We start from the raw sequence: 72,089 nt of genomic DNA, 5'->3' as shown, positions 1-72,089 counted from the left end.
CTGCGACCAGGTTGTCTTTTCCTGAAATGTGACGCACGTCAGTTGTGAGCTGTGCAATGTACTCGACTTGCCTGCACTGACGTGGTGAATTGAGCTCTGTGTCTCGTTGAAATATAGCTACTAACGGCTTGTGATCGGTAAAAATTACAAAGTGCCTCCCTTCGACAGACGTGCGAAAATGCTTTATGGCTAAGTAAATAGCAAGCAACTCACGGTCAATAGCACTCCATTTTTGCTGCTGTCGAGTCAGGTTTTTAGAGAAAAATGCAAGCGGCTGCCATCTGCCATCAACTTCTTGCTGTAGCGCTGCACCCACTGCTGTTTGGCTCGCATCAACCATGAGCGCTTAAGGAGCGCTCAGTCTTGGATGTCCCAATAGTGTTGCCCGAGAAAGACATTTTTTTAAGTCGTGGAAAGCTGCTTCAGCATCTGGACTCCATGGAATTTTACGATTTCCTGTTGTATTTTTACCTCCAAGTAACGTTGTGAGTGGCTCTTGGGCGGCAGCTAATTTAGGTAAGTGACGTCTGTAATAGTTGAGCATGCCTAAAAATCTGCGAAGTCCTTTGTAAGTTGTGGGAAGGGGCATCTGTTGTACTGCTTCAACCCGCTCAGGCAAAGGTGACAGGCCTGCTGCTGAAACCAAATATCCCAGGAACTTAACCTCGCGTTTTCCAAACGTGCACTTTGTTTCGTTAATAATTATGCCATACTCTGTCAGACGGCGGAAAAGCTGCCGCAGATGTTCGACATGCTGATATACAGAACCAGAGAATACTAAAATGTCGTCCATATAACAAAATACGAATGGTAATTCTCGAAGCATCTCATGCATGAATCTTTGCCATGTTTGGGCAGCGTTTCTGAGGCCAAATGGCATAAAATTGTACTCAAACAAACCGAATGGTGTGATAACTGCTGTTTTTTTAATGTCAGATGGAGCCATGGGAATCTGGGAAAATGCTTTGGCGCAATCAATCACACTAAATATTTTGACATTGCTAATCGTACTGTTAAAATCAGTCACATTGGGTACTGGGTAGCGGTCGGGAATTGTGCGGGCATTGAGCGCCCTGTAGTCTCCACATACTCTCCATGAATTGTCTTTTTTACGGACCATGTGAACTGGAGATGCCCATGAACTATCAGACCTACTTACAATACCTGTTTTTAGAAGTCTGTCGAACTCAGTTCGCGCCGCGAGCAGCTTCTCTGGAGGCAGACGCCGCGGGCGGAAGGCAACAGGTTGACCTTGGGTCGTGCTGATGTGGTGTTGAGTATTGTGTCTGCATTTCCTGGTTGCGTTGACGGGTTCGGTAAGTGCTGGAAAGTCTTGAAGCAGTTTACGAAAAAGTGATTCCTCCGACAGTGCTCTGATATTGCCTACAGCATACGAATCGTTACGACTGTCGGGTGTCTTCTTGCGTGACGCACACGTGTGCGCCCCGCTTAGTTGCGGGTACGACATCGTATCACAATATCCCGACGCGGATGACGCGGTAGAGGAACCGGAAATCTTCGTGCGGAAAGACACGGGCACATCGCACTGCACTTGAACCGACGCGGAAGACGCAGTAGGCAATATCCCTTCTGTGGGAACTGTCACCAAACGACGGTTAACCAGGTCGGGCATAAGTCGGTAGTTCCGTAAAAAGTCCGCTCCAATTATAGGACTCGGCACATCAGCAACCACAAAAGTCCATTTTGGATGGAAGTTGGAATTCAGATGTAATGCCAACTGTTTCTCACCATAGGTAGATATTCTGGAATTGTTTGCCGCAGTCAGCACATGTTGCGTTGTTGTCGTGAGTATATCACCTCTCTTTCTTGGATACACACTGACTTCTGAACCTGTGTCAATCAGAAACTTCTCACCTGAAGAGAGATCCAACACGAACAATCGGTGTGATTGGTTGACTGCAGATACCGTGGCGTTTTTACCTCTTTGAATCACGCTATGACTCGGGCGCCTATGTTGTTGTTGACGAACGTTAGCGCCCTTTAACGCCCGCCTTTTAAGTTTGGGTAGCTGCAGGGTTGAATACATTGACGGGCAGTGTTACCGAAGCGTCTGTGGTACCAGCACCATTGATCTGTCAGATCCTGTTGGATAGCATTTCTTCGTCTTTTCCAACTGCGACTTCGTAGCTGCTGGTGGAGTGAAGTTACTTGCACGTTGAGTTTTGCCACTTGTGCTGCCAGTTGCTGTATGGTGGGTTCGGTCGATGAGCACTGCTGTTGGGAAGTATTATTGCATGTTCCTGGCTCACTGACGTCAGATTCCATCACACTACACGTTCTTGGGCCTCTATCCTGGCTGTAGTTGAACGGAACACGCAGAAACTTCGGTTAAGGTGTTTTGCGATGGTGTCTGCCTTTTTTGCTAAGACTTGCAATGGTAAGTCTGTTTCTGCTGCAATGACGACACGGATGTTGGCAGGAAGTTTACGAAGCCATATTAGACGTAAAGACTCTTCAGGTAGGAGTTCCGGGCCGGCTAATGTACGTAAGGTTTTGAGTACTTGTGACGGAGTCTTGTCGCCAAAATCTTCGTATGCGAAAATTTTTTGTAGTCGCAAATCTGGTGACAACGTATAATGCCTTATGAGAGCTTCCTTTAGCACAAAGTAATTTTGTTGCGACAAGGTTTCTTCTACTTGCCCTATCACTTCTAAATTTAGATGTGAAACCACTATATTAAATTTGTCAATGTTGTTAGACACCCCACGCTGCCGAAATATGCATTCAGCCTGCGTAAACCAAAGCTGGGGGCGCGTCGGCCAGAACGCGGAAAGCTTAACATTTCCGTGTCGCGCGTAGGTACTCCCATCTTTTGCGTTAACATCTGTCGTTCCGTTTTGTGGCGAATCAAAGGGCGTGGACCGCGATCCTTGGTCGAACAGACTGTAGTCTTCAATCTTGATTCCACTGCCCCATGCTTTCGTCTCTGAATTCATTATTCTCGTCGGTATATATATTTTCTTTATGCTTCTGCTACGATTTTTCGGGGTCACCACTATGGGAGCCTTTATATTTTATGACGTAACAGCTTTTTCATGAGATGAGAAAACATTTTATTTTCCAAGCACAGATCAAAAACTAACAAGAATAAACAACTCGTAACCAAGCCGACTACGGCAAAGATAAATATCTATCAGCTGCAGCTTTCACCCGCTGTTTTTGGCGCAGTGGATAAATGACGTCGCCACAGTACCATAATCACCACCCAGAAGGGAATAATTAAAGAGATCTCAGCGTACTATGAACGTATGTATGCGTCAGGGGAAACAAAAGAAGGAGAATACGATGAGCTCTTTGGTACATATCTTCCACGAATATCGCGAGATGATGATGAGAACATTTCTTCAGACATCACCAAGGAAGATGTATTGGAAAGTGTGTGCAGCTCCCCCGCTAGAAAATCTCCATGACCTGACGGTCTGCCCATTGAATTCAATAAACGATTTTGGACCCTAATAGGAGAAAAGTTCACCAAAAATATCAGTGAAGTCTTACAGGGAAAGCCAGTGCCTGCAGAGTTCAAGCAATGCAAAATCGTGTTGATCCCAAAGATCAGAGGCTGCAAAAAATAAACAACCTATGGCCGATTTCGCTTTTAAATTCGGATTATAAAATTATAGCTCGAGTAATTAATAAACGCTTTACACCATGTACCACTGACATCATAGGCCAACAGCAGACTTGTGCTTTTAGAAGGACGATTGTACAAACTGCAGCTCTGTATCGCGATGGCATTACGCTAGTGCAGGCAAGTAACATAAAATGGGGACTGCTTTTCATAGACTTCCATAAGGCATTTGATCAAATTAGTCACAAACACCTGATAGAGTCAATGCGCCGAATGGACTTCCTGCCAAAAACCATCGACATCATCAAGAACATGGCAATGGGTGTTACTGCACAAATCTCCATTAACTGTCAACTGACAAAACAAATTGAAATAAAAAGGGGTGTTACCCAAGGAAGCCCCTTATCCATGCTCCTGTTCGTTATATCGTTGGAACCTTTCCTGAGACAGCTAAAGCACAGGCTGACAGGCATTACAATTCAAAGAACAAAGACCGTGGTAGGTGCTTACATGGACAATGTTGGCATAATCATCAGAGACCAAGCAGATGTGACACAACTAGAGATGGTACTTGTTCTGTATCAGGTGCATGGGTAAAAGAAAACATAAGCAAATTTCTACATATAAAGCAGCTTGCCAACTTGCGCATTGAGTGGGTGAACCATGTTAGTGGACACAAAGCTCTTGGAATAGCATTGATAACTTCCCTTTTAAAAATGATAGCAACAGATTGGAGATGGCAAGAAAAATCAAGGGAGGTTTGACTGAAAACTGTCAACGTAGCATAGACCAGTTCCAGAGAATACTGTTTATCAATGTGTATATTTTACCCAAGGCCTACTACATAGCATAGGTTCTCCCCATTCCATCACTGGTCGCAAAGACGATCATGTCCACCTTAGCAAAGCTTTTATGGAAAGGGGAATTGTTTTGAGTGCCAGTGAAGACAGCAGTTTTGGATCCAGGCCATGGAGGAATGGGACTAGCCGACATCAAGTCTAAAGCAATGGCATTGTATATCAAATGAACATGGAGCATAATGTGTAACGATCCATGGTGCATTACAGCAAAACTGTACGAGATTGTCATCCAGGAAGTGTAAAGCCACCGACAAATATACAAAAAATAAGTTTTAAACTAAAACATATTAGGGAGTATTACTTTGAACTAAGCTATCTCAGCAAAAAGCTTTTAAACTCCAAAAACGTTACAGTAAAGGCGATTTTAGCTGAAAGACGGATACATGAAAGGAAAAACAACATAGAAATTAAATATGCTGGAATAGTATGGAATGTGGTCTGGAAAAACACCAGTAGTGATGTTCTTTCGTCTGACGCAAGAACAGCGTGGCACAAGGTAGTTAGTAACATCTTCAGCACTAACGAGCATCTCTTTGCCATCACTTTAAGTAAAACTGACCTCTGCAGCAAATGCAACTTTGTTGATAGTGTGCCTCACCATTGCACATGTGGAGATCAAATTATCAACTGGAGGTGGACCAGGGAGAAAATTTGTCAAAGAACAAGAACTTCAGCAAACAATGTCCCATTTTATTCAGACCAGAAGAAATTTACTACCCTCAGGCAAAAAATAACAGAATGGTTTGGTTAATGGGCAAATATACAAGTTATATTTTTAACAATATTGGGAGTGATGAACATATTGAATACAAGATGTATTTGGAAAATGAATTCGAGAAACCACTTAAGTATCAGAATCACAATAATAAATATGGTAACATGCTCCGAATTGTCTTTAACAGAATGGGTATAAGTTAGGAACACTGGATTCCTCATGGAGATGGGATGGGTTGGGTCATGTTCCCAACCCTAACCTCACCTGCACGTCACACATGAAAAAGAAATCAGTAGTACGGCAGATACAAGAATATGACAGCAAACATCTGGAGTTCGTTATAAAGGAGGATCTTGAACTCCCTAAGGATGCGTTTAGAAGGCTGAAACTGACAAAAAAATCACAAAGCAGTGAAGGACTTTGCAATGTCGCTGTTCGGTATTCCTCTTCTGTCAACATAATTTACCCTGGAAGGAACATGTAAGGGGTCCGTAGGCCCTTACTATAAGTTTTGCGACAGCACAGGTCGACAGGACAAACAACCGATAGTGTGCGTCGGGTGGCGAGAGCGAGAGCGAGTGTTGAGACAGTAGAGTGGGACCCAGGCTGCGGGCCGGGCCGTGGGGCGGCCGGTGGCCGTAATGCAAGGCCGTAACGACAAAGGGGGTGGCCATCGCCGCGGTTTAACCCCTTTTGTGTTAGAAGGTCCGTTTGAGCAGTTACCAGAATGCGCCAGACAACAGGCTGTACTGCGCATGCGCAGCTACGATGACGTAGCCAGCCCGTGCTTGGTGCTTGCTCTGCTCATACGCTTTTCGTCGTATTTCTGGTGGGGCATCACGTGACCATGTGTAGCCGTGCCGCCCGTGCGGCATGTTGTTGAGAGAATATACTGAATTCTACTTAGAGCAATTGTTTTATCATATCCCACACAGATAAAGGATGCAAATAAGGAAGCAGTTCTTGGCTTTTGAGTCATTTCAAAATTAGACTCCACAGCTCGAAGTCCCATAAAATTTTTGACAGATTTTTTCTTTAATTCGTGCTCTGCAATTTTGTTATGTAGCATTTCCAACACGTTTACATCTACACATCACTGCAAAAAGCTACTAGGATGGAATACAAAATTACTTGCAACAAAAAAAGAGAGAGTTTCTTGTGTAGCTTACACCGGAATAAAGGACAATAAATTTCTTAACTATTTCAAAATGTGAAAAAATTAACATGGTTGTCTATGAGGCAAAGAAACTGTACAACTGACAGTTTATATTCTACTCTAGGAATAAATATGAAGCCATGTGGGGAGTTAAAACGATAAAACATGGTATGCTGCCAGTCTAAAATTTAGCATAGAATGGCATTCTATAAATTTAAGACGTAAACACAAATAAAGAAATAACTTCAGGCCCAGAGGAAGTACGAGACAAGTGCCTTGTGATCGAAAAACACTTTCACGGAAGGCAGATCTATAAAATTCTGCTACAGCTGTCATTATATTTGAAACAAAATATTTAGTTCAAAACCACTGACCAAATTTGCCTACTTAGCTTCAAGTCAATGATTACGTATTTTCGTACATATATAGCATTAAGAGATCTTACAGTGTCCTACAAGGAACAGGACATCAGAGACTACTCCAGCAGCATCGGAATTCCATAAACCGTACTAAATGCTTCATTCCGCTCTAATTGCACATTTCTATGTCCAGATGGACTCTGAAGTTCCTGATATTCAGCCTTTCATGTGGTTCTCGTGATACAAATTTTCTTGGAGGTCCAGTACTGTATTCTCATATTTGGTTCTTTATTATGGTATAACATCATTCATCCCAGAAAATGAAAATTTGCACTTTAAATTGAACGAGGTTGAATGTAGCCAATAGCACGGAATGAAACACTTCGTTTCGTTTCAAATAAACTAACTGCCTCAGCGGAAAAAAAATTAACTCAAGCAAATTTCTCTATAAAACAGACAGAAATAGCTTCATTAAGACATTAATGGTTGATTACTAATAACCTGGAAATAATATAAAATCAGAAAATTGGAACTAGTAACTTCTTTTGGTCTTTCATGGTTATGAGAATGTATATTAATTCACTTGATAGCTCCCGGCCACAGAAATCTGTTTTGTTTTCATTTGACGTGGGAGCTGTAAACGAAGACACGGCCACGGGTCACGGAGGAAGGACCCCCCCCCCCCCCCCCACTATAACTCAGCTTGCTCTGCGCATGCGCGAATCTGGCAGCTTGGGCGCGCCAGGAAAATTTTTCCGGGTAGCTTCTGGCTACTTGCTGCTACTGCTCGTACACCAAACAGCCACGCTCCAAGTAGCCAGAAGCGGGAGGAAGGCACTGCTCATACGCGAATTCAGCTCTGCGCATGCGCACGAGCCCGCTGGCAACTGCTCATACGAACCTAGAAATATACGGGAAAGTGAACAAGTACAATTACTAGTGTGATTCAGTGATATTTCAGTGCCGATATTTGTATTTTCGCGTCTACCGCGCCGGCATTATTTGGATTGCAGTGTTGGATTGCAGTGTTGGATTACAATGATTAAAATTTGCGTGTGACGATAATGAATAACAAAGAGGCCTGTGCTGAGATTAGCCGTTATTAATTTTGTACGACGAGTGCAGTGGCTGTCTCCTTACTTTGTGTTTTTGGTGATAAATATAGGTTGTTGATTAATGAAGCTGTGTTGTTGTTCTTCTTGGCACCAGACATATCATTATTACAGCATTTGAGAAGGACAAAATGGAATGTAACAACTCCGTAGCAGTCCAATCCGATTCCCAGCCCCATTAGGTACACGGTCACATTAATTAATACCTGTTTTGGGCTGCTATCAGATCCCGATAGAGCGGGATAAGTCACTAGATTAAATCGGAGTGTTACAAACACGCATCAAGGATTTACTGAATGATTAATTAGGGTCTAGGAAATGATGATGCGGAATCTCGGGCAGAAGAAGAAAATGTGCACGCTGAACTACCACCAGTTGAAGGTGACAGTTAAGATGCTAAATGTCTGCTCATTCTTTGAATGCTCTAATTTATGACTGCAATTATCTGTTACCTTATTTATGTCATTTTATTGTAAGCTAGCCATTTTGTTACTGTTTTTGTGGAATAAAAAAAACTGCTGTGCAAAAAAAGGGAGGTCTGCAGTCCACAATTTTTTCTGTTGATTAACTGTTTTGTTGACCATGAACCAATGTCATTTTTCGTAGTTGTTTCCAAAACTAAATAACTGTAGATACAGTATGAAAAATGTGGAAACTTCAACCTTATACATTTTTACCATAAATGTGCATGACCTGCTTATTTTTACAAATGTTTGTGCATGGGTGGCCATGGCTGCTGGAACTGCATTACGATCATTGTTACAAGGCCTGTTTCCTGTTGTTATGCTCAATTTGCTTCTGCAGTGAGAGAATTACTAGTGTGCAGCATTTTTACTAAAAATAACATACAAATATGTTACATATTTGAAGATGCACAACCGCATTCTAACAAAGGCGATTTTGGTTTGGTACTTACCTTCTGTTTTGGGTTCTGACTACAAAGTGTCAAGTCCCTCATATATACATATATTTTTTGCTATATGGTCTAAATGCAATTTATTTAAGCACATGAGATAACAGTTAATGACAATGAACAGTCATAATCACAAGACTGCTAAGAATACTTCGTTTTTTAGCTCAGAGGCAGTGCAGACAGTCAAAGAGTTTACACTGCATGGTTATTTAGCAGACGAGTCACTGTTTGTATCACTGTACACTTCCTCCCCCCCTCTCCCCAATGTGTCAGTGGTATTTATTGTTCATACGTGCATGATGTGCAAAACAAGTTGTTACTTTCAGTTAATATGGAGTCATAGGCAGTGGCAGATTAGTTATGACTGGTGTTGTCATAGAACTGCATATATAGGAAGCATCCCAGTTGTAGCTGGGGTGAAGGCTGGTTTGAGTCTGGCGATTGATAATGTGACAGAAGAATCATCAATATTAGCATTGAACATTTTATCGTAGCGTCATAATATCGTTTATGAACAGCTCTGTAGTGGTCAGAGAGCTTTTCAAATGGCGTTGTGTTGGATTAAAATCTGTTTTCATGACTTTAAATCACATAAAAAGAAAGGTCACTGAGTAGGGCATTCTTTGGAAATTGCAGGACCAAGCTTGCATATCTATGAGCAAAGATGGTGTGCAAAATCTGGGGCTCCCGCAGTACTGTTTAATGTGTCGATAAAGAACTACCTTAGCAATCCATATGTCTGCTCATATATTAATTCAGCCATTGTTGCACTGAGATCTTCTTTGAAGGCTGTCCAGAGGCCTAATAAAACAATAGGTTGGCTGTCAGTCCAGTGCTCAGTGGCAAGGCATCTAAGAGATGTCTTTAACTGGTGATGAAGCCATTCCACAAGACTATTAGCGGTGGGTTGGCGAGCTCAGATTCGAATATGTCTTATGCCAAACAATGCTGAGAGTGCTTTAAAGAGATATAACTCAAATTGTTTGCCCTGATTAGTAGTGACATGGAGAGAAATGCCGAATTACAGGTTCCACTCACGGAAGGAGCTTATTGCTACAGTTGCTATTGTTCTGTCTTTCCTAGGAGAGGCTTCAGGTCAACTAGAGAAACAGTCAGTTGCTAGCAGGCAATGTTGGTACCCTCCAAACAGTGCCAAAGGTCCACTGATGTTGATGTGGACATGTTCAAAACGTTGACTCAGTGGGGCAAAGGTACCAAGCAGAACCATTACATGCTGAGTTACTTTGTTGTGCTGACAAGCACTGCACTGATGAACAAATGCTTTAGAAACCTTCCTAACGTTTGTCTAAATAAACGCCTTCTTCACTAGACATACAGTACCCCTTACTCCTGGATGAAAGAGACTGTGAAGAGACAATACTGCCTGGTTGCAAAAAACTGCCATAATGAATGGTCGTGCTTGTGACACTAATATATCAGGGTATAGCACTGTTGAATGAATCAGAGCTGCTTTAAGCCAAGCCCTCAATTCACTGGCTCCTTCCTGGGCATTGGTAAGTGTTACAAAGTCAAATTCCTTCACAATGGCATCAATGCGAGATAGCGCATCTGTTGATACATTTTGCTCGCCATCAACATTCTGAATATCCATAGTAGATTGCGCAGTGAAGTCTACATGCTGTGACTGGTACATAGATGCCTTGTCTGACTTCTGACAGAAAGTGGACACAAATGCCTTATGATGTGTGTAAGGTGTAAAATGTTTACCTTCAAGCACACATCTAAACATTTAAATTGAGGCATATACCACATAGAGCTCAGTTATGCACTGATCAATTCGCTTGTGAAGGTGATAATTTCTTGCTGAAAAAAGGCAGAGGCTGCCAATTGTTTTGCACATATTGTTGTAGGGCGGCTCCATCTCTAGTTGAATGTGTCTACCATAACTCAGAGAGAAGCATAAGGAAGAGGATGTGCTAACAATGAACCCATTGCAATAGCAGCTTTTGCTCTGACCAAGAATGATTTTGTTTCATCAGTCCACTATAGCGAGTCTCCAGGTTTAGGCAAACATTTTAGCATTTCGCTGAGGTGTGGCAGTAGTGCATGACCGCATGGAAAACGTCGGTCGAAGTTTGTCAGTGGTGTAATTCTCATATTGTAGTAGCCTTGAGCAACTGAGAAATAGCTTCCATTCTCCCCCTAGGTGGCAGAATTCTGTACGCATTGATAAAGCACCAAGGAACTTTACTTCTGCCACTCCAAAGACACACTTTGTGGTTAATCACTAACACATGATCTTGTAGTCAAGAGAATAGTTGATGAAATGTTCAATGCTCTGCCTCACTAGGTGACATTACAACCAGGTCATCAATGTAGATCTAACAGAACTCTGAGTCTCTAGTTACTTCCTCCATGAAGTGCTGGAAAGTCTGAGCTGCACTCACAGTCCAAACTACATCCACACAAATTCGTGAAGTTTTGGGTATATCTTTTGGTGTGATTGGTACACGACAGAAAGTATCTATGAGGTCAGTCATGGAGAAAACAGTCTTACCATGAATGTGCATAACAAATCCTTTGATACGTGGCGCAGAATAATGATCAGGCACGTTTCTGGCATTAAACTGATGATACTCGCCACATAGGTGCCACTCGTTATTCTTCTTGGGAAATGTATGATGTGGAGAGCTCCAGCTACTGTTTGAAGGGTCACATATCCCTTGTACTAACAATCTTCAGTTTTTCTAGACACAGACAATGAGGCCATGTGTGAACTGGCTGACTTGGTGACATGATAATGTACTGTACTGTTGAACGTCTCAGCAATGCTGGCGCAGATGATGGAGAGGTGATTTCAGGGGACTGACAAAGTAGGTCATTACTGTACATTGTATGCAATCACTTTGATGCTAGTATGGTTAGCTTGGCTCAGGTACCCACGATTAGACGACTGTGTTACAGAGTCAAACAGGCACTGATTGTGAAGATGTGGAAGGAGACTACAAACAGACAAAAAAGCTGCTTGAACAGTAGGGTACAGCACATCATCAACAATGAACCTCCACATGGATTCACATCGAAGATTGTAGTTTAGATGTAAGTTGGTGTAGCCATAATATGTAGGTGATTGCTGTCACATTTCCACTGTGGAAAATGAGAAGGAGAGCAACTTGAGCGATCAGCGCCTGTGTGAATGAGAAACTGCAGCTTACTAGAGTGATCTATTCTAAACAGTCAACAGCTGACCAGTTTCAAATCAGTCATCATTGCTACTGATTTCTGGCAATGTTTCCCCTCTCAGAGAGTGGTAGAACTCCCAACTTGCAGCTCCATATTTTTTATGGTACCAGCAGATATTCTCACTGTTAGGCAAAAATTGTTTCTTCTGGAAGAGTGTCACCGTCGCAACACATGTGGGGCATCACAGCTACTTATGCTTGCAGTGCTTTCAGAGAAATCTCTCTTTTGGCAGAGGCAGTTGCGATACCATTTGCTGTATACATATCAACTATTTGGTCATCAGTTTGAGCGTGTGTGTTGAGCTCACCAGTGTCAACTGTGGGTATTTTCTGTGTATCTGTATGTAAGTGTGACAGCCATATATTCTGCAAAATATCGTCGTTAACTGGATTGTCTGCCAACGTGTGTGGTCATAAATTTCTTCAGTGTGGTGCAATTTTTAAAGTAGCTTAGCTTCTGACTGCAACAAGCTTGCTACAAGTCCATACTTGATAGAGGGATATCTTTCAGTGTTCGATGGTGAAGCTAGTATCTCTTCTATTTCCATAGCCATTTCCTCATTAAGTGCAGTCACCATATAGCTGTATTTAGTTTTGTCCAAAGTGATGTGGTACAAGACAAACTGGCTCTTGAATTGAGTGAACAATAGTACTGTAAGGGCAGGGATTTCCCTACAGATGGACTAGGTATCACATTTGCCACTAGCATATCAGTGTTGTCATGGTAGGCATAAATTATGTGATGCAGTTGTTCATGAGTCATTTCTGCAGCACAGCTGACATGAAAACTTATGTACGATGCATTTTATCATGCCAGCAGATGACACAATTTCTCTGGCATGCAATGTGATTGTTCTGGCATGATTCGGAAATGCAGAGTCACCAAATGTTGTCTGCAAATGCCATTAGTTTAAACACTCAACGTAACAGCTAATTACAATGTGTAATCATAACTGTAAGACTGCTGAGGGTGTCTATATCAATACATTGTTTTTTAGCTCAGAAGCAGGATGGAGCAGGAAAGAGTTTACACTGCATACATGAAATATCTAGCAGATGATTCACTGTTCTCATGACTGTCCACAGAAACAAACAATTTGCTTCTGAAGTTAGTTCTAGCATGTTCCATTACAGAAGTCTCATTTTAGAGCTTTTTGTATTTTCTGAGCTTCTTTGTCTGCAGCTTCCTTTTTGAGTATCAATGTTTTGTATTTTGTAGTTCTTTTTGTTTATGTTTGACTTGCTTTTAAATGAACTGCTATGATGCAAGATGTATTAGAGTGATGGCACTAATGACCACACTATACTAAACAAGAACAGTGGAATTTTTCTCTTTAATTATCCCTTTTCAGCCTTACACAAAGTATCCAAGTCATTGTATGCTAATGTGCCACAAAACGATTTCCATATCGTCACATCTAATTCATTGTTGAAATTACACAACAGAAAGTAATAAGATGTCTTTTAATAGGTATTATCACATTTTTACGCTTCTTACTCACTTTCCATGAAAGATCACCATTGCTTACATGTTTTTAGCCTTTTATTTGTACAAAATTACCACATGCTTAGGCCGGTGCTACACAATCAAATTTCAATGTCAAAGATGTGATCAAATATTCCGTCAAACATATTTGACAAAGATCTTTGATGTAGCGCTAGAAGGGGTATTACACTGTCATATTTTTCGTCAAAGTTCAAGATGGCTGACAATAACAACTTGCTATTAACCGCAGCAGTTGCATGTACCACAATTACACTGTGTGCACATGTGGAAGAGAAGCGGGGGAAAAAAAGGAAACACACCTGGGTGAAGCCGTGGGTTTTACGACGACACGATAAAAGCATTCAAAAAAACTTGTTACGTGAGCTTATAGTGGAGGACGTCAAGTCGTACATCCATTACTTAAGAATGGATGAGCATACATTTCTGTACGTGCTCAATGAAGTGTATCCTCATATCACAAAGCACATTATTCACTTAAGAACTGCTACATCTCCAGAAGACAGGCTCACTGTAACACTCTGATTCCTTGCTACAGGAGAGGGTTAGGTTAGGTAAGATCTCCAATCTTCATAATCTATTTTTGTATTCAGCGTGCCTCACGTTGTAAAGCGCCTCATCAGCTTCATAAATCTCTATTAATTTTGTAGTTGTCGGCACACACCAACTGTATTTATCGGCGATGTTTATAAAAACACTACAGATGACAGAATGCAGCGATGCTAGCGCTCCATGTGGTAACACACATTGCAGTGAACAGAAGACAAGTGACTTCTTTGATCAAATCTACAGTGAGGCCCTAGATTTGATCAAATATTGGACGACATTTGACAAAGTTCCCTATTACACCATCAAACAGCTTTGACAAAGATATTGGACAAAGATATTTGACAAAGAAATTTGATAGTGTAATACCGGCCTTACTAACAGTTAAATGAGTGTCCAAATTCAATTTCACTTCAGGAGTAAAGACTGCCTCGATAGAGTCAGTCTGTATGTTTTGTAATGAGAATAATAATAATAATTATCTCAAAATACATAAAACTGAGACGTTTAGATACAGTATGTGCCTTTACAGGACTGAAACACTTGTTTAAATAAAAATAGCAACACTGATGAAACCCAAAAGCGAGAATGAAAAGTAATCCAGGAAATTTTAGGTCCACATTCTACTTGGGAAGGTACACGGAGACTAAGAGCAAATAAAGAAATGGAAAGTGTACCAATGTTTACTCACATATGGAGTAAAAACAGAGTATAATTCTGTAGGGTTATTAAAAGGATAGAACCAACCAGACTAACTACATAGGTTGTGAAATTCTACAGCAATCTCAGTAAAGCTTAAACTGAAATGATAAAATGGATTGGATTTGTTAAAGGGGACCTGAAGAAGCAGGGATAACATAACCTGCCAGCGCATAATCATCAGCTGACCTAGCAGAGAAACCCAAGAAGACTCGAAAAACTTGACTTGATGAGCAAATACGAGCCCATTCTTTGAGAATAAAAGTAATATGGGCACAAAAAACCGTAAGAATCTCCGAAAATGACCATTGTTCTACATCATGTGGGCCACTGTGGGCCAAGTGTACAATTATATGGGCAAGTTACTTTAAAAAAGTATATAACACACAGAATGCAGATAATACCTCGTGAAAAACTGATTTGTCTTTATTATGTACAAAACAATGAAAACATTATTGTGTAATACTTCTATACATTTCTTCTTACTTCTGCTGTCACTCCATCAACAAAAGCTGACACACTCAATGTTGTTGCCCTTCAGTAGGTGTAGTGGGTATCCATCTGCACTGAAACAATCGAAAGAGCAGCAACAGAAATATTTACGACAGACGTAGGAAACACATTGTCGAACAAAGTGGCAGTCTTGCGTTACTCTTCGTATAGGTCGATACTTCAGTGCACTAGACAGATATTTGTCAGATAGTAGCATTTTTTTCGGCTCTTTCTTACAGAATCCTGTTTTATGTTCTTATTTCTGGAGGCATCGCATTGAAAGTTATTTTCGGTAAATACAGCACACTTTTCAGACGAAGATGTTAACTGCATAGTTCTGTATGAATGCCATGTTTAGCTATTCTTAGTTTCATAATTGTGAACATTAAATTCTCAAAATATTTGCAAAACTTGCATTTTCCAAGCACAGCTCGACATACTCTATCAAGCTAAATAATATTGTTTCAGGGTTACGCAGTATCCCGTAACATTGTTAAGACATTACAAAATACTTACTGAGTCCTTTTGTTCGGTACCTATCGACAACATGTTTTCCCATTTTCGATGATCATCTCACTATAACTAAACGATGCCACAATAAACAAGCAATAGGCATGGTATTGTGTTCATGGTCGAGACATTCCGATTTTCACGTCGTGTCGCTTGCCAAAATGGGCAACAGAAATTATTTTGCAATCGGACGCAGAAAGAAAATCGTTCGTTATAAATGTCGTCGCTATGGAGATAATCTGTACATAACGTAGATATAAAGTGACGCTGGAGCCAATACTCACCTGTTGGTTCCAGGAATGAAAACAGCATTCTTCAGTGAACATGCAAATTCTAGGGGGCAGAGACATAAAATGCCAGTTTTCATAAATTTACTCTCGCTTAGTATAACTAGTATCAATTCGTCAACGATCAACGTAACGTTAACATATTAATGCAAGACGTTCGTTATATCATTCTCATCTTCGGTTTCTGTCAATGATTGGGGATAGTGCATCTTCTGCAGTTTTTTATTTTTGACAATTCGAAGTATATTGCTATCTTTGCGATGTTCGTAGACAGTAAGATGTCAAGTTTCCAGTAGAAGCCGCACATAACCCCAATCCTATTAACTATAGTTACTAACTTTCCAGCGTAAAATTCTGTACCAGCCTTGGGACGCTGGGAACCGAACTGGAATTCTATTAAGTACGTTCTTATCTGAAAGAAGCATTATGTATGTTTGTAGTGTTTTGAACTGAATTTTTTTGTTACTGCTTATATGTATTTTCGCGTCTCTGTTGCTTCACACCCGTTACTGTTGTTACGTGTTCTTGTAATCAGCAGTTCCAAACATGGCATTCAACTGTGGGGCGAATTAGTGTAACTCCACTTCAGCGAATGCCAAGCATTAATTCTCCATTAGCACATGAATTCGTGCAAGTGTACATTCTCATATTTATATACTTCGGATAGTATGGTTGATATTGATGAACTGTTCCAGTTGAATTATTCGTAATCACATAGAAACTCTTGGCTAATTTTACTATTACACCACACAGTAATGGGCTGAAAAGTTCATAGACGCTGACACAGTATACTACTAGTTTGAAAGCTGATAATAGGCCAACCGCATCGTGTAGATATTTGTTTAGTCGGTAGATGATGACAGTTCTCAGACTAAATCAGTTTCAAACAATTTTTCGTTTATTTTAATGAGTTTATAATAAACTATAGAACTGGCTTGCTAGTGTGTGTTTTTTTCACTTACGATGTAATGGCGTCTCTTTCGTAATTAATTTTGAATAAGTAAAGTTTGGAGAGTCTACCAGTCTGTGTTTACATAATTTATCCCTGTGTAAATAAACGCCAGATATTTTTGGTATTTTTAACGTTTATGAAGAATAGTTGTGTTTTTGAGAGTGCTTTACCGAATTGTGTTTTATTGCGATAAATGTTAGTAACTTATTACTCCAAATTTATTTAGGCACCAAAACCAGGCGTTATTTTAGTTCATTTGTGTTCATGTCGCACAGCTGTCAATAATGTGGAAGGACATTTGTAAATAAATTTTCTCAGTAACATAACGGCTAACATTTTTCTTCTCAGGAATGCCTATGTTGATGTATCTCCCTCCCAAACTACCCCTGCCATACCCTATCTGATGTTTGATTTGACTTATGTTGGAGTTCGTTGTACAAAAACTGCTACATTGAATAAAGATAAAATGTGTAAGGCTGCGCTTGTGGAAATTGAGCATGTTTTATTCCGCCTTTGTCAATGAAATGAAAATTGCTGAGAATTCAGTTTTTGTGGTATTTCATTTGCTTGATTTAATTTCTGCTATTAAATGTCACCACCCATAGAGAACACTGTCTGTATTTATACTACAATTTCTGTTGAAGTAAAGGAAATCAGTGTGTGAAACAGAAACGTGTGTAAATAACAATACTTTCATTCACTGTTTGTAGACTTACATACCGTAAGACAAATAGTGAGCCCTTTTCTAAATTTTTTCATTACAAATTTCGTGTTACATGAACCATAGGTGCTAAATTTCTTAGTTTCTAGAAACGGGCTAAAAAGTGTGTTTTTGGTTATAAACTAATATTTGTTATTACATTTGGGATAGTGCTATTTTTCTTGTGCTGTGTTTGTAAGCTAATACTTTGTATATATTTTTGGCTCCACAGCAACAAGTATTAACCAAGAATCTTATTCAGACACTCCCCCGTATGTTATTCTCAATTCACATACCTAATCGAATGTCCGCATTTCAACTCCTGACTATTATGCAGTTTCTATACAAACATTAGTTTCTATGTGTTCATCCCATGTTTTGAATTCCATACCTGGAAAAGAAAACAAAAATATCTAAATGTTATATTTAGTGTTGTACTTTGCATTGGTCTCACTGTTTGTTTAGTCTATTATACTCCAAACAACAATATGGCCCAATCATCAGACACCATGGATGATAGTGGTTAAGGCATATGACTCAGAATCAGAAGGATGGGGCTGAAACAAACCCCCCACCCCTCTTACAATTCCAATTTGGATTTTCATGGTGTCTGTAAATTAATTTTAGGGAAAATCCTGTGGCCATTTCTTCTAAAAGGACATCACCAGTTCCCTTCCTTATCCTTACTCAACCAAAACCAGTGCACTGTCACTTATAACCTCATTGCCAACAGGATGTTTAAACCAAACGCTTTATTTCCAGGCACACGCTTTGTTTGATTATTACATGGGTTGAAGCTTAAATTATTATTGTTGTTATTTCTCTTCTGAAATTTGCAGTGTTATATTAAACATAGTTTATTATCTTCATTATTCCACTAGGTTTTGAAATTGTATTGCATTGTAGGAAATACACACCTTAATTTAAGATAATAACACCTGGCAGCGTTGGAGGTGTTTCACAAGGACTGAAATTCTGTTATGAAATATAAGGAAATGGAGTAGTCGTGTCCCAGACAAGCATTTGGAATTAGCTGGAAATACCAATCTTATGCTGCAGGTGTGTTCTATATAGAAAAATAATTCAGCACCCATTAAGATTCTCCCTGCAGGTAAAACAACTTGAAGATAAAAAAGTTATTAACTGTCAGATGCACTCTGTTGTGTAAATCTGAAATGTACAGTACAGTTGCTAATTAGGTTAGTTTGTATTTAACCAATGAAAACCAAGAGTCATGCTCAACAACTGTCAATTTGAACTGGTGTCTTCCGGCTAGCAGAAAATTTATGTTTACTTGTCAAACTGTTGGCTGACTCCAGTGCCTGTTCTTTTGTAAATCTCGTATTTTGTAATGATACTGAATTTTTGGCTTTAATGCAAGAATCACAATAAAGTCTGCCAAAAACACCTGATCAGAAGAGATTAGTCGAAATGAGAATTTGAATGCTGTTCTGTAGATTGCCTATCACAGTAATGTTACAGCAACAGGAAATAAAGCAATGTATACAGGGATAAATTTCAACCACACTGATAAGAATGATAGTTAGAAATCACATAGATTTGTGAAAAGCTCTGTAATATGAGTTCATCAGTTTTTGTTATGTGTGTAGTGCCTAGTTCTGGTATCAAAATTTAGCCTTAATTGTTCATTTTCATGTAGGCTTACCTATAGTTATTTTTTCCAAGCACTATTTGTGAATGAAATGTGGAAGAGTAGAAATTATAATATTGCCAAAAATACCCTCCTCCACCCATTGTGAGGTGGTTTGTGGAGTACAGATGAAGTAATATTCTGTGTTATATTTTGGAGCAAATATTCGTTTACCCATGAACTATTCATTATGCAGAAACAAGCAGTAAGCATGCAGTGCACTTTTTCCACAACTAGGTGCATTTAAAATCATCTCAAAGTATGTTTACCCCAGATGGGGTTTGTATTCGTAACTGTGGTACCCCAGATGGGGTTTGTATTAATAACTGTAAAAATTCAAGAACAAAACGTTCATAAATATAAAGTTTATGCCAATAGCCATAGTATACATTTTTTTCTAAGGCAAGAAAATCAATAAAAACATGCATCATTGAAAATTAATCTGTCATACTATTTCAGTTGATGTTTGAAGGATCCAGTGAATCACAAATTGCAGTTTGTGATTTCTTTGTACTGTTCCCCTAAATCTTACCCTTTATAGACAAGTGGAACTTGGAAAGAAATGGGCAGATCTGTATTGCAAGCAGAATGCACTAGGATTTCAGTCACATTTAGCAATTTATTTCCTGCTCCACAGCTGACTTATGTGGTATGCACACCTGACTTAAGTGGTATCTAATGACAGATGCAATCTCCATCGGACAATGTGGTAGCAAAATCCTTGTCCTTCTTCCAGTTCCTGCATGATGTGCAACCTTCCTAATTCCCTGATAAGAAACACCACTGTAACTGCTTGTACTTTTTTTTTCTTCTTCTCCTGCCTTGTGTTTCAGGAGAAAGCTTTGTTTGATCTTACAGTGAAGGTGTTTAACAGAATGATTATGAGTGATAGATAACTTCATTGTTACACAAACAATATTGGAAATTTTGTTAGAAATTGCATCTGTTGCACAAAAGGTACAAAGCAAAGCATAAAACATGGGTAGACAGTTATTAATTGAAACAGTCTTAGCTACCAGAATGACAGTTCTTGAAACTTCCACTAACCACCAAAAAACCACTGTCATCAGAGCTCTGTCAAGACACCTTTTTTTTGTGAAGGATACCTATCACACAAAAATAAGTATCTGGACACTTCTAACATAGTGCCTTAACCATAGTTGCCAAAAAAAAGGGGGGGGGGGAGCAGAGAGAGAGAGAGAGAGAGAGAGAGAGAGAGTTGAATTCTGTCTTCAAATATTCCTTTACAAAGAATCAACAAGTGTTACCACTATTTGTCATATCCCCATAATGATAGGCGACATAATCATTGCTAGTGATGTGAAAAGCAACTGAAATCACTATAGCTCAACAGATTTTATGCCGAATTTGGTTGTGGTTAGCTTCACTCTTCACCATAATTTACTGTATAACCACTTAGCAGTGAACATTGTCAACAAATCAGAATGAAATGCAAGCCACATCCAGTTACAAAAATGAAGCAGACTGCGTCCACAGAGTTACCACTCTGTGTGTCACCTCCATTTAAAGCAAAAGTCTAAAATACAGGGTGTTTGAAAAAGAATAACTTGATTTAAAAACTCTATTTTTTTTTATGAAAACGAACTACAAACATCGGATGAATTGCAAAATAGTCACAAAATCTTAAAGTTTTACTATGCTATTGCAAATAATCTGTGTGTCTACCAGTGGCAGCACGTTCAACATCTAGACAAGAGCTAAATTCATCATCAACTTTACACAATGTATCTGCTTTTACAGAAGTTACGGCAGCTGTTATTCTGTTCTTCACTTCTTCTATGTGATGAGGCAAAGGGGGCATGAATACACTTTCCTTCACATATCCCCACAAGAAAAAATCACACGGGTCATGTCTGGTGATCTTGGAGGCCAGCGCTGAACATGGTGCACTGGACCCAAGACACTGTCCTGCATTCTTGGTCTCCCATTTACCTTATCGCACAGAAGAAGTGAAGAACAGAATAACAGGCACCATAGCTTCTGTAGAAGCAGATATATTGTGTAAAGTTTATGATGAATCTAGTTATGGTCTAGATGTTTTTCATGCTGCTGCTCATTGACACATTGAGAATTTGTAATAGCATAGCTAAAACGTGTTTTTATCAGTAAATATGTAGTCTTAAAATCGGGTCATTCATTTTGAATCACACTCTATATTCTTCATTCAAAAATAATAATCTACTGGGAACATAATGACCTTTCCAATGGAAATCAGTGTTGATTCCAGATACATTTATCACATAGATCCCAACCTAAACTCTTAATACACAATAATTTAATCATTATAAATACAGAGAAGAGTGGTTTCTGTGTTTCTTGACTTTCAATAAGTATTTGATTCAATAGCACACTGCTCTGACACACACACTAAAGAAATTGAATGTTATAGAGTATCATGACAGGATTGCAATGGGATTGATTATTTCTTGATAAGCAGAACATAACATATTATCCTTGGTGGAGAGTTGTCTAGTGACACAAAAGCATTTAAGATCTGCTGCCAGAAAAGTAATTGAAATGTACCTCAGAGCAGTGTGATAGGGTTATTCTTATCCTGTTATACATAAATTACTTGGCACATTGTATTAGTTCAACTATTGGGCTTTCAAAAATGATTCATTCATAAAGAAGTTGCCAAAAAATATAAATTTTGTTAACATATACTTACTTGAGGATAAAATGTCTATCTTTTGCAAGGACTGGGTACAAGCTCTTAAAGTAGATGAAGTAATCCTTTTACATTGCAATGCATAAGAAAATGTAAGTCCTATAATGTTTGAATATAGTATTTATAGTGTCTGCTTGATACAGTCAAGTTGATTAAATAACCAGGCATAATCGTTCAAAGCAATATAAAATGGGACAAGCATGTGAGGACAGTAATAGAAAAAGCAAAAACAAATGGTCAACTTTGGTTTATTGGGAGAGTTTTAGGGATGTGTGGCTCATCTACAAAGGAGACCGCATATAGAACACTTGTGCAACCTGTTGTTGAGTATTGGTCAAGTGTTTGGGATCCCCAGCAGGTAGGATGGAAGGAAGAGATTGAAGCAATACAGAAACATGCTGCTAGATCTGTTACCAGTAGGTTTGATCAACAGCCAAGTGTTGTGGAGACACTTTGTGATCTCAAATGGGAATTCCTTGAGGGAAGATGGGATCGTTTTCACAAAACACTGTTGAGAAAGTTTAAAGAACAGTTGTTTACAGGTAACTGCAGAACGATTCTACATATATTTTGTGTAAGGGCCACGAAGACAAGAAAAGAGAAATTAGGGCTCATACTGCCACATATAGACAGTTGTTTTTCCCTTGCCACAATTGTGAATAATTGGAAAGGAAATGCCTACTAGTGGTATTTGGTACCCTCTGCCACACACAGTATAATGGCTTTTGGAGAATGTATGTTGATGTAGGTACAATTAATGGCTATACGTAGAAAAACTCAAGTCATATGGGTACCAGTAAGCAACAATGAAGTTGTAACAAAATGATTCACGGGATTTCATTCACTGCAGAATATTAATAAACTCTCTTAAGGGAGGAATTGTGGAAAAATGCTACATCCTGCTACTTATCTGCTTGTAGAGAACATGCAGTAAAAATTAGAATACTAGCAGCACACTCAGAGGTATATAAGATCATTCTGTCTGTAAATGAATGGGAAGAAATATATGGCCCAAAGAATATTTAAGAATATCTTCTGCCATGTGCTTTATAAGGATATGCAAAGTACAGATGTAGTTGCAATGTACAGATTCTGTCATTACACACTGAGCAAATCTTTGTCATACATGGAGCAATATGTAAACATGATTATGTAAAATCATAGATTTATTCACATATAACATTCACTGTTCCAAGTTCTTGTCCAAAGTAATGAGGACAACTAATCAACTCATTTGTTTTTTTGCAGCCATACACGGCTCGGCGTATTCTGTTTTCAGCAGTGAATAATTTTGTAGAAAGTATTTCTGTTAACAGAAATTCCACCGATTATGCTGTCAAAGTGGAATGTTGCTGTGAGCAATAGCTCTGTCTGTTGTCTTCTTTCTCCTTCAGTCAGTGCATTACTAGTTTCACGTTGCCAAAAGGTGAAACAGCTTGTTGTTTCTCACATATTCTGTTGCTCTTATGTACACCGTAAGAAAATGATGATGATAAAAATGAAAACTATTGATGGCGTCATAGTTCCATCATGAAGAGGAGAGAACTGCAGTAGTAAAGGTCTTTCATCCCCTCTCCAATGGTTAAAAGTTGTTAATAGAATACAAAACTATTTTTAAATATAAATTATTATTACTTCTGATTTATCTTCCCCATCTTTGCCACAGGAACTCTTAACTGAACAATACTACATATTTATGCACTCTTAACTAATAAATGTAAATCTACAATTATGTTTAATATATAAAATCATATGAAACACGCAATAAACAGCCAGTATGTAACAATATAAATTCAAATAAAATGGTATTTTGTGAACAAGTTGACACATTCCACATCATAAGAAGAAATGGTAAACATGATTTGTAGAATATACATGAATTCAGTAACAGAATTAAAGGAATAAGTTGTCTTATCAGTGAAGTGCTGGCAACTAAAATTTTTTGTTGTAGGCCATTTCATTTTCATTGTCAGCGACCTTGAACACCCTTTGAGGCACTGAAATCGGTTACACCATTTTGGAATGATACCTTTGTTGTGAAAACTGAGTCTAAAACTCAACACAGTTCTTGTGAAATGTATAAAGGTTGCAAGATTATTGAGTCATAACCCATTATACAAAGAATATGCAAATGTGCAGAAAATTTGTGTGTATAAGTGCTACACTGGTATTTAAAGAGTTTCATGGAGTGTGTGTGCGTTAAATGAGACATGTTTTAAAGTGTGTGAAAGGAAGAATGTGGAATACATCATCATTACATCAGTTTTGATTTACTCATATTTCCAAATGACATCAAGATCATGTTCATTATTTAAAGTACGTCCTGTTGGCAACTAATACATATTATCTAAATGCTTAAGATTCTGCATATCCAAATCACTATTGGCACTTTACTTATTATCACATTAAAACATTTTATTGTTGATATTGTTATTGAAATCAGTGACTCATTAAAACTGGGGGAATGACAACATGTACTTGGGGAAGCGGACAGTAACAAACTGTGAACCCCTCTCACAGAGCCAAACCTTGGACCCACACTTACTGAGCATTATTTCATTAATGATAAGTTAGTTATTACTGTACACTACTGATTCAGTTCGCTGTTGGTATATTTGTGTAATAATGTTAAGTTTTGACTCATTCCACACCCTTGAATCAGTCAATGGAGTACAGTGTCTAAATTATATATGTGCTCATACACAAGAGTTATCCACAAAGAAAGTGGTACCTATGTACAGGAAGAGAATACACACCATTTGCTACAGACTATCATTTACTTACAACAGTCATGTTGAATATTTAGGTCTTGATGTTCCTCAACATTTGTTCGAGTAACATCCCTCTTACTGTGTAGTCATCTGATGATTCAGCCAAACCATGATTGGAATGTCATACATTGATCTGTTTGGTACTTCACCAATTTTGATTCAGTATGAGGAAAAGACTCAGAAATGCCCAATATTTGGTAAAGCACATGATAATGAACATAAGATCAAAGAAACTGAACCTGTCAGTGCAGATGACATGCAATAGATCACATGGAAAATAAAGGGAGAAAAACAGTGAGGAAATTCTGGAGCCAGAATATCAACTGAATTTATTGGCATCATTCACAAAATAATTAGCATGTTTTTTGCCCTAAGCCATTGACAGGTGTCTTAGGAAATACCACATTCAGTACAAAGATCATCAACCATGAGAGGATGCAGGTGATAAAGAATAATAGGCTTGTGGTAACTGTGAATCTGATGTTCTTCTGGAAGATGGCATACCCTTGCATGATAAACTGGGGACAGGAGATGGCATATCCTTACATGATGACCTGGAAACAAGATTCATGTGATCAGACAACTCATCTTCATTGTTCAATGGTTCAGAAACTATATTCTCCTACCCACTAGAATTCTAATGGTGAAAAAGTTAGTTCAGTAGTGGAATATACATGGGATGTGTGCTACAGAGCTCTGTTTGAAAAACCTTGGATTGATCATTGTGCTACATACAACACATTCGAGACTCTCCCAGCACTTTGTTGTGCATTGTGGTGCCACAAAATCACCTCTACACTACTTTAAGTAACAGACAAACCTGTGATTTCCACATTTTTTGACATCTATCACCTTGTCATATACTAATAAATTCATTGGCATTCATGCTATTGTGATAGGTATAATTGGCATCAGCATGTGTTCTTTCAGTGAGCCTCACTGTTCCCATGATACTAATCATCAGCTGATATGCTATCACAATCTGTTATTTGTCAAAATAGCTTAAAGCAGCAGCATTTCTAATTTTCTATGCATGAAGTTGACTCGATAATTTATTTCTATCTTCGTCACATGTTTATGTTCCTTCAATACAATGTCATTCACTGTGTGTGTGTGTGTGTGTGTGTGTGTGTGTGTGTGTGTGTGTGTGTGTGTGTGTGTGTGTGTGTTTGCTGTGCATAGGCACTGATTATGCTTGGTGGTTTTGTGGTTAATTGACAATATGTGGATCCAAATGCCTGGCATTCAGTTCTTAGTCAGAGTATATTTACCTGTCATTATCACTTCTTTCATCTCTGGCAATGTTTATTAATGTGAAACGTGCTGACTTTCATCATGATTTGGAGTCCTCATTAAAATGTAGTTGCTTCTATAACTGGTTGGGTAAGTCAGTTGAAAGGCCAGATGAAGGCAAGAGCTTACCACATCCTATGGGAATGTGTTTAGTAAAATACTTGTAGTGATACATCCTATTCCTTGAATGAGAGGTATCATGTCCTTAAATACATATGTCAGAGAAAAGATGTTTGTGACAGAGTAGTGACCGCGCGGCCGCTACAGTCGCAGGTTCGAATCCTGCCTTGGGCATGGATGTGTGTGATGTCCTTAGGTTTAGGTTAGTTAGGTTTAAGTAGTTCTAAGTTCTAGGAGACTGATGACCTCAGTTGTTAAGTCCCATAGTGCTCAGAGCCATTTGAACCATTTTTGACAGAGTAGTCAATAAGTGGTGAGCATTCCACTGTTGGGAGGTGCTTTAAATTGTAGGTGCTGATACCAGAGATAACAATCCAGTGACTGTACGGAAGTGGATATCAGTCAGACGACCCTATCTGTTGAGTTGGAGGTAGGGTCCTATGGAGCGGGTGGTGCAGAGAAAAGAGGCTCATGAAATCTAAGAACGCAAAATGTCAGACATAATGAATGTACTGTAATTGTTAATTATCAAGTTGAATATCAGATCTGTTAAGTACGAGATGGTGGCTGTCATCATTTATCATGTACTGAATTGTAATTTTGAATATAATATAAGAAGGTGAATTGAATCTCACTTTTTATTTATGTGGTGGAGTGAATGAGAACAAGAAGTTAATTATCGGTAGTTTTATTTACAGACTGTAAGCAGGCGAAGTCTTAGCCAACTTGGAGACGTAGGCACATGGAGTCAGGGTACAGACTAGCTGGACTGTGATTAATAATACTTAATGACACCGAATATTCGATAAGCAACATTCATTTTATAAAAAAGGTGTGTTCATGTGGCAACTTATTTGAGTGTTTGGTGCATGGGGTGAAGTACAACAAACTACCACACAGCCCAAGATGACCTGAAACACTTCACACTTTGGTGTTGAAACCAACCTTCATATTCAACAGCCTCCTCCTCCTCCTCCTCCTCCCCTTCCTTCATGGATTAGGTGATTTCACTTTTTCCGATGTATAAGGTCCAGCCATTTCATCCATGATCTTCCCCTCTGTCTTGTCCCTGTAGGTTTGCAGACAAGAATTTGTTTTGGAAGTCTATTTTAACACTTCATACCTACATGTCCCTGCCATCTGTTACTGCTAGGATTTATTTTCTTGTGCACTGAATCAACTTTTAATTTATTCCTAATGTCTTCATGTCTGAAGCAATCTTCTCTAGTTCCCCCTTTAACACTGTGAAGAAATGTTTCCACAGCCTAGATCCTGCTCATATCTGTTTGCATGGGAACCTGGGTTTGAGATCCATGACCTCGTAAAACTTCATTTGTGTCACTTTTGTAGAATTTTTGTACCGTATTACTAATTCTTTCCAGATTGCATTGAATTTTAGGATCTTGCTATCAACTTCATTGTCAGAATTTCATCATGGGTCACAGCTGAGACTGTGAAAGTGGGTTATGTGTTCCAATATTACATTATTGATTACAAATTTTGATCTTAAAAGTGGATGTTCCATTGAATTCTGTAACCTTTGTTTTTGTTAGTGGAGATGTTTATGTTATATTTAGAAGCCAGTGAACTGAGATGATAAAAAGATCTGTAAAGTTTATCTTCTGTTTACTGAATTATTAATTCATCATCTGCCTACAGTAGAATATTAAGATATTTCTCTCTGTCAACCTAATGCAGTAGGTGATGCCTTGTTCCCAACAAGGCCTTTTATGTAGATGCTGGAAAGAGTTGGAGTCTGCCTAACTCCCTGTGTTGTTGTTAACTGATAAGTCAAGTTATCTCTACCTTTGGTTATAACTATTGCCTCTTTGTAATGAATGTTTACAAGGTTAATTAAATGTGTTGGGAAACCTCTTGTTTTCTTAATCCACCACACTAGTCATCTGTTGGCTTTGTCAAATGCATTTTTAATCTACAAAAGCTATGTGCATCTCAAAGTTAAATTCTTTCCTTTTTCTGTCAGCTGTTTTATACTAAAAATGGCATCAATATAGGATTGTTCTTTTCTAAAACCCATTTTTTCTTGTAATAAAATAGTATCTGAGACAGGGCACAGTCTATTACTTAAGATAGTACTATAGTTTTTATAGCCTATGTTAACTAGGCAAATTACTTTATAGTTGTTTGGGTCACTTCTGTAGCCTTTCTTAAATGTGGAGAAAATTTTAGGCAGATTCCACTCTTCAGATACTTTACCCCTAGTCCAACATATTGTTATGAGTTGTAGAGTTAATTTTACCTGCTTAATTGTGAGGATGGACTTAGTTTGTATTTTCTGAAATGTATGAAGTTCTGCTCACCAGGCTACGTTTTCAGATGTGTACATTGTAACATTACAGAGTGTGTTATACTTCATACAGCTGATTACAGTAATGGGGCTAACCAATAGTCCTTTTGATCCTGAATAGTTTTCTTGATATTATTATTACAATAGTGCATTTTGTAAGCTACTTTCAGTGTTCATATTATTTTAGAGACATATACTTTATAGTTTTTAGAAGAGTACAGCTCTCAGTCTGAAATGGGACGTACTGTATATTTTGATTGGTAGTGAAACTTAATATGTTCCATGGTAACTGGCTCACTCATATTTTGAGAAACTGCTTACCTTGATATTTTAAGGACAATAATAAAGATAGGAAAGTTTGTCTGAGGATTGTAACAACAATATAATAGTCCATGCAACATGTTCCAATTCTTTGAATGTTTGAAACACACAAATAAAATGCGGTAAGATACTCAATACAGGAAACATAATTTAGGAAGTAAGTGGAGACTGAAGGAGGAAAAAAGTTATAGAATCTTCTGCTGATTGAGAAGTGACACGAAAATTAAGATATTGGTTTGATGAGATGGAATAGCTACAGCAGAAAGTTCAAATAGAGAAATATTTCAGTTTAAGTGAAGGACTACAAATATCTTAGAATCTAAAATATCATATACATTACATGATAAATTAAAGACACATTTATCAGTTTTAAAGAAATCTGAACAAATAAGGCAATATATAAAATGTTTGCTCCAAGTCACATGATTTATTTAAGAGAAGGAAAATAGATTAAATAAGTATATTTTGCAGATTGGCAAAGATATGTAACATATGTACTCTGATCTCATACAACACTATACTTCATGATGATGATTTTATAGCCTGTATTGGTCTGAATGCTTAACCTACTTAGTGGGTGAGGATAGAGCAGCTACACAATAAATGTTGGAATGCAATACTGTATGTACATATTTTTGTTGACAGGTGAAAATCATTTAACTGCATTTGGTGGGAGTATTAGTGCTGAGGCGAAATAAGGTAATGACCATTGATATTACAATATTTATTTTCAATAAAAATTTAAGCAAAGCTGAAAAGATGATTTGATATTACAAAAGTTTGTAAGTTCCAGTTAACCACAGTTCATAGAATATTTATGTTGTAGTTACTCATATAGCCTAACTCAGAACTCCAGCTAGCAAGACTACAGTACACGTATTTGATGAAGACTGTGCAACATTTCTGTTACTTCTTTCTTGTATTTAACACATGGATCACAAAAATAATACAAGAGAGATTAGAGTGATAGTGATGCAGTCTATTGTAATTCACATGAATGGGGTAGGGGAGACGTGACTACTAATGATAAAATGTACCATTTGTCGTGCACTGTACAATGCCTTGTGTTAAATGGACTCATGTTTGCCCCATAAACACAACACAGGAACAGTTAATGCATGAAATCATGCAGAACAAAATTTAAACAATTTGTAGACAGATAGTGCACAAAACCTCCACTTTAATCTTCAACTCTGTGAATATGCAGAAGGGATCCAATTACAGAAAGAAAATAATGTCGGATTTAAATTCCATTAATGCCGATCATGTGCATATTCTAAAAGAGAGTGATAGTTTCTATTAAAGAGAGAGCTTGCCAAAGGTCTTCCTATATATGATGTATCGTGACAAGTACCTCATACTGCTGTTGGTTGTCTTTTAATTTGCTGAAGTGAAAGAGACATCTTTACACTTCTGAGCTTGCCCTGAGACTTCAAATTTCATCATCATGGATTTCACATAGCACACATGATTAAGCGGGAGAATTTGATATACATACAATTTCCAAAGATGGCATGTGCTGACAGGTGTGAATACTATTGAACTATCAGTTTAGTAAGCCATAGTCACAAAATACTGACACAAATTATTTACCGAAAAATCAGAAAACTGGTATAAGCCAACACAAGAGAAGACCATTTTGTGTTCCAGAGAATGTGAAAACACAAGAGGCATTAGTAACCCTGTGACATACATAATATGCTGAAGAAAGACAGACCTACATTTATAGATTTAGAGGAAGCTTTTGACAGTGTTGACTTGACTACTCTTTTTGAAATATTAAAGCTTACAGAGATAAAATATAGGGAGTGAAAGGTGATTACTGCTTTTGTCCAGTCTGATGGAACCTGTCCCGACTCCCACGCCATTTCAGTTATCCTGTGTAGCCTTCTCAGGTATTGTTGAAAGGAAAGTGCGAGTATTAGTTGAGGACAAATTGGACGAAAATCAGTGTGGGTTTAGGCCTCTTAGAGGTTGTCAGGATCAGATCTATAGCTTATGGCAAATAATGGAGAAGTCTTAAGAGTGGAACAGGGAATTGTATCTATGCTTTATAGATCTAGAAAAGGCATATGACCGGGTTCCTAGGAGGAAGTTATTGTCTGTTCTACGAGATTATGGAACAGGACGCGAACTTTTGCAAGCAATTAAAGGTCTATTTAAAGACAGACAGGCAGCAGTTAGAGTTAACGGTAAATTGAGTTCATGGTTCAGAGTAGTTTCAGGGGTAAGACAAGGCTGCAACCTGTCTCCACTGTTGTTCATATTATTTATGGATCATATGTTGAAAACAATAGACTGGCTGGGTGAGATTAAAATATGTGAAAACAAAATAAGCAGTCTCGCATATGCGGATGACGTAGTAGTGATGGCAGATTGGATTGAAAGTTTGCAAAGTAATATTTCAGAGCTAGATCAGAATGTAAGGACTGTGGCATGAAGATTAGCATCTCCAAAACAAAAGTAATGTCAGTGGGAAAGAGAGATAAACAGATTGAGTGCCAGATAGGAGGAACAAAGTTAGAACAGGTAGGCGGTTTCAAATACTTAGGATGCATATTCTCACAGGATAGCAACATAGTGAAAGAACTAGAAGAGAGGTGTAGCAAAGCTAATGCAGTGAGCGCTCAGCTACGATCTACTCTCTTCTGCAAGAAGGAAGTCAGTACCAAGGCTAAGTTATCTGTGCACCATTCAATCTTTCGACCAACTTTGTTGTATGGGAGCGAAAGCTGGGTGGATTCAGGTTATCTTATCAATAAGGTTGAGGTTACAGATATGAAAGTAGCTAGAATGATTGCAGGTACTAGTAGATGGGAACAATGGCAGGAGGGTGTCCACAATGAGGGAATCAAAGAAAAACTGGGAATGAACTCTATAGATGTAGCAGTCACGGCGAACAGGCTTAGATGGTGGGGTCATGTTACACGCATGGGAGAAGCAAGATTACCCAAGAGACTCATGGGTTCAGCAGTTGAGGGTAGGAGGAGTCGGGGTAGACCAAGGAGAAGGTACCTGGATTCGGTTAAGAATGATTTTGAAGTAATAGGCTTAACATCTGAAGAAATCCTATACTATTTATGTATTTTTCGACAAAAAGGTGTACAATCTATAGTTTTTATTCCTCACTGAGGACTCGCTTATAAGACACAGGGCACGTTCTCTGAGTAGACAAGGGTAATGAGGCATCCTTTTCGAGAGAACCCACCGAATTTTTGTCTTAATAAATTTGGCGGAACGAGAGTGATAGTCTCTTATAACCGCACTACCTCTCTCGGCTTGGTTCTTCTAATATATGCAGTCAGTTTCATTTTATATTTGATTTGTATTGGAATAAAGTGTTAAGGACGACTTGTTTTCCTTACTGGCAATTTCTAAGGACTATTTCATCCTCTATATAGGCAGGACTAGTTGAGTGTGGCTCATGACGTAAAGCCATTGCTTGAGTTGCATCAGTTCATTATTCCCGATGTTCTTCCATATCTTCTAACATTGCTACTAAGCACTATAGATGGAATAGGAAAATCATTTTATTGTAATTTGCATAACACTCGCTAGTTTTCTCTCGTCGTCTTAGAGAATGGCATCTCGGCCGTTTTTAGCAACATCGTATCCAAGCCTCTCGATCCTTGTACAAATCTTCTTTCAAAATTTTTCATTACATCTCCTGTTCCATCTGATTTTTCCATTCCATACGGGGTCTCTTTTTTTCTTGTTTGGTGGTTGCCAATACTGTACTTCTTTCGGTCATCGCTGATCTGTTAATCTCATCACATGCCCATACCAATTTAAATACCTTTTTCCCACTTACTCAGTGATTTACTTGGGAGTATTCATTCGCTCTAATCTTTTCCTTGGTGTTTTTATATTTCTCTTTCCTTGAGGTCTATAGTCTTACTAAAATACAAACTTGGATTAATTGTTTAGGATAACCTGGTGGTCTTTCCATTCTATTCCATAGCATATACCTGTCTATTGTGTCAAAGGCTTTTTCATAATCTACAAATGCAATTCGAGTCTCCAGATTAAATTCTCGGTTCTTTTCAGTTATATGTGGCACTACTGCAATATTCTCACTGCATTATCGTCCTTTTCTAAAACAATTTCGTTCCTCTAGTAAGAGTTTTTACAGGCGTTTCTAGTTCCGGTTTAGGCTTCCGTGCCTCAGTCTGTAAAACCGGAACCCTTACAGGATCGCTTCCTTGTCCGTCTGGCTTTCTGTCTCTCTGTCAGACTGCTAATATCCGACTGATAATACCATTTTTTAAAGAACGAACAGTTGTACCAAGTTCAAATTTATGTCACATATTAAGGTCTATGGTCCCTTCGCTGTGAAAATATTTTAAGCTTCTGGGTGAATGAAATTAAAAGATATGGCCATTTATCCGCCATATTTTGCTGCTCGAAAACTCATTCATTCAAAATCTGTTAAGTGCTTCCCGTTGACCTAGACTCATGAAATTTTACAGAAGCAAGATTTCACTTTATAAGTAAAAGGAAAAACCCGAAATCGTTACTTTGTAATTATATCACACAAAGAAAAATATATCTTTTGTCATTCGTTCTCAGACTTCAGACTTGAAAATTAAACACCCTGGAAAGTCTTAGAATCCCTGGGACCGATATCTTTCCAGTGTCAGTGTTGATAACAGACAAAAAACGTCACCACCCTCGATTTCCGGAACGGATAAAAAATCTAGTTTGTACGGAACTCTCAGAGAGCGAGTCCTATTCGCACCTAGGCAACTTTTTTTATAGTGATGTTACTTCCGCGACCCTGCGATAGGTATTATCTCCCATTCTCAACATTCACTTGATAAATGGAATAGCTGTTGTTCTAACATTGTTGTTGTGGTCTTCAGTTAGCACTGAATAGGAGATCATGGAGGAATTTTATAAGGGGGACTATGCTCCGGACTGAACGCTGAAAGGAATGATCAGTCTTAAATGATGATGATGATGATGATGAGTGAAAGGTTATTCACAATTTGTAGAGAAACCAGACTGCAGTTCTAAGAGTCAAAGGACACAGATGGAAAGCTGTAGTTAGGGAGTGAGACAAGAGTATAGCCTATCCTCAGGATTATTCAAACTGTGAAGGAAACCAACGTGAAATTTAAAAAGGGAATTGAAGTTTAAGGAGAAGAAATAAAAACTTTTGAGGTCATTCTGGCAGACATGTCAAAGGACTTGGAAGTGTAGCTGAAAAGAATGGATAGTGTTTGGAAAATAGTTTATAAGATAATCATCAACAAAAGTGAAACAAGGATAATAGAATGTTGTTAAATCAAATCTGGCACTGCTGAAGCAGGTCAAAGTAGGTAATGAGGTGCTAAAAGTAATCAATGAATTATCTTATTTGAGTAGCAAAATAACTAATAATGGCTAAAATCAAGATGATATAAAATTTAGCCTGGTAATAACAATAAATGCATATCAGTGAAAGAGAAATTTGTTAACATAAAAAAAATAGGTATAAGTGGTGGCAAGTCTTTTTTGAAGAGGTTGTCTGGAATTTAGCCTTCTACAATAGTGAAACTGTATGATAAGCAGTTTGATGATACAGAAGAATACTGAAAATTAGGTAGGTTGATCAGGTAAATAATGAGGAAGTACTGAATCAAATTGGGAAGGAAAGACGTCTCAATTTGACTAAAAGAAGGGGTTGGTTGATAAGTCACATCCTGTGGCATCAAGGAATATTAAGAGTTGGGGGGCAGTGGTAAAAATTTAGAGGGAGACCAAGCACATGGGTTCAAATGGATGTAGCTTTCAGTAGTTATGCAGAGATGAAAAGGCTTGTGCAGTAGAAAACTGCATCAGACCATCCTTTGAACCGACAACCACAACAATATCATCATCATCTTATATGAGTTGTTGGGTAATCCTCTTATAAAATTAAAAAAAAAATCAAGCACAAATTATACATATCATCTACATTATTCAGACATGTGTAGGTATAATGTTATTGACATTGTAGTAGCTTTCACCTAAGTTTATGCATAATTTTACATTTAGTTTTGTTTAACATGAACTAAAATTTGTCACAGGAAGGCATGATATTTCATAAATCTTTCTGAATGTCACAACCAGCCCCATCTGAAATCACATTAAATATTGTCATCGATGAACAATATGAAACAATTTATGGTACTATTCACCATGTCATTTATGCATATTGTTAATGTCAATGTTGTATTTGCTCAACAAGCACTGCATATTTAATTTTACCTGACAGGAAATTCATGTACCAGATGGATGTTGGATTAGATATTACATAAACCTGTACTTAATTAATAATATGCAGTTGTGTAGTAAACCTTTTGAAAGTCAAGAAATGCAGCACCCATCTGATCACACTTCTCTATAACCTTTGCAAGTTTGTAGTCAGAGTGAGTTTTACACAGTTTTTGCTTTTGAAACTCATGCTGATTCCAGTAGAGCAGCTTGTTAGATCAATATAATCACATTTATGTATAAAATATGTTCCAAAACATCTACAGAAGAATGTTGTTCTGATGTAAGTGTCTGTCTTGTTACACTTTTCTGAAAATAAAAGACACTTTGTCTATCTTTCAGTCAGACAGCATGCAGTAGTGCTGATGCTGTTAGCAGTAAACACAAGCTATACTACTCTCTAACCTTCATAGGAACTGCAAGGAAATTGGTAAATGGATTCAAACAAGAAAAATGAATTTCATCTCTGTTTTGCTGCTACAACATTTGATCTCTTTTGAAGTACTGAGAGTTTTTGACCATCGCACCATTGAAATGAGATACCTGTGTAGGCATAATTTGACTTTCAAGTATGTCGAGGTGTTCTCCCATAAACTTTCTTGCTTTTGGCTTCACTTGGCAGATTTGCAAGTTTGGTTTATAAGCAGCTTCTTAGTATTGTCAAACCTCAATCAATGCTTGAAGCTTCCTGGCAACAAAACTGTGTGCTGGACAGAGACTATTAGCTTGAGACCTTTGCCTTTTGCAGGCAAGTGCTCTACTGACTGAGCGAGCCAAGCATGACTCACGACCTGTCCTCACAGCTTCAATTCTACCAGTACCTCGTCTCCTACCTTTCAAACTTGCTGTGGGGATGGGACATGAGTCGTGCTTGGGTAACTCAGTCAGTAGAGCACTTTCCCGCAAAAGGCAAAGGACCCGAGTTTGAGTCTTGGTCCACCACACAGTTTTAATCTACCAGGAAGTTTCGTTTCAGCACACACTCCGCTGCAGAGTGAAAATCTCATTTTCAATCAATACTTGTTTGTAAAATACCTCACTAGATTGGTCAGTGCATACTCTTTGAAAAGTGTGCAACAATAGTTAAAATTGCAGTTTATATTCTACATCTTTTTTCAGCAGAACAGACTGTAAGGCAATGACTACAAAAGTTACTTTTGATTTACCTTTCTTAGGTTTTATTTTTAGGTAAATATTACAGTACTGCTGAGGAGTATCACAGTCCACAGTGTGGTAGTTGTAACTGAGGAATCTGTTTTTCAGTGATTTACATTGTAAAAACACATATATTGAAAGTTGAAACAACTAAAAGCATAGATATGTATAGCTGTTGTCAATTTCTTAGATTAACCTTTGTCAGCTGAATCAGATGCCATCAATAGTGCATAGAATTAAATGAAGAACAGTGGTGTCTTTAGCTTTGTAAAACCAAAAGAGGGGAGAGTGGAGAGTGACTGATGTCCTATTTGCATGCCCCAAAAAGACGCTAAATGTGGTAGCTGATTGCACAAATTATACAGGCTTAACCACAACCTGGCATACAATGCAATGTGATGTAGTTTCACCGTTGAGATTTGTCTTCACTGTGCTGAGTTTTATTTTCTTTTTCGTTAACTCCGTGTGTCATATACGCTTTTTTATACAAAAGCAGGTGCTGTGCTCAGTTCAGTGCTGTGTGCTAATGCAGTGAGGCTAGGTTGGGAGGCAGGGTAACCTGTAAGTGCTGGTTAAGTACCTTCAATTTGTATCAGTTGAGCTATCCTCTGTCAGCCACTGCACCGAGTTTCCTCTTGGAAAGTGTAAATAGTATGTCTATTTGCAGAAAGGTATTGAATTTGCAGTGGACTATATTTTAACCTCTCTCTAGTTGCTAAGAAGTTGTTGTTGTTGTTGTTGTTGTTGTTGTTGTCTTCAGTCCAGTGACTGGTTTGATGCAGCTCTCCATGCTACTCTATCCTGTGCAAGCTTCATCTCCCAGTACCTACTGCGACCTACATCCTTCTGAATCTGTTTAGTGTATTCATCTCTTGGTCTCCCTCTATGATTTTTACCCTCCACTCTCCCCTCCAATACTAAATTGGTGATCCCTTGATGCCTCAGAATATGTCCTACCAACCGATCCCTTCTTCTAGTCAAGTTGTGCCACAAACTCGTCTTCTCCCCAATTCTATTCAGTACTTCTTCATTAGTCATGTGATCTACCCACCTAATCTTTAGCATTCTTCTGTAGCACCACATTTCGAAAGCTTCTATTTTCTTCTCGTCCAAACTCTTTATCGTCCACATTTCACTTTCATTCATGGCTACACTCCATACAAATACTTTCAGAAACGACTTCCTGACACTGAAATCTATACTCGTTGTTAACAAATTTCTCTTCTTCAGAAACGCTTTCTTTGCCACTGACAGTCTACATTTTATATCCTCTCTACTTCGACCATCGTGAGTTATTTTGCTCCCCAAATAACAAAACTCATTTACTACTTTAAGCGTCTCATTTCCTAATCTAATTCCCACACCCAATTTAATTCGACTACATTCCATGATTCTTGTTTTGCTTTTGTTGATGTTCATCTTATTTCCTCCTTTCAGGACACTGTCCATTCCATTCAGCTGCTCTTCCAGGTCCTTTGCTGTCTCTGACAGAATTACAATGTCATCGGCGAACCTCAAAGTTTGTATTTCTTCTCCGTGGATTTTAATTCCTACTCCGAACTTTTCTTTTGTTTCCTTTACTGCTTGCTCAATATACAGATTAAATAACATTGGGGATAGGCTACAACCCTGTCTCACTCCCTTCCCAACCACTGCTTCCCTTTCATGCCCCTTGACTCTTATAACTGCCATCTGGTTTCTGTATGAATTGTAAATAGCCTTTCGCTCCCTATATTATAATCCCTGCCACCTTCAGAATATGAAAGAGAGTATTCCAATCAACATTGTCAAAAGCTTTCTCTAAATCTACAAATGCAGGCTTGCCTTTCCTTAATCTATTCTCTAAGATAAGTCATAGGGTCAGTATTGCCTCACGTGTTCCAACATTTCTACAGACTCCAAACTGATCTTCCCCAAGCTCGGCTGCTACCGATTTTTCCATTCGTCTGTAAAGGATTTGTGTTAGTATTTTGCAGCCGTGGATTATTAAACTGATAGTTCAGTAATTTTCACATCTGTCAGCACCTGCTTTCTTTGGGATTGGAATTATTATATTCTTCTTGAAGTCTGAGGGTATTTCGCCTGTCTCATACATCTTGCTCACCAGATGGTAGTTTTGTCAGAGCTGGCTCTTCCAAGGCTATCAGTAGTTCTAATGGAACGTCGTCTACTCCAGGGGCCTTGTTTCAACTTAGGTCTTTCAGTGTTCTGTCAAACTCTTCACGTAGTATCATATCTCCCATTTCATCTTCTTTACCTCCTCATCCATTTCCATAATATTGTCCTCAAGAACAGGCTAAGAAGTATAGGGGCAAAACTACTTCTTTCCTCCAACCGACAGTGACAGTATCTTATATCCTCAGTTTATTTGACTTTTTGTACTTGTTCCCTTTGTCAATACTTGTTTTCCTTTTGTATCAACAATATAAGGAGATTGCTAGCCACCATAAAGATGACATGTTGAGCTGCAGACAGACGCAACAAAAAGACTGTTACACAATTAACTTCCTGCCAAAGACGTCTTCAGAAAAGAAAACACACACACACACACACACACACACACACACACACAAGTATTCATTCATTCTCACATGCGAGCATACCTCACACACACACACACACACACACACACACACACACACACACAGGACTGCCATATCTTACATCTCAGACCGGAATGCAACTGTCACATTGAATGAAAGCAGCAATTGGAGGGGACAGGGAGGGGAAAGGGATAGCAGGGTCTGTTTGTGGGGAGAGAAGAGTGCTGCATAGCAGTGTGTGCAGGGGCTAGATGGGCTCAGGGCCAAGACATCCTATCCTTGTTCCTTCACAACCTCCACACTTTATCTCTTACCCAATTCACTTGGTTGTTCTTAACCCAGTGTGCCACCTTCCTGGACTTTGAATTTCTTTCCTCTGACAGTTCCATTCACATTTCTGCCCATGTTAAACCCACCAATGACCAACAGTACCTGCATTTTGATAGCTGTCATCCCTTCCACACCCAAAAATCTCTGACCTGCAGCCTGGGCACCCTACAGTGACAGAACTCCATTGCTCAGTATGCTGAAGGTCTCACCAAGGCCTTCACAAACAGGCACTATTCCTCAGACCTAGTCTGCAAACAGATCTCCCGTGCCATTTTCCCCCAAACCCCCAGTCCTCTCACCGCCCCCCCCCCCCCCCCCAGAAACAGCTGCAAAGGAGTGTCCCTTTCATTACCCAATACCACTCCAGACTGGGCCATATGAAGCACATCCTTTGTCAAGGCTTTAATTCCTTATCATCATGCTCTGAAATAAGTGACATCTTAACCAAGATCCTTCCCACCTCTCCTAAAGTGGTGTTCCTTTGCCAACCCAAGCTCCATAACATTGTAGTCCATCTTTGTGCCACTCCCAGTCCCAACCCTTTGCCACGGAATCCTGTGGAAGATCCAGGTGCAAGACCTGCCCAATTCACCCACCCAGCACTTCCTATTCCAATCCTGTCACAGGCTTGCCTTACCCCATCAGAGGCCAGGCCATCTGTGAAAGCAGCTGTGTCATATAACAGCTCTGCTGCAAACTCATTGCACAGCTTTTTATATTGGTATGACTACCAACCAGCTGTCCACCAAGATAACTGGCCACTGCCAAACTGTGACCAAGAGTAAAGTAGACCACCGTGTGGCACAACATGCAGCTGGACATAATATGCTTGATTTCAATGGCTGCTTCACAACCCAGGCCATCTGGACCCTCCCCTCCACCACCAGCTTTTCTGAACTGTACAGACGGGAGTTATTCTTTCAACATATTCTCCACTTCTGAAAATATCCTGGCCTCGAAATACAGTAACCTATTGTCCACACGCCATCCACCCAAAAGTTTCTGTCTCCTCTCTGCTATCATCTCCTCTCTGTTCACATCACTTAACCTGATTGTGTGCCGTCCTATGACAGTGCACCCATCTGTCTTTCAATTTCCCTGTTCCTCTCCTTTTTGGCTCCTCCCTCCCCCCTCCCCCTTTCCCCACTTCCCAACCCCTCAGCCTCCCAATGCTGTACCTTGTAATCATGTCTTCCCTCCATCTAGTCCCTGCACGCACTGTGAGACAGCACTCTTCTCTCCCCCCAACTGTACCCTGCTATCCTTCCCCTTCCCCAAGCTCTTCAGGTTATTGCTGTCATTCAGTGTGACAGTTGCATTCGGATCCAAGCTGCCGGAGATGGCTGTCATGTGTGCTTGCTTGTGTGAATGAATGTTTGTGTGTTTTCTTTTCTGGTGAAGGCTGTGGTTGAAGCTAAATGTGTAACAGTTATGCCATTGTGATTTTCTGCAACTCAACATATCATGTTTATGGTGAGTAGCAATCTATCCTTTTCCTTATATTGTTGATATTCCAACCTGGAGTTTCCATTGCTTGTTTTCCTTTTGACATTTCTCTGACACAGAAAGACAATAAAAAAAAATGTGGAGACAAATCTACAACTGGTCTCAGTTTCCATGTACGGACTACAGTCTCACACTTGGTATCCTGCAGTTGTTTGGTTTTCCTCTTCTTGTTGATTACATCCAATTTTTCCATTTTGTTATATAGAGATAATAATAATAATAATAATCTTGCCAAGTGACTTAATCTAGCTACCTCTCTTTTGTCAAAACAGTTACTTTACAGGCATAGTCCTGGTGTCTTCTGGAAAAGAATAATACAGCAGTCTGTTGCAAATTAAACAACCAACTGTTGATAAACCGTTAACAGTGGTATAACCTGTGTGTGAGAAGAATAAAAAGTAGTATAGTTTACGTAGCCTTCATCTCGGCTGAAGTGGCGTCAACTAGGAAGACTTGCACCAGGCGATCCGCCTACCTGACGGGAGACCCTAGCCACACGACATTATTATTATTTATCTCATTTTATTTTGAGTGCCCTTTATAATAATAGTTATCTTTTTCATTTCATTCCAGGAATGATACTCTTATACTGATCAAACTTTTAATTCTTGGCACGCAAAAAGCTATGTATGTTCAAGATGCTAAAGTTAAATGTCCTGCATAACATGACTATGTAGCTGACATGTTTGAGTTTCCTATATAAATATATAACTGAGTTTCGTATATAATTCCCACTAAGTATTACAGTATCAACTATTCTGAAGAACATTGTGAATTTACTAATCCTTGCCCCCTCACTGTTTTTATGGTGTTGGCATTGCTTTTACTGTTGGTGATGTCTGTCTGTGCCTCCCCTGTAATTCCTTTTGTGCCCCTTTTTTTATCTAACCCATCTTTTTCATTAAAATTGCTATCATTTATAAATCACATTTAGTATTCTGCTGTATACAGGGCTGTATATGATTGCTTTTTGTCATGACACTCGTGCACTTTCAGATATGTTCACGTAACTAAACTAACACTTACCTCTGCCATTTGCATCATCACTTTCCAAATGCTTTAAACAGGTCCATACTTTTTATATTACAGAATGTTATATATATGGAATATCAATGAGAATGTTTTGGTTACTTGATATGTTTTGAAAAGTATGTATTTGATTAAAGGGATCTCACTGAAGAGGATGCCTTGGTATTCTCATCATAAATTTTTTAGTGGTATACCATCGGTATGGGTCAAGCTTTAATAAACTAAAGTGCACCACTTCTTAAAAAAACAAGAATGTCAGTTGTATTTGTGAACCTTTCAAAAATATGCTTAAATTTTTTGCAAAACAAGATCTCATTTACGAAGCAATTAGGTATGTAAACCATTGCTCTCATGAATATTTATTTGATTGTTATGGTCTTCTGTCTACAATACAAAACAGTATATCTGATGCTGAGACATTATAAGATGTCCTTTCTTTGTTACAGTTTATAACACAATGGTGAAAGAAAATCCAAAGGCCATGGTGATATGTGGCCCATCTGGATGTGGAAAATCAACTCTATTGAAGAAGCTATTTGATGAATTTCCAGATAAGTTTGGTTTTTCTGTGTCTCACACAACACGAAGTCCTCGTAGTGGGGAAGTGGATGGTGTACACTATAATTTTACAACAAAAGAGGCAATGAAAGCTGCAATCAACAATGGAGAGTTTCTTGAGTCTGCAGAATACAACCATAATCTGTATGGAACAAGGTACAGCATGTTTAGAGAAATCAAGAAATAAATTAAAAGACATTCCTTTTTTACAAATAATAAATAGTTCAGTACTGAATGCTGAACAGCATTTTATATTTCAGCAGTCTTGTCTCTGCCAGCCAACAATCATCCAATATTTCTTACATTACTAGTGTACACAAATAAAATAAAATGAGTGAAGCCTGATTAGGATATCTAGTCTGAAATCTAATATAAGTCTGATGTGTTTTCTCTTTCTTGCACCAACAAGAAGTTAAGATATTTCTTTAACATCACAACACTTTTTTCTTTACTATCTGAAAGGTATTGTTGTTAGCATGAAACTGTGCTGAATAAAAAAAACAAACACACACACAGACAGATTCCAATTTTCTTTGTCTGCCTATAAAAGCCATTTACAAAATGGTAATCAGAAGAACAAGTTGAGAAAATTGTGTTATTATCTAATAACACAAGCTGTGACATTGTTGCGAATAAAACAGTGACCCGTGTATAGAAATTCTCTAATAAGTTGAAACAGTTAAAATCTTCTGATATGCAGTCATGCTCTCTTCCTGTTTCTTTAAAATAAGAAATGTACTTCTACAAGACTGGTGCCTGTTCTTTCGGGCATGTGCGAAAGAGCAGATACCATTTCTATATTTGATCCCATGACTGGACATAGAATATGTTCAGAAAGGAGAAATTCCAATCTCTGCTGCATTTGGGCAATGAAAGAATTCATTGGTGACAAATGTCAAGGTGGTATAAAATGGAAATGTCGTGTGGCTAGGGCCTCCCGTCGGGTAGACCGTTCGCCTGGTGCAGGTCTTTCGATTTGACGCCACTTCGGCGACCTGCGCGTCGATGAGGATGAAATGATGACGATTTGGACAACACAACACCCAGTCCCTGAGTGGAGAAAATCTCCGACCCAGCCGGGAATCGAACCCGGGCCCTTAGGGTTGACAGTCTGTCACGCTGACCACTCAGCTACCGGGGCAGAAGTCAAGGTGGTGTGGATGGTTAAGACACCTGCTTAGTTAGCAGGAGACCCAGGTTTAAATCCTGGCCTTGGCACAAATTGTCATTTGCCATCAGTGAATTCTTTCATTGCCTAAATGCAGCAGAGGTAAGAACTTCTTCTTTCCAAAGATTCTGTATTTACAGCCACGGGATCGAAAACAGAAATGGTGTCTGATCTTCAGGACACGTCCAAAAGAACAGACACCACTATATGTGTCATGAAGGGTAACATGGCCATTTGTGAAGGGAGCACTGAGCACTCTTCGCCCAACATAATGTGGTACTTCGCATGATACGATGATCAAAAAGAAAAAAAATGGGCTTTGGTAGTGTTCAGCAAATGGGAATTCGGATTGAGGCTATAGGGATGCCTCTAGTTTGTGCAGTTGTGTCTAACCACTGTGTAAAGATGGCGTAAATGGTTAATGAAGCTGCAATGTAAGCAGGAGACCCAGGTTTGAATCCTGGCTTTGATACAAATTTTCTTTTGTTGCCAATGAATTCTTTCATTGCCCAAATGCGGCATAGACACCAATTTCCCATTTCTGAATACACACACTTCTGCTTAAAACATGTGCCAAAATTGTGCCATTCTAAGTCAGATAAATTACATTTTCTGTCCTTCTAGTTTATCACACTCTCTGAACTTTTTCAAATTGATATGGCCCCACAAATCCTCTTCCTCCCACCTGTCCACACAAGAAAAATAAATGTTTTGGATGTGCAAGATGTACATTGTAAGTTAGTAGATTTACTTCTCAAGGAAAAGAAAATACTGTAAATTCAAGAAGCACATAAACATGAAAAGAATGTTAGATTAGCCACTGCATGCTTAAAGAAAGACAACTTGTGTTTTTGAACATTGATAATTCTTTTTAAAGAAGAAAAAAGTTTGCGCTAGCAAGGACTTCTTGACGAGATTCAAGATTTGAGAAGCACACATGTTTATTTGTAGACTCTGTTACTTAACAATGATGGCATTAATCTTCTCGCAGCCTTTGAATAGGCATGCTAAACACATTGAATAACTGTTAACACTGAAAGATCACTTAGAAATGGTTTATTGATAGACATTGAATGCACCACACTGTACTGCCATTACTGTAAAAGAGTGATCAGAAATGTAAATGTTTCTCTTATTTTTCTGTGTGTAGTGCTGAATGGTGGATTCTTAGAATTATTCAGAGGTCACAAGAATGTTATAGTGTATGGTTAAATGTGATGCACCATGAAAGCTGTGACTCATATACCTTCATAAATGTGACCAGCCAAAATGAGAGTTTTGATGAAACTGGAAAATTTTAAGTGGTACACTCCACTGGAAATGTGCAAAAGATGTTGGAGAATATTACTGAATAAAGAGACATTAAACTTAAAAGAATTTCAGTGGTTGATTGATCATTTGTTACCTCACTAAAGAAGTTGCTGGCAAGTTGCAACTCTGTCACAGTTTGACAATAAAGAAAGCAGTTTGAGTCACATCATTGTATAAAGTGCCAGCAAACTATAAAGCTGATTAAGAGCTTTGTGAGGCTGATGGAAACTTGTACTATTTTCTGTGTGTTCATGCATGTGCCCCCCCCCCCTCCCCTCCAGACACACACACACACACACACACACACACACACACACACACACGAGAGAGTTAGAGAGAGAGAGGGGGGGGGGGGAGTCAAGCTGCAGTGCTGGTGTGTGTTGTGTGTGTGTGTGTGTGTGTGTGTGTGTGTGTGTGTGTGTGTGTGTGTGTGTGCGCGCGTGTGTGTGTTTCCTCTGCATTAGTTAGATTTGAAAAAGGAAACTGTCTGAAAGTTTAGAAACATTTTCAATCTTGTTTATGTGCCTCAGTTGTATGGTGTGGTTGCCTTTTCACCTTGTATTGATTATATTTATGTGAATGTGTGTTTAATGTGTAGTTGACTTTAAATGTATTCAGAATGGATGTTTGTCCCTCGTATTGCATGTGATAACATATGTTTATTCGTTTTGCAGCAAAGCAGCTGTTGAAAAAGTGAGCCAGAGTGGTAAGATATGTGTGCTTGATATAGAGATACAAGGTGTGAAACAAATAAAACAAACAAGTTTAAAACCTTTATATGTCTTCATAAAACCACCTTCTTTGAGCACACTTGAAGAACGTCTAAGAGGTCGAGGGACTGAAAGTGAGGAGAGCTTGCAGAGACGCTTGACCATTGCTGCTACGGAACTGGAATATGGTACTATAGTAGTCCATTTCTCATTCATAATTGTTGATGTTATTGTTTTGAAATTTGAACTGTTTTGTTTTTCCTAAAGTAAAGACAGTGAAAGTATTTCTTATATGATGTATAAAATGAAAAGTAACAACCCAAGGATGTCTGTCAGTGCATAAGTTGAAGAAGAAAGATGAGAGAAAAAAGATATTTACGGTACTTATATTATATAGCTCTGGAAAATTCAGAACTTACTTGTTGTGACTTTTCAGTTTTTCTTAGTCTTCTCTCTGTGGCTGCAACACTAAAGAATGCAGAGTACATTTGTTGGCAAGCCATACAGTTGTGCAATTTCAGCTCAGCTGTTGCCATCGACTTTGCCATATACAAGCAGCATATCAGTCATTTCAGTATTTATAGAGGGGGTGAACAAAAATGTGGAAACACTGCATGCACGACACATTACATTGCCTAATAAGATTTAGCAAAACTGTTTGTATTCAAAACAGCTGGCAGTCGTCTGAGAAGGGATAAATACTGGTCCTGTATGGTTTCAAGGGAATCTTATACCATTCTTCCTGCAAAATAGTGGCAAGTTCAGATAATGATGATGGTGGTGGATAGTGATCATGTACCCTTATCTCCAAAGTAGACCAAAAGGCTCAGAAATATTTAGATCTGGTGACTGATGGCCAGGGGAGATGCAACAATTCTTCCTCGTGCACACAAAACCAGTCCTGGACAATGCAGGCTGTGTGAACAGGAATCCTATCGTCTTGAAATACAGCATCCCCATTGGGCAATAAACTTTGTACAATGGGTTGGACCTGATGAGCCAATACTGTCACACAATTCTTGGCAGTAATTTGACCTTGCAGAGTAACCATGGGGTCTATGGAATTCCACAATATGGCTGCCCAAATCATCACCAAACACCCACCATATTTTACTCTTGGGACATAATCTTGGCCAGAAGTAAGAAACAGTGTTAAACAAGACTCATCCAACCAAATGACATTCCTGCATTGATCCACAGACCAAATTTTATGGCTTCCACACCACATTTTCCCATTACAGGCATTTATGTCACTGATGAGTGGTTTGGAAATTCCGGCTCGTCCTGCACCTGCAGTTTCCTGCATTTGGATCTCCCTTTGTATTGCTTAGATGTAGACAGGGTTTGTAAGTGCAACATTCAGTTATGCAGTGATTTTTGCAGTTGTCATCCCCTTATTTTTCATCACGATCCTCTTCAGCGATCAGTGATCACTCAACACACATTGTCCACATTGTGACTTAACAGATGATGTTTTTCCACTGTATGCTCTTTAAATTGTCAATTGGTGTCTCTTGAAACACCAAACACTTTGGCTAGCTTAGTTACATGAGCACCCACATACAAGCCCCAACAATTTGCCCACATCTGAATCCTCTTAGCTCCGACATAATGCACTCCAACTACACAGAACACTCTTCTGACGACGAATGGTCCTTGCAACTTATTGGAGACATTGTACAGCTGCTGTGCATGGTCATATATAACAGCAGAACATGCAGGCTTGGCTAGCAACTGCATTTATGTTTAAGCATACATTTCTTACAGTCTTTCCATAATTTTGTCCAATCCCTGTATAGTGGTGATTTCATAATGCTATCAACAACACTACTGCCCAAATACACAACACAAACTAACCCTTTAATTATGAACAGTAGCCTGTTGTTGGCTGTAGCACATTCACAGCAAAGTTGAAGTCCTGTTATTTTACACTAGTAGCTAACAGGCTGAATAACTTCATATTAAGACACCAAAACCAATACAATGAAAGTATGTGTCAGATTGGATTCCTACTTCGGAAGTGATCAGTCTACCATCCTGCTGAAAATATTACCAATTGACCATGTTGTTTCTTTACACACTCTACATATGTGTGATTTAAACAGAATCATAACTCTTTCACCTTCATGGATTTCCAGTATGCTGGGTTGATAATGGGACAGCAACTTGTGTTAACCAGTTTGATGTAGAGAACAGCCAAAGTTGCAAGCTTTATTTATTTAATGGATGACTAGTTTCAGTTTCCCAGAACCTATTTTTAAATAATCAAAGCATACAACATGGTATATTCCGTAATAGCATGCAAACCTTGTTAAGATTGTACATACACTTACATCAAAGTCAAATTTTTCAACGAAATTGGCAGGACAAACATGCACATGTGCGGAAAAAGACATGAACATGATGCAATAGTACTACCTGCCAAGTTGGCAGACCTTTTTCCAACCAATGTTCATTGAAAAATTTGACCAGTATAAGTGTATGTTCTATATGAACATAGTTTACATGGTATTATGAGATATATCATTTTATCTGTTTGGATGATTTGAAAATGGGTTTGTGGAACCCAAATTTAGTCACTATTAATTTAGAAAATTGGGTCTTGCAACTTTGCTGTTTTTGACATTTACATTTTTTGGAAACTACTTTTAGAATGTTCAGTTTATTGCTACATTAGTTCATAGTTCAAGATAATTGTATTTTAAGAAATTATTAATTTTGTTCTGATTGGTGTAATTTTGATTGAGCACTATGGATGATTCTTGTCTGCATTAAGAGTCATGGAATGCGGAAGTTGTTCTAATATATGTATATTCACATAACTCACTAATTAAGTTACAATGTGCAGTTACATTTTGCAGTTAGCACTTAACTGAATTTAATATTTATTTAAAAATATTTTTCAGGTGAAACGCCAGGCAATTTTGATATTATAATTGTCAATGATGTACTGGAGAAGGCCTATTCTGAGCTTCGAGAATTTGTATTGAAAGAACTGCAAAGATGTAAAGACATAGGTTAGTAGTTATATCTTAATGTATTGTGTGGCTACACATTTTTGTTTAGATTTAAAGGATGACTGGTGGTGGTGATACGAAAAATGATTCTTCATGGACAAGAATCAAACAATGGAAAATCCAGGATGGAATGTAACAATACCAGTGAAGGAAAGTTGCAACTCACCATATAGCGGAGATGTTGAGTCGCGATGGGCACAATAAAAAGATTCACACACTCATAGCTTTCGGCCATTAAGGCCTTTGTTAGCAGTAGACACACACACACACACACACACACACACACACACACACACACTATGCAAACGCAACTTGCACACACGTCTGCAGTCTCAGAGAGCTGAAACTACATTGCGAGCAGCAGCACCAATGCATGATGGGAGTGGCGACTGGGTGGGTGTAAGGAGGAGGCTGGGGTGAGGAGGGGGAGGGATAATATGGTGGGAATGGTAGAGAGTGAAGTGTTGCAATTTAGACGGAGGGCAGGAGAGAAGGTGGGGGGGGGGGTAAGTAGCGGAAAGGAGAGAAATAAAAATAAATTGAAAGACTGGGTGTGGTGGTGAAATGATGGCTGTCTAGTGCTGGAATGGGAACAGGGAGGGGGCTGGATGGGTGCGGACAGTGGCTAACGAAGGTTGAGGCCAGGAGGGTTACGGGAACGTAGGATGTATTGCAGGGAAAGTTCCCACTTGCGCAATTCAGAAAAGCTGGTGTTGTGGGAAGGATCCATATGGCACAGGCTGTGAAGCAGTCATTGAGATGAGGGGTATCATGTTTGGCAGCGTGTTCAGCAACAGGGTGGTCCACTTGTTTTTTGGCCACAGTTTGTTGGTGGCCATTCATGTGGACAGACAGCTTGTTGGTTGTCATGCCTACATAGAATGCAGCACAGTGGTTGCAGTTTAGCCTGTAAGTCACATGAGTGGTTTCACAGGTAGCCCTGCCTTTGGTGGGATAGGTGATGTTAGTGACCGGACTGGAGTAAGTGGTGGTAGGGGGATGTATGGGCCATCTAGAGGAATCCTTCCTAAAAACCCAGAATCCTAAACCCCTCACCTGGTTCATTGATGACATCTTTGCTATCTGGATTGAAGGTGAGGACACCTTATTCACATTCCTCCAGAACCTCAACTACTTCTCCCCCATTTGCTTTACCTGGTCCTATTCAACCCAACAAGCCACCTTCCTAGATGTTGACTTCCACCTCAGAGATGGCTACATCAGTACCTCCGTCTGTATCAAACCTACTAACCACCAGCAATACCTCCACTTCGACAGCTGCCACCCATTCCATACCAAGAAGTCCCTTCCGTACAGCCTAGCCACCCGTGGATGTTGCATCTGCAGTGACGAGCAGTCCTTCTCAAAATATACCGAGGGTCTCACTGAAGCATTCACTGACAGTAATTATCCTCCCATCCTTGTGCAAAAAACAAATCTCCCATGCCTTATCTTTCCAGTCTCCTACCACCTCCCGTCTACACAGTATTTTTCAGCCTGAACAGCATTCGTAAATACTCGAACAATCGCAATGGTGTTATTACCGTGGTCTTTGGTATGTCGTATTCTGCTATGGTATCCACTTTTATGCCCTTTTGCAGTCAATCACACTGAAAATAGTTATTCCTGTCAGTACATTAGTGAAGTCATCGATAATTGGTACTGGGTAGCAGTCTGTGCTCATACGGGCATTTAATGCTTGGTAACTGTGCAGGACCTCCATGTGCCATCTTTATTTCTAACAAGATGTAACAGTGACACCCACGGGCTATCAGACCTTCGTATCATGCCCATTCACAGCTTTTTGTGACACACTGCCTTTACCAACACAAAATGCTGAAGCACTAACCTTCTCAACCACTGTGAGACGGATTGCCCCAGTGTGGGCCTAATATAATACAAGGGTCATTCAATAAGTAATGCCCCACATTTTTTTAAAAAAGTCATTAATATACATAGACAAACATCCTTGTTGGTGCTTCACATCTGATGTATGTTCTGTGCGCCAGTGAAGTTTTGAACCACTCTGGCAGGGCCATAGTACAGTGTCAAAATGGCATCTACATATGACTCACGTTACAGGCAGCATCCAGTTATTGAATTCTTGTGTGCAGAAAAAGAAACCATGGTGAATATCTTCAAACATTTGTGTGCAGTGTATGGCAATGCTGCAGTTGATAAGAGTACAGTTGAGCGATGGGTAAAGAAAGTTACAGCCTCATGAAATGCAGAAACAGAGCTCTGTGATTATCCACACTTGGGATGTCCTGTCACAGCCACTGCTCCAGACATTCTGGATCATGTAGATGCCATTATTCCTGCTGACTGGTGCATCACAACTCGACAATTGGCTCTACAGTTGTCGGTCAGCATTGGAAGTGCATCTGCAATGATCAAGACTCTCAGAGATTCAAAGAGATGCTCATGAAGGGTTCCACGAATTCTCACAGCGGCCTACAAGATTCAAAGAAAGGCCATTTCATATGAATTGTTGGAGCGTTTTGAGACCGACAGAGAGGCCTTTCTGTCATGGATCATTACAGGGGACAAAAGCTGGGTACACCACCCTGTGCCGAAAACAAAAAGCCAGTCCATGGAGTGGTACCATTCTCATTCACCACAAAAGAAGAAATTCAAGACAACTCCCTCCACTGGAAAAGTCATGGTGACAGCCTTTTGGGATTGTGATTTTGTCATTTTCATGGATGTGATGCCAAGAGGGTCAACCATCAATTCAGAGGCATGCGTGAAGACTCTGAATAAACTCAGGAACCATTTCCGACATGTTCGATTGGACAAGAATCCAGCAGAAGTCTTGCTCCAACATAATAATACATGAACACAAATGTCTGAGAACTCGGGAACATATCACCAAATTGGGTAGTACATCATTGCCTCATCCACCCTGGCACCTTCAGACTTCCATCTCGTAGGGCTGCTTAAAGATTCTCTACAGGGAACACACTTTGAAGATGACGAGAGTGTCAGTCATGCATGTTACTGGCACAAATTGGTGCACCCAGGATAAGAGCTTTTACCAGCAGGGAATACATGCTCTTCCACAATTTTGGCATAGGGCCATAGAACGTGGTGGAGACTGCTTAGAAAAATAGGACATGGACGAGACTTGTCACCAAATTCTGACTCTTAACAATAAACATGTCCTGAGAAAAAAATGTGGTGTATTACTTATTGAATGACCCTCATACACCATTTTATATGACTATCCTTCCGCACCACCTAACAGTGTGTGTAGGCATGGCATTTATAGTGTTTCGGTCTAGGAAACCTGTGATGACTTCTCCACCCCTCCTGATACAAGCAGTGCTGAAACTGATCTCAGTCCTCTTCTGACTAAGAAAGTCTGCTCCCAATATGTGCTCTGCCACCTTAGTGAGCACAAATTGCCACGTACAACTCTTACGAAACCCTATGTCTATCTCTACTTCATGACTTCTGTACATCAATATTTGTAAATTAATTGCTGCTCTTAGGCATATGGTGAGGTTGCAGCTGCATCTCTATATTCACTGACTGGCAATGTGCTGACATCTGATCCAGACAGAATCAGTGAGGTAGTAACAATTTGACTTTGTGATGGTGTTGGTAAGCCCATTAGATCACTCACCTCGTTGGGTCCCTCACCTCTCTATATAAGGCACTCTTGCTGGTTTTTGCGGCCCGCCGTGCCTATTGCCAACCACTGAAGCCATTTTGGTATGTACATGATGACATATATCTCTTAGCCCTCTCACCAAAATGCCAATGATATGAACATATTGGGTCATTTTGTTTTGGTCCACCACTGTCTCCTGTACTGTGCCTGGGCATTGTACTTGTTTCCTAATAGCCATGCTAACTGCTTGTGCAGTGTGTCAATCTTTTCTTTAAGGCAGCGTTTGTGTTTTTTGACATCCAGTTGTTGCCCTTTTTAGATAGCTACAGTCTCTTGTATAACAAATTCTTTGGTAAACATTGTTATGCTTGCCTTAATTTAATAATTAAATAATAAAAACTTAAATGTCATGCACAATGTGCAGTTTTTCATGCATCTCATTATTTATGACATCATATCTACTGAACTATGATAGGCAGACACTTTTTACCCTCGCAGTTCCTGTTGCCTGATAATAATGTTTATGTGTACCAAGTTTGGTTGAAATTGGTCCAGTAGCTTAGGAGGAGATGCAGAACATGCATACAGATATACATTTTTATAATTTGCATGGATTTGGACACTGTTTGTAAAGTCATCTGTTTATTTTTGTAAACTTCTTGGTTTGCAGCATTGTGCATGTCTTCCAACTACCAAAGGAATTCATTTACTTTTATAAATCATGGATTTATATGATTATTAATCAAATAAATAATATACAACGCTGATAAACTACAGTAGCACAAATTGCTACAATTTCAGTCAGTTGTTTTTCCATTAACATCACTCTATACAAAATGTGTAGATACACTATATGATCAGAAGTATCCAGACACCTGGCTGAAAACAACTTACAAGTTCGTGGCGCCCTTCAGTGATAATGCTGGAATTCAGTATGGTGTTGGCCCACCCTTAGCCTTGATGATAGCTACTACTCTGCTCAGTCAGGTGCTTGAAGGTTTCTTGGGGAATGGCAACCCATTCTTCACAGAATGCTGAGGAGAGGTATTGATACCATTCTTTGAGGCCCAACACGAAGTTGGCATTCCTAAATATCCCAAAGGTGTTCGATAGGATTCAGGTCAGGACTCTGTGCAGGTCAGTTCATTACAAGGATGTTATAGTTGTGTAACCACTGTGGCTGATGAGCAGCTGCTCAACCATTGAAATCCAAGTTTTCTCACCTCCCACCTAACTGTCATAGTACTTGCAGTTGATCCTGATGCAGTTTGGAATCCCTATGTGATGGTCTGCCTATTACACATTACGACCCCCTTCAACTTCTGGCAGTATTGTGTCAGTCAACAAATGAGGTCAGCCTGTACGCTTTTGTGTTGTACATGTCCCTTGACATTTTCATTTCACTATCATATCAGAAACAGTGGACCTAGCGATGTTTAGGAGTGTGGAAATCTCGCATACAGACGTATGACACAAGTGACACCCAATCACCTGGCCACGTTCGAAGTCTGTGAGTTCAGCAGAGCACCCCATTCTGCTTTCTTATGGTGTCTAATGACTACTGAGGCCGTTGATATAGAGTACCTGGCGGAAGATGGCAGCACAATGTGCCTAACATGAAAAACATATGTTTTTGAGGGTGTCCGGATACTTTTGCTACACATAGTGTATATGTGTACAATCACAAGTTCTACTATACTCTTACAATTTAGCACATTTAAAAATAGTTATGCCAGAGGCCAAGAACTAATGTTAAGAACTGGGTGCAGGAGGAGAGACCAACACAGTCTGTCCACAATCTCCAGTCACCAATTTCTAGCCACTGTTGCATTCCAATCTAATCTATACCTCAGGCTATGCTACAACTCAGTCTGTCACCAAAAACAGATTTTTTGCTTTTACATTCATTGGCTTCACCATCTCACAACCAAACTGTTCCATTCAAACCTAACCTAGGCTATGCTATAGAGCAATCTGTCACCACAGGAAGGTTTTCCACTATAACATTGGTTGGCTTTGCCAGTTCACAATCAGACTGTTGCATCCACCATAACATAGACCTAGGGCTACACTACAGATCAAGCTGTCATAACAGATTTTTTTGCTCTCCCATCTGTGTTTATGATTTCATGCTACTTTGCCAGTCATTGAGGTAACCATAGGACTGAAAACCTAGATCTGTGTCCAAACTTTGCAAACTGCTGAGAAAAGCATGGCAGAGAGTACTGTACTTCCTATTTTACTAACTATTAGGGCTTCTTTCAGTTCCATTCACATACTGATCATGGGAAGAATGGCTGTTTAACTGCCTCTGTGTGTTCTGTAATTAATCTGATTTCCTCCTCCTGTGGAAGCAATGTGTAGAGAGTTGTTTCCTATTCCTAAATCCATCATTTGAAGCAAGTTCCTGAAATTTTGTTAATTTACTTTCTAAGGATTGTTTCCATTTGTCTGTCATGACATTTTAAATAACTACAATATGGTAGTGTTTACAGTTACTCCTATTTTCTCAATCCTCACATTCAGTCATCTCATATTTTCCAACTTATGAAAGTTAACCCATGAAAATGATTTAATAGTTAAGACACAATTATCATTTTCACTAACATATCATTTTTAATGCCAATAACCAGTGAAAAATATATGTAATGTGATAAAGACAGTATTAGAATTATGACTAAAGTGCTTCCTAATTTTGTTATTTCTGGACAATATGAAATCTGGAAAAAGCATATTTTTTCCATCAGCTGTACAAGTTTTTGTTTATTCGCTACCCTTTTGAGTGTTACAACCATCTTCAAGGAGAAAAACCTTGAACATCAATGGATCAACCATACATTTCTGTAATATATGAACCATACAAATATAGAGCATATATAACTGTCATAATAGTCTGGCTTAAGACAGTCCATATAAAAACACTGTTCCTAGGCACAATTACAGTAGTGCAGTTTCATTGCCAAGAGACAGCATGTTTATATGGAGTGTGTTAAGACAGATTATTATGGCAATTATATGTGTTCTGGATTTGTATGGTCCTTATATGACAGAATTGTTTGGTTGATCCATTGATCATAATGTTTTTCTTCATGAAGGTGATTGTAACAACTGAAACTGGTAGAGAATAAACATAAAATTTTACAGTTGATGGCAAAAGTAACTTTTTCCCAAATTAGTTAACAGCTATAGGCAATTGCCTACAAAAATCTGTAATATGAAATCTATTCCATTTGGAATAAAGTTAGTCCATACAGCAGATGAGGATCTTTGTAAGTGTAAAGTTGTTGGACTGGAGGCGAATCATAAATCTTTTGTTTTATAAATTTGCATCTCTCTGCAACAATGACAAGCTTTTCAAGTTCATGCTTATTCCAGTAGGGGTGCCACATATGTTTGTTTCTTGTAAGGTTTGGCATTTTCTCCACCAAAGGCATCATAAACATCATGTTGTTTCTGATTGACTACTTTCAACCAATAAGATTATTACATATGCTCCAGATACCCATCCTAAGTTTTGTTGCCAACACAGGATCCATATTTTAGAGAATATCATTGATAACTATTTAATCATGATAAATAAAGGTATAGAAACCATGCATGTGACCCAAGAAATCATCAAGGTATTTGGCAGATGGAACTTTAAGCGGAACATGAAACAGACTCTCTCTTTGGCTGGTATGTTCCAATCCCTATTTTGTACACACATTGTAATATCCTGTTGCAAAAATATATGCAGTTCTTGATTATGACAAAGGGAGAAAAACATAACCACTTGCACACAAAAAAGTCTTGTCTAGTTTTCACATTCAAGAAAGTGTTATAAAAAAATGTTCAAAGATGAAACTTCCTGGCAGATTAAAACTGTGTGCCCGACCGAGACTCGAACTCGGGACCTTTGCCTTTCGCGGGCAAGTGCTCTACCATCTGAGCTACCGAAGCACGACTCACTCCCGGTCCTCACAGCTTCACTTCTGCTAGTATCTCGTCTCCTACCTTCCAAACTTTACAGAAGCTCTCCTGCGAACCTTGCAGAACTAGCACTCCTGAAAGAAAGGATACTGCGGAGACATGGCTTAGCCACAGCCTGGGGGATGTTTCCAGAATGAGATTTTCACTCTGCAGCGGAGTGTGCGCTGATATGAAACTTCCTGGCAGATTAAAACTGTGTGCCCGACCAAGACTCGAACTCGGGACCTTTGCCTTTCGCAGGCAAGTGCTCTACCATCTGAGCTACCGAAGCACGACTCACGCCCGGTCCTCACAGCTTCACTTCTGCCAGTATCTCGTCTCCTACCTTCCAAACTTTACTGAAGCTCTCCTGCGAACCTTGCAGAACTAGCACTCCTGAAAGAAAGGATACTGCGGAGACATGGCTTAGCCACAGCCTGGGGGATGTTTCCAGAATGAGATTTTCACTCTGCAGTGGAGTGTGCGCTGATATGAAACTTCCTGGCAGATTAAAACTGTGTGCCCGACCGAGACTCGAACTCGGGACCTTTGCCTTTCGCGGGCAAGTGCTCTACACACAGGTTACATTGATGTGAGTAATGACAGTGGATGGAAATCACAGAGGTGAAGATGCTATTTTCTTACAATCAACATCATACCATATTCTGACACATTCTAAAGTTAACTCATTCTTGGAATCATTCTCAGTTTCACTGTACAATGACAAATTACTGCCAGACTGAGAAGCAAGACATCAGATTCACTGTCCCAACTTACTTCACTGCCCACCTCTTAGCTGTACACAGGAACACAGTCACAACACTCATTTGTAGCAGGGGACAGGCCAGGTATGACAGCCACACACTTGCAATGCCAACATGTTTTCCACCACTTCAGCAAATGAAGTAGTGGTACAATCAAAACAGGCCCATCTAGTCAGTAGCAAACGACAGCTTTGTAAATTGCTCAGAAAGTGTACAGACATCTATATGCTGCATACGGCACTAAAATGAACTGCAGCCAAAATAATGATCAGTGCATTGAAAGAAATGAAAAAAGTGTACATGCACACACACACACACACACACACACACACACACACACACACACACACACAAGTTAATTCAGAATAAAACTTTCTGAACAAATCGACCTGCCTGAAACAGCATGAAATCATTGGTCAATGGGTTAAAATTCATCACAGTTCTGCTTTTATCTTTTCAGATGACTTCTCCACTATGAACTGATTATACAGGAGTAGAGGCATGAAAATATTTTTTGCTACCTTATGCTTACATTCATTAACACGTTGCACTTGTGATATTAGTTGTGTAAATATTTGTATGAAAATCCTGTTGAGGTAATATAGGGTGTCCCATTCATAAGGGGTTCCAGGAAAACTGTATAATAATCTTAATAAAACAACATATGAAACCAAATTTGTGCATGATGTACCTTTATTTTTGAGAAATGAAGGTACATTATAAGGTATGCTTGAAGTGGCTTTACCTCACCGGTATACACTGTTCAACATGGCAGGCACTGCAAGTTCGTGATTGTCACCACCAGACTATTGTATTTCATGATGCATTTTCTCATGTAACTCGTTGATGGTGTGTGGTTTGTTCTTGTACACATTATCTCTAAAAGTGTTGTTGTGGTCTTCAGTCCAAAGACCGATTTGATGCAGCTCTCTATGCTATCCTATCCTGTGCAAGCCTCATCATCTGCAGATAACTACTGCAATCTACATCCTTCTGAATACGAGTACTGTATTCAGTAAGCAGATTTTTACCCCACACACTTCCCTCCAACACTAAATCAGTGATCCCTCAATGCCTCAGATGTGTCCTATCAACCAATCCCTTCTTTCAGTCCAGTTGTGCCACAAGTTTTTTTATCTCCCCAATTCTATTCAGTACCACCTCATTAGTTATGTGATCAACCCATCTAATCTCCAGCATTCATCTGTAGCACCACATTTCAAAAGCTTCTATCCTCTTCTTGTCTAAATTGTTTACCATCCACGATTCACTTCCATACGTGGCTACACTCCTGGCAAATACCTTCAGAAAAGCCTTCCTAACACTTATGTCTATATTCAGTGTTAACAAATTTCTCTTCTTCAGAAATGCTTTGCTTGCCATTGCCCTGCATTTTATACACTACATGATCAAAAGTATCTGGACACCGCCAAAAACATATGTTTTTCATATTAGGTGCATTGTGCAGCCATCTGCCAGGTACTCCATATCAGCGACCTCGGTAGTCATTAGACATCATGAGAGAGGAGAATGGTGTGCTCTGAGGAACTCGTGTACTTCAAACGTGGTCAGGTGATTGGGTGTCACTTGTGTCATACATCTGTACGCAAGATTTTCACACTCCTAAACATCCCTAAGTCCACTGTTTCCAATTATATAGTGAAGTGGAAACGTGAAGGGACACATACAGCACATAAGCGTACAGGCTGACCTTGTCTGTTGACTCACAGAGACCACCGACAGTTGAAGGAGGTCGTAACGTGTAATAGGCAGACATCTATCCAGACCATCACACAGGAATTCCAAACTGCATCAGGATCCACTGCAAGTACTATGACAGTTAAGTGGGAGGTGAGAAAACTTGGATTTCATGCTCAAGAGGCTGCTCATAAGTCACACATCACATCGGTAAATGCCAAACCATGTCTCTCTTGCTGTAAGGAGCATAAATATTGGATGATTGAACAGTGGAAAAGCGTTGTGTGGAGTGACGAATCACAGTACACAATGTGGCGATCCGACGGCATGATGTAGGAATGGTGAATGCCCCGGAGAACGTCATCTCCCAGCACGTGTAGTGCCAACAAAAATTCAGAGGCTGTAGTGCCAACAGTAAAATTCAGAGGCAGTGTTATTGTTGTGTGGTTGTGTTTTTCGTGGAGGGGGCTTTCAACCCTTGTTGTTTTATGTGGCACTATCACACCATAGGCCTATATTGATGTTTTAAGCACCTTCTTGCTTTCCACTGTTGAAGAGCAATTCAGGGATGGCGATTGCACTTTCAATGCAATTGAGCACCTGTTCATATTGCACGGCCTGTGGCAGAGTAGTTACATGACAATAACATCCCTTTAATAGACTGGCCTGCACAGATTCCTGACCTGAATCGTATAGAACACCTTTCGGGTGTTTTGGAACGCCGACTTCATGCCAGATCTTCCAGAACCTGACTGAACAGAGTGGAAGCTGTCATCAAGATTAAGGGTGGGCCAACACAATATTGAATTCCATCATTTCTGATGGAGGACGCCACGAACTTGTAAGTCATTTTCAGCAAGGCGTCCAGATCCTTTTGATCACATATTGTATGCTCTCTACTTTATCAGTTACTTTGCTATCCAAATAGCAAAACTCATCTACTACTTAAAGTCTTACAGTGTCTCCTTTCTTAATCTAATTTCCTCAGCATTGTCTGATTTAATTTGACTACATTCCATTATCCTTTTTTTTCTGTGAATCTTACATCCTCCTTTCAAGACACTGTCCATTCCATTCAACTGCTCTTCCATGTCCTTTGATTTCTCTGACATTATCATCGGCAAACCTCATAGTTTTTATTTCTTCTTCCAGAACTTTAATTCCTACTCCAAATTTTTCTTTTTTTTACCTTTACTGCTTGCTCAGCGTACAGATTGAATAACATTGGGGATAGGCTACAACGCTGTCTCACTCCCTTCTCGGCCACTGCTTCCATTTCATGGCCCCTCAACTGCCATCTGGTTTCTGTAAAAGTTGTAAATAACCTTTCATTCCCTATATTTTGTTCCTGCTGTCTTCACAATTCCAAACAGAGTCAGCATTGTCAAAAGCTTTCTGTAGGTCTACAAATGCTAGAAACATAGGTTTGCCTTGCCTTAACCTATCTTCTAAGGTAAGTTGCAGAGTCAGTATTGCCGTGCATGTTCCTACATGTCTCAGAATTCAAACTGATCTTCCAAGAGATCAGTTTCCACCAATTTTTCCATTCTTCTGTGTTTCTACCAGTTATTCCATTCTTCTATAAAGAATTCAGTTAAGTATTTTGCCACCATGATTTATTAAACTAATAGCTAGATAATTTTCACACCTTTCTTTGGAATTGGAATTATTACATTCTTCTTGAATTCTGAGGGTATTTCGCCTGTCTCGTAAGGTGACCTCAGAGAAAAAAATCAGCGGATATCATGTCAGATGACCCTGGGAGTCATAAACTTTTGGAAATTACTCTGTCAGCGTAAAATGATTCCACCAAAGCCTTACTCACTTTAGATGTGTGACCTATTGTCCCATCTTATTGGTGCCAGCCAAGTGTCAGTTTTTCGTCATCCAGCTGGTTCACAAATTCAGGAAACAGTACTTTGTATACTCCACTGGTGACAGTAGTGTAAAAAAAAACTGACCCAACATTGCGTTGCTGTGATAATGCACAGAACATGGGCACCTTCTGTGAATAAAGGTGTTCCTCAATAGCTTAATGCCTGGTTGTCACTACCCCTGAGAATTCAAGTATCCTGACAAGTGAAACTACACTTCATCACCATACCACGATGACTGCAGTATTCCTGGTCTTTCAGTGATAAATCGCAAAATGAATGGCAGTATGTTAGGCATTTATCATGGTCAGTCTGTATGGGTTCATAAACAACTGTAAATATGTAGGGATATAGGCCTGCTGTCTTACCAGCACTGTGACATATTCTAGGTGATAGTTCCAGATTCCTATGAAAAACCACAAAGAGATTTTGTGGGTGACACCAACAATCAAGTCTTTATCTCAGCCACACTTTCTTCCGATAAGTTCGGGTCAGCTTCGTGGAACTTCATTGTTGCCACATTTAACAGATGCTGCCTCACTGACAAGTTACATGAGAACATCCACCATGAAATACAACTCTCCAATAGTAACATTCATGAAGCTGTAGCACCGTGTTGAACTATGTATAAAGGGGATGGGGCGAGGGGGCGGGCAGCATAGATGATCAGTTCCAGCATCTCTTGTAATGTTCCTTCATTTGTAAAACATAAAGTTATAACATCTACAAATTTGGTTTCATATTCTCTTTTATTAAGATTTTTGTAACACTTATACAGGGCCATGTATAAGTGAGACACCCTATATATCCCCACTGCCCAGGGAGACAGAGGAAGATTATGAGAAGTTGTAGAACAAATTGAGTTTTCCAGTGTTCGAGGTTCAGTGTCAAATATGCCACAGGGTGAACACCCTTCTCCTTATATCAAATGAAATGCCAAGTTTTGGAAATGTACTCCATGAGAGATGAAGAATTGGAATTGTAAGTAGACCAAAGATGTGGTTGAACCTTCAAAGAACATTTTACAAACACAATGAGCTCATTTGTTTTTGGATTAAGTTTCAGATAAACATTGCTTTCAGAACTTCGTGACTTTTCATTTATTACCCGCCCACGATATTATTGCACTTGTCCTCTTCAGCCTTTATCAGAAATATGTGGCAACCTTAGAGTAAACAAGTACAGTGTGAGTAAGGAAACCCCATAACACTGTGAATGATTTTAACACAGTTGCGCATGCACCATCAAGTGGTTCAGCATATCCTCATGAAATATCACTATAAAAAAATCACAATAAACCAACTGATGCACCCTCATTCCCACATGCAGTAATATTGAGGTTGACTGATAGAAACAAACTCTTGTGATAAACAAAATAAAAAAGGGAGGAATGACAGTGCAGATGAAGAAATGCAGTGAAATACTTACTGTATTATAAATGCAAAAAGTACTTGTTCCATTTTCACACGTAAAAAGTTGAACCAAGTGGACTAAAAGCTAGTTTTCTTATAAAAGATACTGCCAAAATGAGGAACTTTGAGAAAATATTCCTCTACTGAAGTTGAAGGAACAATTTCATTGGTCAGTGAGTTGTTTGTAAAGAGGGAGTTTAGTATTTGTGGAAACAAACCAGTTGTTTCTCATTTCTACACAAATCGCTTTGTTGGTAAAAGTTATTACTTGTATGTGAGAAAATTACGCATTGGAATATATTTATCATACAGAGATGCATACACAGTTATTCTTACACACTGTTCACAAGTGAGATAGGATGGGATATAACTACAGTGGCTTGCAAAGTACAGATGTAGATTTATAGCTGTCCAAAGCCGGGCAGCCAATAAAATTTAACATATCTATCTCTGCATTATTGTTAATATTATGAAAATGTCTTATAAATTGTTAAGGTATCGGGAATATCAAGGATAAAATACACTAAATAAATATTTAGCATAATCCTATGCAGTGAAAGCAAGAATTTTGTACCAATGTGTTGGATGGCACACTGCTTGCGGGATGGTGTAATATTTATCATCTGATAAAATCATTGGAAGACAAAAATGATTTATTAGTATAAGAAGGATAGAATGTATAGAGGAGGCAGTTGGATAAAGGTTAATACCGTAACAAAAATGAAGAAACTTTTGGGGGGCATATTACCACTGTAATAAGTCCTACACTTTAATATATGGTTCCATCATTGTTCTTTACATTACCACTATATAGTTCTGTTAAATTAAAATTTCCTCTTCCTGATTTCAGATGGTGCTTCTGATTCTTAGTGAAGCTAAATAAGAAGGCAGAAAAAATCATTCCAGTTTGATCACTGTAGTTCCATGCATGTTTTACATAATTATTCTGTACCTGACATAAACTGATACCAAACAGTTGTTTAAACAGTGACAAAGGTAGCTATATTAGCTTCTACAAGATAAATTATTTTTAGCAGTCGAATAATAGAATTGTATATTATGTTGTCGAATTACAGGGAAAATGAGGATGCAATAACTGTGTTGTTATATCAAAATCATTGATCAGATTGAACTGTAGAAGTATTATTGTAATTAATTGGATGTTTGTATTAGACTTGCTTCAGAAACTTTCTGACCATGTACATTTCTTGCCAGCCAACTTGTGATAGCTTTAATAACAAAAGCAGCAATCATGTACCTAATTAGCTTGCCTGTAATAATACTGATGAATATATTAATGTATACGTATTTTGTGCACTCTTTAGAAATGTGTTGTAGTGGTTCATTATGAACATTAAATATCAATATACATAAGCAAGCTATGCACACCACTAAAGCCAAGTCTGCTACATTCCCTCTTAAATATTCAGAGCCATAGCAACAAACATAAATGGAAACTAAATAAAATGAAATGTTAAAATTTAGTAGGAATTTCATTTCATTGAATCTCGTTATATCCTGGCACCCCTCCTTTTTCTACCACTCCCTTGTCATACAGCTCAATTTATTCCATTTGTTCCTGCAGAAAATAGTAAAATATGATCTTTGACTTCAGATATTTGTTATGTGCTTTCCCAAAAGCAGGCCAACAAAAATATTTTTTTTGAAAAACTTTTTTTACTTTGATGGCTGATCTTTATAGATTTTTATGAGCTGAATCCAAATCTAGCCTTAGTTTTTTTTTACATCACCCAATATGCTTTTTATTATATAGTATAAAAATCCTATGCTATATAGTAAACAGAGAAATTAATGGAATTCTTTGTTACAACATAAGCGTGGTTTGTATGCAGGGTGGTCCATTGATAGTGACCAGGCCAAATATCTTATGAAATAAGCATCAAATGAAAAAACTACAAAGAACGAAACTCGTCTAGTTTGAAGGGGGAAACCAGATGGCGCTATGTTTGCCTTCCGTAATGTTCGCACATGCATTGACAAAGCGCTGATGCATGTTGTCAGGCATTGTCGATGGATCACGATAGCAAATATCCTTCAACTTTCCCCACAGAAAGGAATCCGGGGACGTCGGATCCGGTGAATGCGCGAGCCATGGTATGGTGCTTCGACGACCAATCCACCTGTCATGAAATATGCTATTCAATACTGCTTCAACCGCACGCGAGCTATGAGCCGGACATCCATCATGTTGGAAGTACATCGCCATCCTGCCATGCAGTGAAATATCTTGTAGTAACATCGGTAGAACATTACGTAGGAAATCAGCATACGTTGCACCATTTAGATTGCCATCGATAAAATGGGGACCAATTATCCTTCCTCCCGTAATGCCGCACCATACATTAACCCACCAAGGTTGCTGATGTTCCTCTTGTCGCAGCCATCGTGGACTTTCTGTTGCCCAACTGTGCATATTATGCCGGTTTACGTTACCACTGTTGGTGAATGACGCTTTGTCGCTAAATAGAACGCATGCAAAAAAATCTGTCATTGTCCCGTAATTTCTCTTGTGCCCAGTGGCAGAACTGAACACGATGTTCAAAGTCATTGCCATGCAATTCCTGGTGCATAGAAATATAGTACGGGTGCAGTCAATGTTTATGTAGCATTCTCAAGACCGACTTTTTTGAGATTCCCGATTCTCGCGCAATTTGTCTGCTACTGATGTGCGGATTAGCCGCAACAGCAGTTAAAACACCTACTTGGGTATCATCATTTGTTGCAGGTCATGGTTGACATTTCACATGTGGCTGAACATTTCCGTGTTTCTTAAATAACGTAACTATTCAGTGAACGTTCAGAACACTTGGATGATGTCGCCCAGGATACCGAGCAGCATACATAGCACACGCCCATCGGGCATTTTGATCACAATAGCCATAAATTAACACAATATTGACCTTTTCCGCAATTGGTAAACGGTCCATTTTAACATGGGTAATGTATCGCGAAGCAAATACCATCTGCACTGGTGGAATGTTACGTGATACCACGTACTTATACATTTGTGACTATTACAGCGTCATCTATCACAAAGCGAAAAAAGTTGTCCAACTAAAACATTCATATTTCTTTACGTACTACACGAATATGTAATTAAAAAAAGGGGTTCCTATATAAAAACACGCAGTTGATATCCGTTTGATCTATGACAGCGCCATCTAGGGGGCCAACCAAAGCACCATCTAGTTTCCCCCTTCAAACTAGACGAGTTTCGTTCTTTGTAGTTTTTTCGTTTGATGCTTATTTCGTGAGATATTTGGCCCAGTCACGTTCAATGGACCTTCATGTATACAGTTAGCCACTTAATACAATGATATGTGTTAATAGAGGTTTCACTTGTCAGCTGGAATTGGTTTGTATTTTCTTTCTCTTTTTTCTTGAAGCTTCTTGTGTAGCTTTTTCTATGAAGAGTCGCTTGTTGAACTTCTCGGTGAAGTGACCAACAGTCTGGGTCTTTTTCATGTCCTAAAAACTTTGTAACAACTTGCTTGAATGGTACCCATGCTTCTTTGTCATTTAAGGTCATTGTGAATTCAAAGTTAACATCAATTTTCTAATGTCAGATCCAACAGAGACACCTTCTTTTAGTTTAGCTTCTGAAAGATGTGGAAACTTTTGGCAGAGATACTTAAAACATGGTCCATCTTTAGGCAAACCCTTTACAAACTGTTTCATTAGGCCTAACTTTATATAAAGAGGTGGTAGGAGTACGTTTCTTGGGTCTACAAGGTTTTTGCTTAGAATGTTCGTCTCGAAAGATTTTGAAGACTCCCTCACCTGCCAGTTCTTTCTGTACCAGTGTTGATCCCTAGCCCTACTGTCCCATTCACACAAGAAACGTGGAAATTTGGTAAAGCCACCTTGCTGACCAAGGAGTAAGCATATTACTTTTAGATTGCCACATATCATCCAACCATGAGCAGAATAGCCTATTTTATTGAGCACTATTTCTAGGTTTTCATAGCTTTCTTTCATATGTACAGAATGTCCAACAGATATAGATGCATACATGTTACCATTGTGTAATAAAACAGCCTTTAAACAAGTTTTGGATGAATCAATAAACAGCCTCCAGTCTTCCTTTTTGTATTCACTACCAAACTCATTCATCAGACTGGGAATGTCTGAGCAGTACACCAAATCACCTTCTTGTTGAAAAAACTTGGAAAATTGCTGCTCTCTCTTTCTATACATGTATATGCTGGTTCCAACTGCCAATAAGTTATTTTCTTTTAATCTAGAGCCAAGAAATTCAGCTTTTTCTTTTGTTAAGCCCAGATCCCTAACCAAATCGTTAAGCTCGGACTGAGTAAACAGTTTGAGCTCAACACTTTGTGTATTACAGTGGAATTCATCATCATCTGGTTCATCTAAATCACATTGTACATCAGAAAATAGTTCTGTTGGAATAGAATTTAAATCATCTGGTGATTCAGGAACTGGCAACTCTACACCATGCCCTACTAGTCGGCTGGCGGACGGAAGGTTAGGGTAGCTTAATACCCTGTTGTTTTCCAAATTATGAGTAGTATCAACACTGCAAAATTAGCAATCATCGGAATGATTTCTTGGCTCCCTCCATATCATAGGAACAGCAAATCTAAAGGCTTTTTTTCTCCTTTTTGGACAATTTTCTCATATCTTCAACACACACGTAACATACCTTACGCGGTGCCCAAGATTTATCTTGATCACCAAGTTTAGATCTAAAGTATGATAGATAAACCTTTTTCACAAAGTCTGTAATGTTTCTTTGGTGTTTTTTAATCACAAATTCACTACAAATATAACAAAAACTGTCAGCAGAGTTTTTACAACCACAATTAGACATTGTACTGAGCACTTGTACAGGAAATGGGAAAGTGAGGTTAGGTTGACAGTAAACAAAACGCCATCTGTTAACACAAAAATAGAATAGACCTTTTTTTTGCCAGCAAATGTTTTTCACCGGTGCTACCAATGTCATCTACATTCATTACACCTCCTTTTTAAATTATTTTAACTTATAAAAGCTGTTAAATTCTTTAAAAAATTGCTTAATTTAATAAATTTAACTGTACAATGTGAAGAAATGGTGGGTGATACAGTTTTTTAAGTATCATATTTGGATTTCCCACCCTAAAAAACATAAGAATAAGGTATTTTCAGCAAAAACATTTTTCCATCGCTGGCCTGTGTAATGTGTTGCCAGTGACCTCATTGATTAGCTTGCAGTATATATTTGCTAACCAGGCATTCTCCATATCCCATAATTACGTATAGAACAAAAACTAATAGTGTATCAATTGCTACGAGGAAAATAATTTGTTATAAAGCTGAGCAGAAAAATATCAATTTTCCGTAAAAGGTGGTTTTTAAAAAGCTCTGTTAACTTTTTTATTTCTTTAATTACTGGAATGAGTTACACAATTAGTGAAATAAAAAGATAAATTCAATTACTTTTCTTGTTTTAAATAAAACTTTAGTACATGGGCTGTATTAATCATATGCCTAAATGTTGCGACCATCGTTTATATTGAGAATGAGATTTTCACTCTGCAGCGGAGTGTGCGCTGATATGAAACTTCGTGGCAGATTAAAACTGTGTGCCCAGTACTCACAGCTTTACTTCTGCCAGTATCTCGTCTCCTACCTTCCAAACTTTACAGAAGCTCTCCTGCGAACCTTGCAGAACTAGCACTCCTGAAAGAAAGGATATAGCGGAGACAGGGCTTAGCCACAGCCTGGAGTGCTAGTTCTGCAAGGTTCGCAGGAGAGCTTCTGTAAAGTTTGGAAGGTAGGAGACGAGATACTGGCAGAAGTAAAGCTGTGAGTACCGGGCGTGAGTCGTGCTTCGGTAGCTCAGCTGGTAGAGCACTTGCCCGCGAAAGGCAAAGGTCCCGAGTTCGAGTCTCGGTCGGGCACACAGTTTTAATCTGCCAGGAAGTTTCATATCAGCGCACACTCCGCTGCAGAGTGAAAATCTCATTCTGGAAACATCCCCCGGGCTGTGGCTATGCCATGTCTCCGCTATATCCTTTCTTTCAGGAGTGCTAGTTCTGCAAGGTTCGCAGGAGAGCTTCTGTAAAGTTTGGAAGGTAGGAGACGAGATACTGGCAGAAGTAAAGCTGTGAGTACTGGGCGTGAGTCGTGCTTCGGTAGCTCAGATGGTAGAGCACTTGCCCGCGAAAGGCAAAGGTCCGGAGTTCGAGTCTCGGTCGGGCACACAGTTTTAATCTGCCAGGAAGTTTCATCGTTTATATTATTCCACAGTACTTCTAAATGTATCTCTTGAAACTTCAGAATAATCAGATAACTGAATTAACTGTGTAGCCTATTTAATATTTAAATCAAACAATGGAAACTCAAGGTAGGAATATCAACATTGTAGGAAAAGACAGATTGCTACTTACCGTAAAGAAGACACGTCAAGTTGCAGACACACACAATTAAGAGACATTCAAACATAGCTTTCAGCCACAGCCTTCATCAGTAAAACAAACAAACACAAACACACTAACACACACACACACACACACACACACACACACACACACACACACGCAGATGGGCCAACTCCAGCAACTTGGGCCGGAATGCAACTTCGCGTGGGATGCAAGCAGCAATCTGGAGAAGATGGGGAAGGGGAAAGGAAAGGGATAGTAGTGTATAGGTGTAGAGAGAGGAACGCTATCTGGTGGAGTGTCAGGGACTATACTGGCAACAGTCGCAGCATCGGGAGGTTGGGGGGCAGGGAGGTGGGGAAAAAAAGGAGAGGAGCGCAGAAAGACAAGCGGATGCATTGCCAGAGGGTTGCAAATAAACAGGGTGTGAGATGAGAATGGGGAGGAAGTGATAGGACAGAGGGGATGGAAACTGTTGGCTGGAGGTTGCGGGGATGGTATGTTACCATGGGTTGAGGCCTGGATAATTACGGGAACAGAGAAAGTGTTGTAAGGATAACTCCCATCTGCTCAGTTCAGAAAAGCTGGTGGCGGAGGCAAGGATCCAGATAGCTCAGGTAGTGAAGCAGCCATTGAATCCAGTGTTTATGTTCAGCTGCATGCTGTGCCACAGAGTGGCCTACTTTGGTCTTGGCCACAGTGTGGCAGTGGCTGTTCTTCGTCCTGGTAGACAGCTGGTTGGTAGCTATATCAATATAAACAGCTTCTCAAAGATTGGGGGTCCTCCACAGGGACATGATCCTTGTGACAAGGGGTTGGGATTGGGAGTGGCATAGGGATGGACTAGGACGTTGTGGAGGTTGGGTGGGTGAAAGAGCACCACTTTAGGAGGGGTGGGAAGTATAGTGTGTAGGATGTCCCTCATTTCAGGACACAATGATAGGTAATCAAAGCCCTGGTGAAGGATGTGGTTCAGTTGTTCCAGTCAGGGGTGGTACTGGGTGATGAAAGGGACACTCCTCTGTGGCTGGTTATTGGAGGTGATGGGAAGGTTGGGGGTGTGAAGGGAAATGGCATTTCCTTTGGCTTCAAGTAAAACCACGTGCATCACATAAATTCATTTCAAAAGCCTAGGTATAAAGACTTGACATAAATTTTAAACACGTTCTTTGTACTGATTTTATCAGAAGTAGTGTGGGTGTTCTGATATATTGTGTAGCACTTAATCATCAGTTGTAAACATAACCTGTGCTTTACAGAGAATTATGTATTATATAGTATTATATCATCATAGAGAAACTTAACTGGGCTTTTCAGCAACTTTGGCCACAACTAATGGTTCCCACATTTCATTATGTATTTACATGAAAAAGGTATATTTTTGAGAAGTGTTGGATGCTTGCAAAGATTTTTATAAATAACAAGTGTTTTGCATAATCTTTTGTGCAATAAATCAGAGTTTTTGATTTACTGTTACTGTAAATAAATAACATATCGTGTCACATTAGTTCTCTCTTTTAATAGGAGTGTATATTGTCTGCTTTTATTGTGAATTAACGCTACTGTCGAATGTGACATCCATTTTTTAATTTCACATCAATTTGTTGTAGAATTATGGAACAAATTCTAAGCTCAAATGTAATGAGGTATCTTGAACAGAATGAGCTTCTTTGTGCCAGCCAGCATAGATTTCGTAAACATATGTGTTGTGAACCCAAATTTGCACTTTTCTCTCATGACATTCAGAAAGCTGTGGGTCACGGCAATCAAGGTGATGCAGTATGTCTCAATTTCCGAAAATCATTTAACTCAGTACTACACCTATGCTTATTATCAGCAGTACAGTCATATGGGGTATCAGGCAAAATTCATGACTGGACTGAGGATTTATTGTTAGGTAAGCCGGTATTACACTATCAAATTTCTTTGTCCAATATCTTTGTCAAAGAAATTTGATAGTGTAATAGGGAACTTTGTCAAATATTTGATCAAATCTAGGGCCTCGCTGTAGATTTGATCAAAGAAGTCGCTTGTCTTCTGTTCACTGGAATGTGACATGTTACCGCATGGAGCGCTAGCATCGCTGCAGCGTTCTGTCATCTGTAGTGTTTTTATAAACATTGCCGGTAAATACAATTGGTGTGTATCGACAACTAGAAAATTGAGACGTAAGAAGCTTATGAGGCGCTTTACAACGTGAGGCACCCTGAATACAAAAAGATTGGAGACCTGACCTAACCTAACCCAACTCTCTCCTATAGCAAGGAATCTGAGTGTTACAGTGAGACTGTCTGCTGCAGATATAGCAGTTCGTGAGTGAGTATTGTGCTTTGTGATATTAGGATACAATTCAGTGAGGACATACAGAAATGTATGCTCATCCATTCTTAAGTAATTGATGTACGACTTGTTGTCCTTCACTATAAGCTCACGTAACAAGTTTTGTTGAATGCTTTTATTGTGTCGTCATAAAACCCACAGCTTCATGCAGGTACGTGTCCTTTTTTCCCCCCCGCTGTTCTTCTGCATGTGCACACAGTGTAATTGTGGTACATGCAACTGCTGCGGTTAATAGCAAGTTGTTGTTGTCAGCCATCTTGAACTTTGATGAAAAATATGATGACAGTGTAATACCCCCTTTTAGTGCTACATCAAAGATCTTTGTCAAATATATTAGACGAATATTTGATAACATCTTTGATCAAATGTTTGACAAAGATATTTGATAGTGTAATACCGGCCGTAGGATGCTGCATGTTATCTCAGATGGAGAGTCACTGATCAGGAAAACAGTTTGGATCCCTTACTTGCTGTTCATGTTGTATACCAATGAGCTTGCAGACAATACTACTACAACCTTAGACTTTTCATAGATGATGCAGTTATCTACAATGAAGTACAATCTGAATGAAGCTGCACAAATATTTAGTCAGACCTTCATAAGATTTCAAAGTGTTGCAAAGATTGGCAACTTGTTGTAAATATTCAGAAATGTAAAATTGTATACTTCACAAAATGAAAACAACAATAGTATCCTATGAATATAATATCAGTGAGTCACAGTTAGAACTGGTAAACTCATACAAATATTGATATATAACAATGGAGAAAGCAGGTAGTGAACTTTAGTTTCATTGTGGAACACTGGTTTTTTAATTTGTTTATTTGGTACAACGCATTATGGCACAACATGCAGTAGCATGAAACTGCTCAAAGGCAATGCAAGGTATTAATGTAACAATGTCCACATATTGAGGGCTGAATGATAAAGTAACAGCTGACAGCATGGCATAGACTGAGGCTGAGAGGCTTGCATCAGCCTAGATACAGACAAGTATAGACATCATTGATGTCCGTGGTGTAGTTTTGAATCTGTGCATGCAGCTGGTGTTGTAGACTTACTGTGGAGGCCGACGGTGGAGCTTCTGGTGTCGATCCTCACATCCATGGGTAGTGAGCCTTAGCTCAGTGCATTGAATAACAGTCAGTTTCTGATGTGGCCAGCACAGCATACAGATCTGGAGCGAGGTGGACAGCAAAAGGTAGTGGTAATTGTGGTTTTATCACACACCTGCCCTCCTGGAGGGAGAACAATGTGTGCGATCTCTCTCTCTCCTGCAGCAACCAACCCCCCCCCCCCCCCCCCCCTTCCCCACTCTGTGCCCTGTTGGCTGAGGCTCCCGGAGTCCCCAGTCTCCAGGCATTTGGACATAACCCAGCTTGCGCTATTCGTCCACGAGACTCGGAGGGCCATAGACACGGGTTCACAGGTAGATGCATTGTTTCTTGACTTCCGCAAGGCGTTCGATACCGTTCCCCACAGTCGTTTAATGAACAAAGTAAGAGCATATGGACTATCAGACCAATTGTGTGATTGGATTGAGGAGTTCCTAGATAACAGAACGCAGCAAGTCACTCTCAATGGAGAGAAGTCTTCCAAAGTAAGAGTGATTTCAGGTGTGCCACAGGGAGTGTCATAGGACCTTTGTTGTTCACAATATATATAAATGACCTTATGGATAACATTGGAAGTTCACTGAGACTTTTTTGCGGATG

At 39.2% G+C, this 72,089-nt stretch overlaps 1 protein-coding gene across 5 annotated transcripts; it reads left to right on the top strand.

Moving 5' to 3' along the window:
* Nucleotides 1-15,770: 15,770 nt before the first annotated feature.
* Nucleotides 15,771-63,110, top strand: LOC124794932 (guanylate kinase). Of its 5 annotated transcripts, none has more exons than XM_047258641.1 (7): nucleotides 15,771-15,908; nucleotides 29,396-29,449; nucleotides 41,688-41,881; nucleotides 41,997-42,264; nucleotides 45,262-45,485; nucleotides 48,204-48,314; nucleotides 62,477-63,110. In XM_047258641.1, exons 3-7 carry the CDS (start codon nucleotides 41,803-41,805, stop codon nucleotides 62,494-62,496), a joined length of 702 nt encoding a protein of 233 aa, XP_047114597.1. In that variant the 5' UTR covers nucleotides 15,771-15,908; nucleotides 29,396-29,449; nucleotides 41,688-41,802; the 3' UTR covers nucleotides 62,497-63,110. The 5 variants fall into 5 exon arrangements, with proteins under 5 accessions (XP_047114597.1, XP_047114600.1, XP_047114596.1 ...); XM_047258640.1 differs by lacking the exon at nucleotides 15,771-15,908 and adding an exon at nucleotides 16,177-16,345; XM_047258644.1 differs by lacking the exon at nucleotides 41,688-41,881 and having other exon boundaries at nucleotides 15,775-15,908.
* Nucleotides 63,111-72,089: the final 8,979 nt, after the last annotated feature.

This window comes from Schistocerca piceifrons, chromosome 4 (assembly GCF_021461385.2).
Source record: "Schistocerca piceifrons isolate TAMUIC-IGC-003096 chromosome 4, iqSchPice1.1, whole genome shotgun sequence".
In the NCBI taxonomy this organism is placed as follows: Eukaryota; Metazoa; Arthropoda; class Insecta; order Orthoptera; family Acrididae; genus Schistocerca; species Schistocerca piceifrons.
This window is presented reverse-complemented; position numbering and strand designations above follow the sequence as displayed.

Excerpts from the sequence above, each read along its gene's own strand:
- LOC124794932 (XM_047258641.1), top strand. The coding sequence starts at position 41,803 with ATGTCAGTTGTATTTGTGAACCTTTCAAAAATATGCTTAAATTTTTTG. Across the intron at positions 41,882-41,996 it reads CTCATTTACGAAGCAATTAG|TTTATAACACAATGGTGAAA; the intron begins GTATGTAAACCA and ends TCTTTGTTACAG. Across the intron at positions 48,315-62,476 it reads GCAAAGATGTAAAGACATAG|ATGGTGCTTCTGATTCTTAG; the intron begins GTTAGTAGTTAT and ends TCCTGATTTCAG.